This window comes from Netta rufina (assembly GCF_964035555.1).
Source record: "Netta rufina genome assembly, chromosome: 2".
Classification (NCBI taxonomy): Eukaryota; Metazoa; Chordata; class Aves; order Anseriformes; family Anatidae; genus Netta; species Netta rufina.
In genome coordinates, this window is record NC_140124.1 from 126,716,072 (window position 1) to 126,788,160 (window position 72,089).

General features: G+C 37.0%; 1 protein-coding gene across 1 annotated transcript; it reads left to right on the forward strand.

Annotated features, from left to right (window-relative positions):
• Nucleotides 1-12,254: 12,254 nt before the first annotated feature.
• CRISPLD1 (cysteine rich secretory protein LCCL domain containing 1) lies at nt 12,255-49,857 on the forward strand (the record flags this gene model as incomplete). The annotated part of the gene is made up of 14 exons (XM_084282965.1): nt 12,255-12,512; nt 32,182-32,300; nt 32,445-32,577; nt 34,295-34,410; nt 35,540-35,640; nt 36,783-36,962; nt 37,055-37,115; nt 37,265-37,331; nt 38,030-38,160; nt 40,001-40,044; nt 40,135-40,207; nt 42,353-42,428; nt 47,821-47,951; nt 49,806-49,857. The coding sequence occupies 14 exons, from the start codon at nt 12,255-12,257 to the stop codon at nt 49,855-49,857; spliced, it is 1,542 nt and encodes a 513-aa protein (XP_084139091.1).
• Between the last annotated feature and the right edge of the window lie 22,232 nt (nt 49,858-72,089).

Sequence of the window (72,089 nt, forward strand, 5' to 3'; positions counted from 1 at the left end):
TCAAGTGCCCAACCACCCTCTGGGTGAAGAACCTTTTCCCAACACCCAGCCTGACCCTCCCCTGTCCCAGATCCATGATATTCCCTCAGGTCCTGTCATTGCCCCTGGGAGGCAGAGCTCAGTGCCTGCCCCTCTGCTCCCCTCATGAGGAAGCCACAGGTTACCAGGAGGCCTCCCCTCAGTCTCCTCTGCTCTGAGATGAACAAACCAAGGGACCTCAGCTGCTCCTCATATGTCTTGCCCCTAGACCCCTCACCATTTTCACTGCCTTCCTTTGGACACTCTCTGATAGTTTTATGTTCTCCTTAAAGTGCATCACCCAAAACTGCACACAGTGCTCGAGCTGAGGCCTCACCAGCAGAGTGGGACAATCCCTTCCCTCAACTGTCTAGTAATACTGTGCTTGATTCATTGCAGGGTAGTGTGTGTGTGTGTGTGTGTTTGTGTGTTATGTTTGATTTAGAACAAAAACAAACACATAACAGGGACAAAACATACCCAAGCATTTCTGTCAGCAGGAAAGTCAAACTTCTATGCCTTTCACCACTTCTAGCTCTGGGGTCAGGACTACCTGCTATACTTCTCATCCTCTCAACCAGTCATGTGTCTCTCCCTGCTCACTTATAACACCTCTGAACTAGCAGGATTTGGATCACTGTGTTGGTATTAGTTCAAAGTACCTCCCAGCCCTGGTCATACCAGTACTATGTAACTCACAGCAGTTCTGAGCCGTTGCTTCCCACAGAAAGGAACCTTCAGTTCTAGCAGGATGGTAGTGCTGCCAATTCCATCTGACAATATCACTTGAAATTACATTCTGTCACCATCTTCTTTACTGTAGCTATGAAGGATAAAGCATGAAATCATTAAAAGAACATCAAGTCTGACAGAAATTGGTCTCCACTTTCCTTCTCTTAAGCAAAATACAAATTTCACGTACCATCATACAACCAAAGCCAGTCTGGAATTTGCTGGCAATATAATGTATGGCTCTAGACTTGGTGGCTTCTAGATACCTACAGTACCTTACTCTCTGCAAATGGGACTTCTAGTTTGTTCAGTGGCTAAGAGAGCTCAGCACAGATGTCTGCATCACCTTCTCCAGCCAGTAATGATCTATTCGTCTTGGCAGGGTGAACTACTTCACCAGTTGTTGCTCTTCTTATATTTTTAAATGTTTTTAGCGGGGAGTAGAATTGCAGGCCCTCCAGATGTCATCACTGTTAAAAGGTATTAGGCTGATTCCTGCAGATTGAATGTGCTACAGCTGTGAACACTTTAAGCTGAGCACCTACAAAGTTTACAAAATGATTACCACCAAATTAATAATAGATACATCTCTGTGGGTCTTGTGGCATAGATGGCTTGGGTAACCTTCAGCATGTAAGGGTGTAGGTCTGTAGGTAACAGGATAGCTAATCTTCATGAGGTGGAAGTGGGTTCTGACCACGTATCGCAGCTAAGCTTGGCCATTTATATGTCAGGAGCACGGGAACCTCAGTACCTATATGTTGCTGAAACACTACAGGTGTTGGAGGACAATAAGTAGGGATGCTGGGGCCCCATGCTGGCATCACACTCTGGTTCTGTGATGAGTTTGATGTTCTAGGCAAAGATGAAACAGTGCACACATTGAGGTACACTGGAAAGAGATCTCTTGCTTCTGTGTGTTTTACAGAGCCACAGTCACTGTCAAGAGACCAAGTCCCTCCCCACCTGAGAAGAGAGATTCCTGGTGGCCAGTGGATCAATGCTTCAGTGGTGAGCAGAGGTGTTGGTGACACAGTGGTGACAAAAATGCCAGTGAGGCATTTCCAGACAAGACATCCACAAACGAAAGAACAGCAGAAGAATTGTTTCCTGTGGCACGCTGTGCCTCTGTAGCCAGCTCTATCTCCTGGGCCTTCATTGAGCCATATCTACAGGCCCACAGTTACCTTCTCAGGTGATTCAAGATTTTTTTCCTCCACCTTATTGGGAATGTGCTAGGCCCAGGATTTAAAATCTTTTTTTTTTTTTTGTCCCTCTCCCTGAGATAACAGGTTAGAGGTTATGGACACAAAGCCACTGGCAACATGTAAAGAGAAAGGATCCCTCAGCAATGTCTATATGTCTGTGTCTCAGGTTAGTGCAAGACAACCTGATTGAGGAAGGCAAAAACTTGTCTAAAAAAGAAACAAGAAAACGCCTGCACCCTCAGGAGAAGCAAAGGAAAAAGGTGAAGAAAGAGAGGAATAGGATGGAAGCCAACTGAGGGGACTTTTCTCTGCCCTTTCTTTTTCAAGATGGGATTAACTGAGAGCTCTTGGTATAGCAGAAGAAATCATTCCTGGAAAAGAGAATGCCTTAATGCAAACGGTGAAAATGCAATTGTAAGGAGAGCCCTTGGATCCTGCTGTATGGGATGGTGCCAGGGTGCTTCTCAAGGCCAAGAATGTGAATCTGGGGGGGAGGGGTAAAGTTTGTGCTGTCAGCAGAGGCAGTGGTTGCAGCAGTTCAGATGGTCAATGTTTGATTCTTTTCCTCAGCACCAGATGGGGCAGTGGGGATCTCCAGTTCCTGAGCTGTTGTAGCCAGCATGCCCCACAATGAGCACAGGCAGGCAGTGGGACAGAGCTTGTCCTCCCCTAGCTGACCACTGATGGGCTGCAGCTCAGCCTCTAAGGGGAACAGAGAGCAGAAAGTGTGCCCCTTGCACATCCTCCATTGTTGGTGTTGGGAGAAAGAGCACTGGACTAGATGGACCATTGCTGAGCTAGTAGGGGACTCTTCATATTCTTCATCTATTCTCATCGTTCAAATGCTTCCTAAGCTTAGATTTAGATGTCCAGAAAAATAACTGCTTTAAACCACCTAAACTTCATAGCACATCTGTGATTTGGTGGCATTCAACTGAGACAAGCAAGATGGAATTTACACCCAGGCTGGGGGGGTATTTGGGAAGTGAAACAAAATGAAAAACAAAACTCAATGTCACAGGTCATTGTCGTTGAAAAGGTCTTTGTGCAGGGAAATACTTCTAGACAGATTCTCATTTTCAAAATTCTTTCTTTCTTTTTATATTGACTACTTGCTGTAATTCAAGTGTTGATAAAGGTGCTTCTTTTAACCATAATCCTCAAAAAAAATGAGATTCCCATCTAATTTTAGAAAAACTGATATGTTCTGGGGATGGTTATGTAAAGCCATTTCTTTTCCAGAGAGTAAAGAAGGAATCAATGACTTTCACAGCATCAGACTGTAAACAGGACTGTGCCATTGCAATTACATATGTATGTGTAGTTAGCACTAGGTTTTGTTCAAAATTTATCAAGACAGATCCACCCATCTTAGATTAAAAGGTGTTTTTTGAGAAAATGCTCCAATCCTGCCTCTGCAGCAACACTGTGAGTACAAGAGCTACATTTATTTCAGTTAAGTCATTTTATGGGGCAAAGAGCTGGAGACAATAAAAACCACCAACAAAGTTCCCAGTCCTATTCCAAATCAATCAGCAGCAAAGGATTGGGAACAGAATGCTTCTGAGACAGAACTGCAAACACTATCCTGAAGGCTTGAATCTGTTGGAGCTGTCTGGGTATATGTGTTAAGGCAGGAAAGAACAGCAAGCTTATAACCTGCTTTAGCAAAACAAACAAAGAGAGAAACACTGTCTGCTTGAGACTGAGCAGAAACAGGAGACTAAATCCACAAGATATCATATACCTGCCCCAATTACTACTTTATTTCAAATACATTAAATGCAAATATTGGTTTTCAATGTGATTTCTTTTACCAGAAGTGCCCTCATCACTGGGTTACAAAAGCATTACTACACATTTTCCTGGCTCTAAGCATACTTGATTATTTTGTGAAACAGAAGTGACAGAGCGAATGCCATCCTGACATACTGTAAAGTACACTTTGGGGGAATTATTCAAGTACAATCAGACACAAATAGTTTTAGAGAGGGGTAGAAATTGAAACCTGCTGTTTCAGATGCTGACTGATTTTCCTCTGCGTACTGTGAAAGAAAAGGGAGTATGTATTTATCTTTTTATCTTTTTTTTTTTTTTTAAAGAACAATATTATTGAAAACAGAAGTATATTGGTTAATATCTAAATAGTAAGACATTATTTCTGGAAGACTGCAATTGTTCTTCATTTCAGGAGTTTTTCTGTTTGGTAAACAAAATACTTTTTGATCTTTAACAGCCAAGCGGAGAGCAAATTAACTAGTTTTGTAATAGACAAAAGTTCTGACATCAGAACAATTTATTGATTCTTTCTTCTAATATATATTTTTAAAGAAATTTAAATTATGACCTTTTTAAAATATTATTAATATTTGTTTTCTTAATGATAGCTTGCCTTCCACTTACCCCAGCTCCTCAGTGACCTGTAGCTCTGGCATCAGGAAGCACTTTACGGTGTGAGTGATGGAACACAGGAATAAGCTGCCCAAAGAGGTTGTGGAATTTCCCTCCTTGGAGATCTTCAAAAGCTGCCTGGACATGGTCCTGGGTGACCAGCTCTAGGTGGCCCTGCTTGAGCAGGTGGTTGGACCAGATGGCCTGCAGAGGCCCTTCCAAACTCAACCAGTCCATGATTCTGTGACTTATCCATTGACTTAAAACTTTCTTAGATTTCTTATTAGTTACAGAATGTTAATTACTGATAACTTTTGTTTATTGTTGATCTTGGACAAAATAAAACAGAAAAAAATAAACTGTTCTTAATCTCAATTAGATACAAAGTAGAAGCTCCTGTAAGAAGAAATAATTGCTTCCAATCATTGTGAATAGGCAAGAATGGACCTGGACAAGCTTGAGAACTGGGCTCACATGTACCTAATGAGGTTCAACAAATCAAATTGCAAGGTGCTGCACCTGGGCCAGGGCAATCCTGGACACGAGTACAGACTGGGAGAAGAACTTATTGAGAATAGCCCTGCAGAGGACTTAAGGGTTCTGGTGGATGAAAGTTCGACATGAGCTAGGAGTGCATACTTACAGCCCAGAAGGCCAACTGCATCCTGGGCTGCATCAGCAGAGGAGTAGCCAGCAGGGCAAGGGAGGTGATTGTCCCTCTCTGCTCTGCCCTTGTGATGCCCCACTTGGAGGGCTGTGTCCAGGTCTGGGGACCCCACAAGAAGGATGTGGATGTGTTAGAATGGGTCTTGAGGAAGGCCACAAAGTTTATCAGGGGGTTGGAACACCTCTCCTACTGAGGCTGAGGGAGCTGGGCCTGTTCAGCCTACATAAGAGAAGGCTCCAGGGAGAACTCATTGTGACCTTTCAGTACTTAAAGTGGACTTATAAAAAAGATGGAGAGCAGCTCTTTGTTCAGTCAGACAAGGACAAGGGAGGATGATTTTAAAGTAAAAGAAGGGATTTAGATTAGAAGTTAGGAGGAAATTCTTTGCTCAGAGAGTGGTGAGGCAGTGGAACAGGTTGCCCAGAGGTTGTGGATGCCTCATCCCTGGAAGTGTTCAAGGACAGGTTAGAAGAGACCCTGAGCAATCTGATCTAGTGGGTGGTGTCCCTGCTCATGGCAGGGGGTTGGAACTAGGTGATCTTTGAGATCCCTTCTAACCCAAGCAATTCTGATTCTATGATAATGACTTTTTCATGCAAACATCGCATCCAAATTTTAAAATGAAACATTTAAAACTAGTAGCATAAAAGCAAAATTTTCATGCTACCTATTCATAACCTAACTATAACAACTTATGCTCAAATAGTTGTTCTTGAAATCATTCTGTGACTTTCATATAATTTAAAATCCAGTTTAAATTTGACTAGTCCATTTACTCTCACAGACAACTGTCATTTCTTTTCAGTCACTTATATTAAATAGCTGATGAAGACTGCAGGTTTTTTTGTTTTGTTTTGTTTTGTTTTGTTTTGTTTTTTTGTTTGTTTGTTTTTTCTCCAGTTTTTGCTCTCCATCATAGTGATGGATAATACGTGATAACAGATACGACTCTTTTGCCCAAAGGCCACTAACAGTGACGTGCTATGAGTATCTTTGTTTATTGCTGATCTTTTAAATATTTTTCAAGCTTCTCTGAGAGACAATGGGAGACCATAATCTTTGTGAACTCTGCTGTTGAACTACCAAACAGCATGTTGCACAAGCTGTACTAGAGAATGTATGTAATGTAGGTAATGCTTGTCAGTGAAAGGAAATGTTTTAGCTGGTACATGGAAAGTGCCCAGGCACTTGTGTGGTTTCTGGTAGATATGAGATTTCTATATGTCTTTTTTTTTATCTGGTAAATCCAGCCATAGGAAAGTTAAGTCCGTCCGTCCTTCCTTCCTTCCTTCCTTCCTTCCTTCCTTCCTTCCTTCCTTCCTTCCTTCCTTCCTTCCTTCCTTCCCTCCCTGTCTTTCTTTCTTTCTTTCTTTTTCTTTCTTTCTTTCTTTCTTTCTTTCTTTCTTTCTTTCTTTCTTTCTTTCTTTCTTTCTTTCTTTCTTTCTTTCTTTCTTTCTTTCTTTCTTTCTTTCTTTCTTTCTTTCTTTCTTTCTTTCTTTCTTTCTTTCTTTCTTTCAAGTTGTGTCTCTGAATCACCAATTACACTGTGGTCTTTGAGAATAAAACAGTTCATAAGGTCCTCAACAATGGATGTGACCAAGACATTTTATTTTCAGCAGAGGGAAAACAGCTATCAAAAGATATTGCAACATTAGAATAATTTTGTTCTGGATAAAGGTTTCCCAGCACACAGAGAATAGCACAAACACTGCCACCCATCCTCTCTTTACTTCTTTCATTGTCCTTGCCAGAAGCCTTTTGTGGCAGTTTTTAAAACCTGATGTCAGACAGCTAAGCACCACACAGCCATTTTCTTACTCCCACCCATTTGGATGGGGGAGAGAATGGGAAAAAAGGTAAAACCTTTGGGTTGAGATAAAGACTGTTTAATAGGATGAAAAAGGAAAGTAGGAAAAAAAAAAGTTTACAAAACAAGCGAAGCACAATGCAATTGCTCACCACCCACTGACTGATGCCCATCTCTCAGCAGTGGAAGTCCCTGCATCCAGCCAACCCTCCCAGTTCGATTGTTCCTTTGGCCAGTCCGGGTCAGCAGTCCTGTTTCAGCCCCCTCCCTCCTCCTGCTCCCTAGCCCCCTTGCTGGCAGGGCGGTGCAAGAAGCTGAAAAGTCCTTGGGTCTGTGTAAGCACTGCTCTGCAACATCTATAACATCGGCATGTTGTCAACATTATTCTCATCCTAAATCCAAAACACAGCACCATACCAGTTACTGGGAGGAAAATTAACTCTGTCCTACCCAAAACCAGGACACCTGACCACACAGAAAGTCCAAAAACTGTAGAGGCATTTTGGACAAAAGCTTACGGATCTGAGCACACTGTCTCCATTTTAACCAGCAACTTACAGATGATTATATGTATATTTCTATCTCTACCTACATTTAATTGCATAGGAAACAGAGCCACAAAAAAAGAAAATCGTGTCAGACCACTCAGGATTATGGTGGGCATATCCCAGCAAGGGAGTATTCAAGAACCTGCTCCATATCAGAGACTGAAATTTGAAAATGGGTCTCTGACCTTACAAACACGTCTCCTGAAGTCTCCTGCTTAGCCATTTTTGTGGAAGTCTGGAACAATTTACCACAGGATTAGCACTGGTTGTTGCCTGATTTGAGAGAGCAGCATTATTTATTTTTTTTTTTTAATTTTTTTTTGTTAATGCAATACTGCAATATCAAGTAGAAAATCAAAAGTATATTATTAAGTAAAGATGTTTAAAAGCAAAAGAAAGATGGTCTAGCTTTTGTTTCTTCTTTCTGTTTTTAATTAAAAGCCTGGCTCTTATAATTTAGCAGATTTGCTAAATATATGCTTATATGTAGTAGAATCTTTCTCACCGGCCTTCTTACTTGGTGTTGTAGTTCTTCCTTAACCTAATTAAACACACTTGGGGGTCCTGTCTGTTATTTCTATTAGGAAAACAAATTGATGATGAAGTAAAATATCTTTCATTCAGTCCTTTGTTTATTTACAGTGACTGTTGGAATTCTGTCTCCTCAAACCCAGAAAGGCTCAAACATCAGAAGATACTCTTCCCATCAAAACTGACAGCATTTTAGCCAAAGTTTATGTTACAATTCTTCCCTTCTAGGATTTTCTTGGTACCATATTCTCAGTGCTCACTCAGCATGTACCTGATGCCCCCTTATTGATTTATTTATTGTTTTATTGTTATTTTATTGTTATTTTTATTGCTATTTTTATTGTTATTTTTATTGTTATTTTTATTGTTATTTTTATTGTTATTTTTATTTTTTTTTTAATGTTTCTGGTGCAGCTATTCAGGAAACAGTTATTCAATCAGTCTGCATATACCCTGTCTGCATGTGCCTTTGGGCAGGGAGTATGGTTAGTTTTCATTTCAGGAGGTGTAAATGGTGCCTGACTATTACAACAATTTTAAATTACAGGTGGTAGATATACCCTCAATGTTAAGAGGTTTAAACCAATCCAGAATAATGCAAATGGAGCAAATGGTCTCCCCCAAGTGGATTAAGACATCAGATTCAGGCAATCATATTTATTATGTGCATATACACAAAATTAGTGGATAGGTTAAAATCTCATTTATCAAAGTCACAACACTTTAATGTGGTCACAAACCATAGTGCCATAAACTAAACATAAAGGTCATAATCACAGAATGTAAAACAGAATGTAAATGGTTTATTCAGTGACTAATAAATTATCTGATTCAAAAAAAATATATAAAATAATAATATATCAGTTTCAATGAGACCCTTTTTTTTTTAAAAAAAAAAATTAGTACTTATTTAATTCATTCTAAAACCTGCATTATGATATAATGATAAGATCCTCAATCTGACAAGGAACAAATATGATCACGTACTTTCTAAAAAGTGTTATGAATACTCAGAATGAAAGACAGAAGATGATGTTTGAGGTATATTCTATAACAGGTTCAGCAGATGGCCAGTGTTGATGTACAGGGGCAGCTACTGCACTTCCCAGCAATTGATGGGAACCCCATAAATATCCTCAATCCCTTATATATATATTTAATTCAGTTTCTTGGATGTGATAATATGTAACCACAATCAGATACAAACATAAACTTTTTCTGCTGCTTTCTAATTAAATAACACTTGTACTGGTACAAAGAATAAATAACACAATAGGGTACATATTCTTTAATAAATGTTGGTAGTGAAATCGTGCCCCAATGGTATAGAGGCCTCCAGAGGACTCTTGGCCTCCAGAGGTCTAAGTAACTACAACAAAGAAGACAAATAAGATGTTAAATAATAATAAAAAAAAAAAAATTCAGATTTGTTTTGTAGACTTTATCAAGTTCTTTTAATTTTTCGTTTCCATTATCTTTCAAACTTTTTTTGGATGAACAGACTGTAATAACTCTCATTCTTCTGTACCAAAAATGACAGATGTTCACAGAATCATAGAATATCTTGAATTGGATGGGACTCACAAAGATTATCAAGTCCAACTCCTAGGTCTACAAAGAACCATCCTAAAATCAATATTTCTGAGACTGTTGTCCAAACACTTCTTGAACTCCATCAGGCTCGCTGCTGTGACTATGGTCCTAGGGAGCCTGTCCCAGTGCCTGACCATCCTCTGGGTGAAGAACCTTTTCCCAACACTCAGCCTGACCCTCCCCTGTCCCATATCCATGATGTTCCCTCAGGTCCTGTCGTTGCCCCTGGGAGGCAGAGCTCAGTGCTTGCCCCTCTGCTCCCCTCATGAGGAAGCCGCAGGTTACCAGGAGGCCTCCCCTCAGTCTCCTCTGCTCTGAGATGAACAAACCAAGGGACCTCAGCTGCTCCTCATACGTCTTGCCCCTAGACCCCTCACCATTTTCATTGCCTTCCTTTGGACACTCTCTGATAGTTTTATGTTCTCCTTAAAGTGCATCAACCAAAACTGCACACAGTGCTTGAGCTGAGGCCTCACCAGCAGAGTGGGACAATCCCTTCCCTTGACCAGCCAGCAATATTAAGGACTCCTGGTGCATAAACCCTTAAAAACCTTTGTGTATTCAGCTGTGTGGTGGCATTTTACCTCGGGCAGCTTTGCTAGGAAAAAGTTCAGCTCCTGATACTCTGGTGGAGACGTGCACCTCAACATTAAAAAAAACAATCATAAAGAGCAAACAATACGAAATATAATGATATTGTGTATCATTTAAATTTATATTTATATCTATAGCATCTTGCAACACAGGTTACATTCAAACTTTTAAGGGAAATTAAAACTGAGAAAGAAAGAGTACAGTACGAAGCAGTGTGTTACTTGCACAGCATTGTTTCTCTTGGGCCCATGAATTTTGGAAGCATTTATAGAGAGTCTGAAGCCAGCTGGATTCTGATGAATTTTAACCTCAGCCTCTCAACTGCTGAAAATGAAAATACAGAAAACTTTTGCAAGCTGGTACAGCAGCCCTGTGAAGATTAGAAGGGGATCAATCCCACTGTTAGCAAAATGCAACAGGTTATACTACATAAATGAAACATTGTCCCTAGTAGCTTGAAAAAAAAATATATATATATATATAAAAAAATCAGGATATAAGACTTTGATAAATACAGTGCAAAAATGCACCTCTGATGCCTAGTCTTGCTGGGAACAGAAATGAGTGGTTACAAGCTTTGGAGTTCTACTTCATAAAGAGAAGCCTCATGCAGCTGGTCTGAGTCCACAGCAGAATTTGTGGCCCGAAACCTCTTGCCACAGTCACACGATCCGGAGCTCGTGCGAGCATCCAGCTTTTCCTCCATGCCTTGCTTCAGCAGGAGCGAGGAGGCTCAGCATCCTCTCGCCAGCCGCCGACGAATGGAGGCGGCAGGGGCCGGGGAGGGAGGGGGCCCTCCCGACCTTTTCTGGGCGACAGCTTTGGCGGGACGGAGGCCAGTTCCTGGCGAGAGGCAGAGCTCCCGGCCGCCCAGGTGAGGCCGGCTGCGGGTGCAGGAGCCGGGGCCGGGCGCGGAGCCCGGGGCGCAGAGCGCGGCCCGCCCCGCGGGGTGCCGGGGAGGGGTGACCGCCGCGCGTCACCGCCGCCCGCGATAAATGCCCGGCGGGCCGGGAGCCGGGAGGAAGCGGCGCGGAGCTCCTGGGGGAGGCCGGCGGAGGGGGAGCAGAGGCGTGAGAGCGCTCGGCGGTACCGAGCAGTCCCCAGCCGTGCCCAGAGCGGTCTCCCCAGCTGGCCCCCCGGCCCCTACGTGGGCCCGGCGAGGAGGTGGGCGGCGGAGCGAGGAGGCGGCCGCCGCCGGAGGGGTAAGGGCGGTGGTGGCGGGGGGCGTCCGGGGGCTCCCGCAGCGCCTACCATGGGGGCGCGGGGCCGGGGCGGCGGCGGGGAAGGAGAGCCCCGCGCTGCCCCCTCGTCTCTTTTTTGTTTTCTGCCCAGCGGAATTCTCGCTTTTAAAAATCCTTTTATTATTATTATTATTTTTTTTTTCACCCTGCGTGAGGAAGGCACCGTGGCTTTCCGACCCGAATCGCGCGGTCACGTAACAGGCGGCGCTGGCATATCGCGTTCTTGGTTGTAGTGCTGCTTTTTTTTTTTTTTTTTTTCTTTTCAAAATGTTGTCCGCGCTTTTTCTTTGTTCGGTGAATAGAATAACCCCAGCGCCCCCCACATTTCCTTGGCAGAGTTGAATGACTCCAGTTATATTGGGTACTGCAAAATCATAAAATGAAAGCCGTAATCACAGTCATATTTTGAAATGCACCAAGAGGGGATATTTTATATCAACTTAATTGTGTTTTCATTTCGCATTTTGGCATGGAATGCAAGCCTTTTAGCATTTTTGTTTATAAATTCCAATACTGCATGGCTGCTTATCTACTGTCTAATCTTCATTGAAGTCTGGCTTCTTTTAAGTAGATAGGAAAAGCATGCTTTTTTTGTATGCAGACATTGAAATGTGCATGCCAGTGTGGTATACAAAAGCTCTTGAACAAACTGAAGTCCATATACGTGAAGATAAGTTATCTAAGCAAACAGCAGTGTGTACTGATGACTGTAAATGACATGTGGAGTTCTGGTTTCTTCCTTTAAAACAACAGTGGCAAGCTCTGTACAAGCTACAGTTTGACTTTTGTTGCTTAATAAATTCATACAGGCCCGTGCTTCAACCTCCAAATTACATTACTCTCTCTTCTGCATTTGCAGCCAACAGACCTGGAAGAAAGACTTTGTCTTGGAGCTAACTCCTGAGCATTCTGAGATCATTCATCATGAAGTATGTAGTACAGGAATGGCTCAGAGTAACTACCTTACTATTCATAGCTCAAGCAATTTCTTCAATGGTTCTTCCCAATGCCACGCTCTTAGAGGAACTTTTGGAAAAGTACATGGATGAAGATGGTGAGTGGTGGATCGCCAAGCAGAGAGGGAAAAGGGCTATCACAGACAGTGATATGCAAAGTATCTTGGATCTTCATAATAAATTACGGGGTCAGGTGTATCCACCAGCTTCCAATATGGAATATATGGTAAGAAAAAAATGATAGTGACATGCAGAAAGAAATGTTCATAGAATAGTTACTGTCATTTTATAAAGCAACAAACTTTCAGTCTTAGCTTGCTTCATTGCTCCTATAAAGTGCTTGCTCCTTTTTTTGTCTTTTTGTTTATTGTACAGGGGTGCACTGTAAGAAAAATGGCTGTTTGTGGATCCTGTCATATTCTACTGATATCAGTGGGTTTAAACTATCCTAGCTCTCCTGAATTTAACTATCAATTCTTCAGCATAAGGGACTAATTTCTAAAATTGCTTTATTCAAAATAATTGATGATGAGGTTGCCATCTGAGAAAAGTACTGAACTATGAAGCTTCTAAATAACATGGATTCTCTCCCATGCTTCTAGGTTGGATGGAATTTCTGAGCAAAAAGAGGCTCCTGTAAACAATAAAATCCTCTATTTGAGTTGGCATGTGGTACTAGACTGGAGTCCCATATGTTCCTATATTTAGTAGATTAATAATGTAATACAGAATTTCTATTTTTTTTTCCATGTTTTGTTTTGTTACTTGTAGACTTAAATCTCCCACGTTTTTGAACTTTGATTTTATGCTATGGTTTAAGACTAACTATATCTCTCCTTGCTAATTAGATCAAAACAGGTCATTAGAGCTTTTAAGAAGTCCAAAGTTGTGACAAGAATAGGTGTCTTTTCTTGTTTCTGCAGGAAAAACTCAAATCTTCGTGTGTCCACAGCATGTATTTGTTTCTCTCTCCATGCATAAGAAAAATAGCATGACTATAGGCAAGGTTTTTAACACCAAGGTTTCCTAGAACTTGTAATTATAAGATCATGACAGGGGATCATATTAACACACTTCAAGATTTAAATGTCTTTCCCAGCTTGAAGCAATGTCTCTCTCAACTTGGAGATATGAGAATGTATATGTCCTGGAGAAAACATGCTTGCTTAAATCATCAATAAAGGTAGTTTAACTGGATTTTACCTATATGAATATTATTATATTAGGCTAGAAGTTAGTACATATTATCTCCAAACAAAGGAAGGATAATATCTTAAAATCTGTTAACACTTTCAGTTACAATTGACTACACATCCTTAAACTTTATTTTTTTGTTGCGACTTTCAGACCTTTCTATAATGTGGGTTATATTTTTGTTCCCAAAAACACAGGTTGATTTGTTTCTGATTAACTTACAAAAAAGCTCTTCAGCCTCTTTGTAAAATGAGAATAGAAGACTGTTCTGTTTTCCCATGTTAAAATATTTCCTGAGATTATAAAAAAGGGTAGTTCTAATTTATTTTTATTTTTTAGTTAATCATCTTTTCCCATTCCTAATGCCATTGTATATTTGACTGTGATATATATGTCTTAAAAAGAAGAATGTGGATGTGCTCATTTTATTTATTTATTAGTGGCTGTATTCTTGAAAGATTCCTTCTGCACTGCACAAAGTTTGTCCTAAATTTTGTGTTAGGGCTGTATCTGGAGCAAGCTTTTTCTTTCCATGCTCCCCAATGACTCCTGACCCAGAGTAAAAGGAAAGAGAAAATATTACCTGACTTTAATGTAGAGATATTCTTGTGGAGAAAGGGTGGAGGAATGGGGAAGCAGCAGAAGAACAGGGCAGCCACTTTCGAGAATTGGAGTCAATTGTAGCACAATTTCTGAGACAATCTTTGATTATGATAGGCAGGACTTTAGGATTTGTGAAGACAAAAGGTCTGTGACTGGCTGGCCAAAGGGATGGAGATGTGTTCAGGGGCTAAGAACACACTGCTCAAGCTATGAGAAGAACCTGGAAGCAGGCTGAGAGTCTCCTCAAAATGTTGAGTCAGTAGTATGGATAGTTTGATGAACTGTTGTAGCTGGGGAAGAACTGGGACTGTTGGGACAGTGAAAAATTGGGAGTAGGAGTTTGTGGAGGGATTTTTAGAGCACAGAAATTTGGTAAGAGGCCACTTGTAAAGATTAAGGCTGGGAGGGAGTGGGAATGGGGGTTATTCCTGGAGGAAGCCAGCATTGTGAGGCATGAGGATGGCTGAAGACACTCAAGCTCTGCTGCTTGAACAGAATGGTTGTTTGCACATCTACTTTATGATACAGTTTGTGATTGCATGGTCGTCTACCTTCTTTTGTAAATTAGATGTAATAAAGGAATCAGGGCTGTTTTATTGTTTAATAACTCAAAATTTCAAGTACAAAATTATAAACGGTGTGAAGTCAAAGACTAAATAACAAAGAAGCAGCAATAAGTGATAGTTCACTGAGGAAGCTTGATCTGTTTTTGTGCATTCAATTAAAAATTACCTGGAAGAGCTCATGTCTGGTCGTTATCATAGTACATGTATTCAAGAAATAAGCTACAAAGTCCATTTGGTCATTTCAGAACTTCTGATTCTAGCATTGAAGCTGTACAATTATTAGTGCTATTTTTGTCCATAACTGAATGTAGATAAATGCATGTCGTGACACTTAATAGAAACTTTATTTTTTATAGACATATGCTAATGGATGTACAAAGGCCACCCTTCTAGATAGAAATAAACACTCTTACATGTGATTTTACAAGGTTCTATGCCCTCTAAGTCAGTTTCATGGATGACAGAAAGACCAAACAAGCAAGTGTTAATGGAATTAAAACTGTATTTAGCTTCATTTTTTTTTTTTAATAAAGGATGGACATTATTTGGTATCTTTATTTTTTATTATATTAAAAAAAAAAAAAGGTTTAAGTATACCTGTATGACTTTATATTTTTTTTTTCAGTTTTATTAGGATACGTCAGATCTTATCAAATCAACTTCCAGTGTCCCAGAATAAGGAAAAAAAAATCCCTCTAAATCCCTATGTTTATTAAGCTAGATAAGTACAGTTGAAACACTTTCATCTACTTTTGGGGTGCTTTATAGTATAGAAATCCTGGCCAAAAAAAATAATCCTAGTATGGGCACAGCCCCATCATTATAAGCAGCCCTTTGTACTCATACAGCCTCTCCTTGTAAACAGAGCTAGCACTGCTTGTAGAAATTTTAGCAGTTTTATGAATCCAAGGAGGTGATCAAGGATCAAGGTTCACATGCTACGCCTGAATCTTCTCTCTCTACAAGTCTCCCATATAATTTAAAATCTTCCAGTGTGCTTGGAGCTGTGAGATGGTGGGAGCTGTGTGCTCTCCTTGTACTGTTTGTTTGTTGCAACTAAGCTAACCTAACAAGCAGTTCTGGCTGAAAATGCCTCAGTCCCACTCCTTCCACTGGTAAGGTATCTGAGTTGATTATGAGATTGATTCAACTATGTGAAGAATCAGAAGACTTTTTTTTTTTTTTTTTTCCCTCTTTTGTGGTGTTAATTTTCTGCCAATGTGAGTTATGGGACTTGCACCCTATATGGCTGAATCAGATGAGTACAAGTACTGATAAAAGAAGAGGGTGGGAGTATACAGTGCTAAGGATTGAGAATGTTGAAGAGCCACACTTTTGAGTAGAACCTACTGGTCATATGCTTTGCTTGCAAAATCTGGCCATACCTTTGAGAGAACTGCAGGGCTAACACCACATTTTGGTTTAAGTTGTGTAGAGGAGAAAAACTTTTTACACCCTATATTTTCCAACATACTTCTGCACAATATATTCAGTAAGTAGATGATACAGAGTAGAGACTGAAAAGTATAAACCATAACATGATACTCTACGTCATATAGCACACTACAGTTTTGATTTAGCTTCAGTGATAGATATATGAGATACAAAATAGTATCTCTCCGATGATACTGGCATGCCTGCCCAAGGACTTTTGTAGTCCTTGGGCATGCCAGTGGCTTCCATTATAGTTGAGGACAGTCTGCAGCGTATTAGATCTTGATTCTGTTAAAGAAAATGTTGAATTACTGATTTTTCTGTACAGCTGTAAACCGTACAGAAACTTGAAAAAGGAAAAGGGCATGAGATTATCGTAATTCAGAGACCTAAAGTTACTAACTGCAGTAGATTTCACAGTGGATGTGCGTAATGAACAGAACATTCTCATGGTTGTCTGGCTGAACTTACCGGATGAAAAGTTCATTTTCCCAAGTATCATGGCTCTGGTGGTGAGCAGTAACAGATTCCTAGGGTAAAAGGATAAGAATAGAGCATGCAAGCAGGAAAACTTATGCTTCAAAAGCTTTCGATTTCCGGCAAACAGCAGCTTAGGGACTTTTCTAAATCTGCACTTTTTGTTTCCAGTAGTCCCAAAAGGGATTTTCTTCTATGAATCTAAATGCTTTTGAGTCCATTTGTATTCTTTGTGTCTCTGATATCAAATTGCAGAGCTTCATAAATTATGCAATATAATACATGAATAAGTATTTTTTTCCTTTAAACCTGTCTTTTTATTTGATACTTTTTTTTTTTTTCCTTTGTTGTGAGAAATAATGCAAAATTAGTAGCCTTTTAGCATATTCACAGTGGTCATATCTCTTACATCTACTTTTCTTGAAAACCATCCCATCTGAAAAATCTATTTCATTTTGTTTTGCTTCTCTATCTGCTATGGTTCCACTATTTTATTTTGTACACAACATAAATTGTTAGTAACTAAGGCGTACTGTGGATTGAAATAGTTGTATGTTTTTCTTTTTGTTCTTTATTTGCTTATTAATTGTGAATATTCTTCTGCTTGGCTAAGCTAAAGGTATCACTTTCATAGTGCTATTCGTGATGGTTCCAAGATCTTTTCAATATGCTATTCCAAATACGTTATTTACTATGTTATATCACATACATGTTATCACATGTATGTACAGATGGCTCTCCTGTCCTCATGGTTTCACATGCATTGACATTGAGTGTTATCTACTATTTGTCTTCCTATCACTTAGTATTAATGATTCTAATCACTACTACTTTAAATCACTTAGTGATCATCTCCATCTTTTACTTTCCAATCTCCCTCTTTTTTAAACTACCATAAGTATTTAATACCATCTTGCACTTCCATGTCTTGGGCTGTAATGGAAAATGTATGTGGCAGAGGAATAACGATACATCTTTCAGGAATTTTACAAAGTGATCGCTTATTCTTCAATTTGTTTTCTGTCTTTTTATTACATTCTTCATCTCATTATAGCTTTTTTTTTTTTTTTAAAGAACTTAGTGAGGAACTTCATAAAAAGGCTTAACTATACTTAGCCTGTTTTTACTTCCTGTTGACACCTTCAAAGAAGTCCAATAGATTTGAAAGGAATTCACATTATCCATATATTTATTTTCTTTATAACTTGTCCTATCAAGTCATCCCAGTAGAAGCCAGTTTCTGGTCTGCAGTTTCTCAGGATCCATTGGAAGCCTTTTAAAATATGAACACCCATATAATGGCTTTTGTTAGTGTGGTACTGAGACCATTTTAAAAAAAGAGGTTGTATGCCACACAGTAATTGAGCGGTTTCATAATCAAGTTCTTCCAAATTCTTGAATGATATTGCCAGTCCTGGCGACTTGATAATGTTAATGTTATAAATTTCATTTTAACATTATCTTCTGTTAGATCATTCTTTCCTAGAACTCTTCCTTCAATGCTGTTTTTGAATTGTCAACGTTACAACTTAAATGGGAAAAAAAATTCTTGAGGTTATGATCATCAGCTTGTTATGAGAATGTATGGCAGGTCCATGCTGTACTGATGTTTATCCTGCTCTGTGCAGTTAACAAGTGCTCCTTTGTAAAGAAAGGAGTACGGAACATTGTTCTACATGGTGTGCACAAGGATTAACAGCACTTCAAAGGGAGCAGAGAGGGATGATATTTCCCTTGTGATGTTCCAGGGCACACGAGTAAAATTATACCATGCTTTTAATATTTCCCATCCCAGGCCATTGACCCAGCATGGCCTTCACTTCAGTCTCTTGGATAAGTCTGGAAAAAAAGTTTGTACTAGCACTGAGAACTGAAACAAACTGCTGATGACTCATTAGTCTGACCAGAGCAATGTGCTATTGATACTCTTCTGCTCTGAGGCTGATCTGGTGTCCCTGGCAATTTCTGTAGTGTGCTTGGTCTGTCTGCTACTTCCTGGCCTCCCCTGGCAAAGACCTGAACTTTAAGGCAAAAATGGGAAATGTCATGATTTGTTGTACGCTTGCCAATAATTTTGGAGTATATAAAGCAGTACATTTTTTCTGTGGTTAAAATCCTTCCTTGGTAAATTGATTTTAGACAGTGTTCTGCACTCTCCTGCCATCAGTCCCACCCTTACATAAATATCATAGAAGAGAGTGTTACCAAATTAGGAAATCAGTATCGTTTGTCCTTTCAAACTGTGTCGACATGGAAGGCCTTATTCTACCTTAATCAGTTAGACTAGGTTTTATTTCATTGTTAATAAATTATTACTGATTTGTGAAGTGTTAATACAACTTGAAATACTTACTTTAGACACTGTCATTATATAATTTCCTGACCACTTGGTCTTTCTAACTATACTTCTGTAAGTAGTATTTGTATATCATGGTCTAAATTTACAAAACCTTTTTATTTTATTTTATTTTATTTTATTTTATTTTATTTTATTTTATTTTATTTTATTTTATTTTATTTTATTTTATTTTATTTTATTTTATTTTATTTTATTTTATTTTATTTTATTTTATTTTATTTTATTTTATTTTATTTTATTTTATTTTATTTTATTTTATTTTATTCTGGAAATTTCAGTGGTGAGATTATGCCTTTAATAAATTTAAACATATTCATGAAAACTACATTTTTTTCCATGGTTATGGTCAACACTTTAAAAATAGTCATCATTGGTTGGATAAAGTAAGTTGTTTGTTCCTTTTATTTTCATCAGCTGTACTCTGCAAACTAGGACCCACCAAGAGGAAAATTTATAAAAGCACTTTTGGTTAATGAATTTATAACACATTCTATTTTAAACCATTCTTTTGGTGTTCAGTCCTTAATTTCATATAAATATACATATTTTCCCAAACAAATGAAAAAGTTGAATAGCTCATGCAAAATCCTCATTTCATGCATATGCCTTTGCTGTACTGAAAAATGTTTAGGTTTCCAGATTGGTAGGCAGTATATTTCAACCTGGCACTTCTTGGCACCTAGCCACACTTTTAATTTTGTAATTACTGTAATTGAAGAACATCAAGCAAGGAAATTTTTCCTTATTTCATTATTTTTTAGTCGTCTTTTAACAAGGTCCTGCCAATACATGCTAGAGATGTCATTGATCATAGGAACACGCTGGCCCATCGAATTCTTGTGTGGGTATTAGATAAATATCATTCATACCATAGTGGCTGATTTCAATCCCTGTTTCAATAGGGATTGAAATTTCAGCTATTTTATGCTGCATTTAAATCATAATCTGCATAAGTCTGGATTTAGCAGTTTCTCTGCATATATCTATCAGCTCTCAGCTGACATTTCCTGTCTATAACATACTTAGCTACAGGACTGAAATTTTCTCTGGAGTCAGTCTTGGTGCTTCAGTGCATGGAGAATTGAAATAGTATTAGGAAACCTAGAGGCCTTGTAATGAACATACAGATTTTGATGAATTTTTATGTGCTTAATGATAGTACCCTGTTAAAATTCCTGGGCATTTCTGATGAAGCCCTTACATGTCTTTGTCTAGTTTGTCTTGTCCATTTTGCCAAAAACCCTGCAGGGATGCTTGGTTAAAAACAATTCATATTCCTCTTGAGCAGAAAACCTTGGTTTGTGGAATCCTGTAAGTGGCCAGAGAACACTTCGGGTGCCAAAAACAGAGCAGCCCTTTTCAGTGTGAACCTGTCTTCTTTCCCTCTGGTTTTCCACTTTCCTCTTCCACTTCAAAGGCTGGTGGAAGTGCTTCAGCCTCTTTGCCTATGCTCAGAGTCTACTAACACTGCATCAAAGAGCACAGTGACGTTGACTTACCGTTTTATTCTCTCTGGCAATTTTAGCAAAAGATTGTGCAATGTGAAGAGGCCAAGAAAGCAAGTTGGTAAGTCCATGCTATAAATTTTATTGATGTAATGCCAACAACAACTAAGCAACTCCAAGTGAAGAAACTGAAAGTGGAAAGTACCAGAAAGGCTTACTGTCTCAAAGTTTATAGGAACCTTCCCATAATAAAAATAATTAGCAACACAGAATAGATACTGTTCATCCTTTATTTTACTGTTAGAGAACTTATTCACCTCCTTTATCAAAAAAGATTATTAAATATTAATCAGTAGTAACAGAATCAGAGCTTAAATATAAAATCTAGACTGAATACAGAAAGAATCAATGAGATTATGAAAGTAACTCCATGTAGCCCTGCCATCTTCATGACCGCTGTCTGGGCATCTGCTTTAACTTAAGATTGTTTAATTGGGAAAAAAAAAGAAGATAAGAAGATATTATTCCTTACATTATGTTATTGAAAAGCTAGACATGAATTTAGCACATTATCTATTAGAAATAGTTGTCAACCTTAGATTTGACATGAACTAGAGTGACTTTAATAGAAAAGCATGACTCATTAAGACTATCTTCTGTCTGGACAACTTTTACTTTATTATGATGGCTTTTTTATGACGGAAGATAGCATTAGATCCGGAATTTTGGCTGGGTTTCAAGAAAGAATGATGCCTAATACATATTGCAGTATAGGTGAATTCCATGTTGGCTTTCTGAATGGTTAGGTACTTTTCTATAAGACATTTTTTAACTCCCTTCTGTTAGATTTTATTTAAACATTTCTAACGGTAGGGCCAAGTCATATATGATCACTGTGTGATCTCTGACAGTAAGTTCCATTCACTTCTGCTCTACTAATGTCAAATCATGGTGGTCACCTTTTAAAAGCCAACATTAATTGTGACATATTTGACATACTGTGGCTAATTTTTGTTCAAAGTCCAGGAAATTCTGTAGCATCACTAAAACTGCTGCATGAAAGCAATCAGTTACAGCTAGTTTATGGTGGTAATGAGTACTAGGATTTGAGGTAAGGAGCTGTGCTGTGGTCAATTTATAATTAGCTATACATATTTATGAATACTACTTGTAATGAATATGTGTAATTCATATGTTGACAATGGACAAAATGCAGAAGTCAAGATCAGTTTGCACATTGCTATTGCTTCTTTTCCATTCATGTCAGAATATAGAAGTGAATAGATGATTTTTAGTCATCTTCTAATAGAAAGTCTTTATGTACTGCATTTAAAAAGTAGCCAAGTAAATGCAGTGTGTCAGAACACCCTGGAAACCTGAATATTCCAGCAAGTTTTTTTTTAACGCACTTAAGAGTACACACAGAATTAAATGTGATTAGTCATGTCTGCTCATTCCTATTCCTGGTTTTTACTTTTTGAACACAAAAAGCTCAAACACATGAAACTGTAGTAGAGATACTTCTAAATATTAGTGTAATTTATTCAGCATTCAGGAACAATATTTTGGGCCTCATACTGCTTTCCTGTTTCCAGGCAAAAGCCGCAGTTTTCCTGCTTTTTACTCTTTTCCAAAAGAGTAGCTGAAACCTCAAGGTCTATTCAGGGATCTCTGCCCAGTTTAAAGCTCTATAAACTCTAGTCAACCACATGGTAGAATGTCAGGTTCTTACCATTTTATTTGTAGATACTCTATCTTCCTATGACAGAAAATGGATGCCTTTCTTTCTAGTGGGAAGTTTAATTTACTTATCCCTTTCCTTGTGTTTAGGGGAACTTGCTAGAATGGTTGTTTTTGTATTTTCAAGGAGAATTGTCAATACTCTTGAGCTTTTGTGCTCACTCTGTGTACTGTAAGCTAACATGGAGTTTGGTATTTTCAAACTCAAATGACTGAAGGTGAGCATCTCAGTTGTGTGCTAGTAAGTGACTTTTCAGATGTGTTGAAAAGTCATTAGTTTCTACAGACTTCCCTCAGAAGCCTAAGTATGGATGAAAATGCCTCACCTAAGCTTAACTGAAAGTGAAGCTAAAGAACTGCCAATGCCTGCCAAGAAGAGATCATATCAAATCAAATATCAAGTGTTTTTTTTGACCCAGTAATTAATGAGCGTAGTGTACTGGGGGAAGTAGTAGGTGTCATATTTTTGACTCTAGAATGGTTTTAGCACCCTCCACCTGGTATTTTAATGAGTTGAAAGTGACAGAAGCTCACAGTTAAACTGGCAGAGGATCAAAAGCTTTAAGCCTATCCTCTTTCTGTTAAGCACGTAGGTTATGACTTGGACGAGCAATAATACATTAATCAGGGCATGCGTTGGAATTGGTGTAGAGAGCACAATCAAACTGTAAGAACTTGATAAGCAATGGTAATGGCCTAGAATTAACATGATAAAGTGCAGTAAATTTAACTGCAAGATATAGAGTAAGTAGGAAATTGAACAGGTGGAATACAAAGAGTAATATGTAGAGGTAACACTACAGTAAAAAGATGCATGAGTTGCTCTTAGTTATAAAATATTATGAAGCAAGAACTTGTGAAAGAAGGTGACTTCTTTGCGTGAAACTGGTGAGACCTTGTCTGAGGTGTGGTGCCCACTTTTGGTCATTTTTTTTAGGAATAGTCTAGTCACTCCAGAGTGAAAGAAAGAGATTAATGGGACTGATTATAAACTCATGTGTGATTCATGATAAGGACTGAGGGAGTGAAATAGCTGAATTTGTTTAATCTGGGAACTAAATAAAGGTTGATACAGGAAAGTGATTTTTTTTTTTTTTTTAAATCATCTAGCATTGCAAGGAAGGAGGTTTACATTGCATACCAAGAAAATTGTCTTTACTCTCACAGTCATAAAACTCCAGAAGAAGAATAAAATAAAAATTATTCTGAAACTACCATTATTACTTCTAATAATAATAATAAAAGTGGATAATATGCATATATTATACTCTGGCTCAGTGGAAGAGCAGTTAACATCAGTCTCTTGAAGTAATTTTCAGATGTAGCTTTTTGTTATTCTGTGCTGGTACCATGCAGCTGATTTCTAGTTCTTAACTGTATTTCTGGTTTGTTTGCTCATGGTATTTCTTAATCAATATTTCATCTTTCTTTTTTTTTTTTTTTTTTTTTAAATTTTTTTTCTTTCCCTTCTCACTAGTCTTAAAGAATACAGTGCATTCTATCTTCTATCAAAAAATAAATAAATACCCATACTGTACTGTGGTATTTACTTTAGTACTCTCTCCCTATATTTAGAGTGTATATAGCAATGAGGTATTTATACTATGCCATGGTAAATGTTTACTTTCAGTGGTGCCCACTGTACTTACTTTTCCATCTTTACTAAGCTTAAATTTTAGCTCTTTTTTTCTTTCCATACAGTCCCATTCTATATGATTTCCCCCTCCCGTTTTCCTATATCCATGAATATCTCTCCAATTAAAATGTTACTTTTTATTATTTTTATTAGTTTATATTATATGTATATATGTTATTATTATTAATATTAGTTTTTATTGTCTGGTGTAGATGTCTGCATCTGAGATGGTCTCCTTTGTCAAGGGTACTAGTCAAGGGAAATGAGAATTTCCAACACACAACTCATCTCAATTAAAGGTGTGTAGCTAAAGCTATCTGCCTCTGTAGATGCTTACTTGTTTATGTAACTGCAAAGGTAACTTAGGTAATTAGCTCCGATGTAGGTATCAGCTTTGAGGCCGTTTAAATTCAAGAGAGGTTAATCCCAGCCGATGTGATTAGTTTGGCTGTTGATAAATTGTACTTTAAGCTGTGATATCCTTCCTCACTGAAACAGCTTTTCCACAAGCAGAGCATTGGTTTCAGTTTACATGCTACGTGGACACCGTGTTGACACAGGTTGAATAACACAATTTGTAGTCCAATCTGTAAAGTTAATCCGTCAGTTGTGGTTTATTTTAAGGTGATATGTTGTAAACCAGGAGAATTCAGAAAATCTGTATTTGCATGCAACATGCCTGCTGCAAAGCCTTTAACTTTCTGGGGAAGGAGAGTCAGCAGCTGGAGTCACTAACTGCTGTCATCATTTAGTTTAATCTACCACCCTGGTTTTACCCTCAGTTAGCCTAGCATAAGTTTTGTGAAGCTCTGGTAGTGCTATTGATACTGTAGGTTTTAACAAGATGCTGACAAAAGCAAGGCTTGTGTTAGTGGGTGTTGTGGTACAATATGAGCAGGAATGCAGAGCAAGAGAATTGGTGCTGAGTACCATTCATGTTCTCTGCATTTCAGGGGTCATTTTGAGATAGGTCTTAACTGTTTGTGTGGACTGAACTCCCATTAACAACTGCAAAGCATTAGATGTGCTCTTGGAACATAACTCCTGGCATTTTGTCTAGAAGGAAACCAATTTGTACTTTAGAAGTGCTTTGTGATATACAGTAAGTGTAAATGTCATGTACAATAATAGTTTTGCATCAAATCTCTTTCCTGATCTAGATTAAAATGCTGCTGTAGAAAAACCCTAAGTCAGACTGAGCTCTGTCATGGTGTATGTGATGGTATGGCAGTCTAAAAAAACAGTGTAATTTCCTGACTTAATGGAAGGGAATATTTTAGGTAGCAAATCTATGTGAATGCTAAGAGATGCAGCAGAAATTGTATAAATAATCACGATGCTCAGATGATACATAAGTTGTCTTCCAAAGCTGAAACAGGAAGACAGTAAAATAAACAAGCCAACTGAGATCGTGGGACCGAAGTGTGTAGAGCTAAGTGTTTTTTCCTCTTACTTGAAAAGTTGACTCTTGCCAATGCCTCTGCTGTCCATACTAGCTCACATATGTTTGCAATAGCAGTTTTAATGTATGACTACACTGATTTGGATAGCAGAAGCATCTGAGCAATAGACCATGCCATCTTGTCAGTGGTAGACTATTCGGAATAGATAATGAAATCAAGTCTAGAGTACCACTGAACTTTCAGCTCAGGGTTTTTGTATGTGAATGAATTATACTGTGAGAGGACTATGCTTCACAGGAGTGATACCTGAAAAGTTAATATAGACCTTCTCTGTCACACAGGAGGATACAAGAGTAAAAGGGAGGTGGTTATGCTGGTAACTTTCTGCAGAGAAACATGTTCTTTTGGGTGACTAAAAGCTATTTTCCAGCATTTGAAATCTCCTGAGTGTGTGTATCTAATTAGAAGAAAAAAATTTATTGTAAGGAGATGAATTACTTGTGAACTTAATCATGTCGGTATGACTAGGGGGTTTTAGAAAGAGTAAATTTGGCAAGGTTAAAAGCTAAAAGATAGTATTTTGATTAAGTTTCAAACAAGCACTTGCTTGAATAGCAGCAAACTCTACTATGCCTGTTTTGTTGTTGTTATTTTTCTCATATACTTCTGAATTTTGCACTTTCTTCTATCAACAACTGAAGCACACTGAATACATCTAACATTATGATCAGCATCACTGTCCAACCACTCAGAACACTGCCAAATACTTCAGTTTATTCAGTGAAACGCAGACATGCTGTTATGAACAACCTAAACTTAATCAATCTACTATGCCACCAAAAAAAAAAAAAGATAAAAATAGCATGATTTGTTTCTGTAGAGGAAGTGCTAGATTCATGGATGTGTTCATCACTTGGAACTAGATCAATAGGCAGTAATTTTTTGTCCAAAATGGGAGGAAGAATGAGGAAGGAACATCATCCTTTGCCTTCATAAGAAATGGCATGTCCGATGTTAGTTGTAACTGCAGTCCTCAGGAATACGTGTACTGAGTATTCCAGCATAACAGTACACAAGACCCTTTGGCTGTTAACTCTATGTTCACAGAGCAAATGTAGATTTGTGGTAGTACCATCATCTCAAGATGAATTTAAATAGTATTTCTTTAATGATATAGTTCATACTAAAATAGATGTGGGCAAAAATGGAAGAAAAAATTCAAAGAGATGAAACATCAGATACAGCCTGTAATATAAGATTAATATTTATCTAGTTTAGGTTGTAAACTTGTGAGGTTGTGAACTTGCAAAACTGATACATGACTTGTAAAAGACATGTACGTGACTTGCTAAAATTGATGAAGTCTAAGTCTGCAGGACTGTAACATGTTAATTTGTTAGATTCAGATAGTTTTCTGTGAAAGTTCTAATTAAGAACGATTCAATGCTTACATATACTACAACAATGGGGTAAGATAATGGGATCTAGTTTTCACAGACTGAATTTTCATGTGTCAAAAAATGATCACTTATTATATCCTGGAGTTCTGGTGCACAATACTTATGTATGCAGAATGCTAGAAAGCACTGGAAAAAAAAACCACAAACGTGCCATCTTGAAAATTGTAATTTTCAAAATTTTTATCCTGAGAAAAATGTAGTTTATGGGCCAGAATACTGTATTTGTTGTGATAACCCTAGATTCAAAAACATCATAAAAGGAGCTATGTCACTGATGAGACTGTACCACAAAATGGCACAGCATAAGCTGTTGTCTTGGACTTTAATATGTATTGTTTTACATCTTGTCCTCGTAAGTATAAGGCAGATAAATGCAACATATATTTCTAAAGTTAGATGTTCCTCCTGAGAGTCATCACGCAGCACTTGCAGGGCAAGCAGGCGATCAGGCCCAGTCAGCATGGGTTTATGAAAGGCAGATCCTGCTTGACGAACCTGATCTCCTTCTATGACAAAGTGACGCGCTGGGTGGACGAGGGAAAGGCTGTGGATGTGGTCTACTTTGACTTCAGCAAGGCTTTTGACACCGTCTCCCACAGCATTCTCCTCAAGAAACTGGCTGCTCTTGGCTTGGACTGGCACACGCTTCGTTGGGTTAGAAACTGGCTGGATAGCCAGGCCCAAAGAGTCGTGGTGAATGGAGCCAAGTCCAGTTGGAGGCCAGTCACTAGTGGCATCCCGCAGGGCTTGGTGCTGGGGCCGGTTCTCTTTAATATCTTCATTGATGATCTGGACGAGGGCATTGAGTGCACCCTCAGTAAGTTCGCAGATGACACCAAGCTATGCGCGTGTGTCGATCTGCTTGAGGGTAGGAAAGCTCTGCAGGAGGATCTGGATAGGCTGCACCGATGGGCTGAGGTCAACTGTATGCAGTTCAATAAGGCCAAGTGCCGGGTCCTGCACCTGGGGTGCAATAACCCCAAGCAGAGCTACAGGCTGGGAGAGGAATGGTTGGAGAGCTGCCAGGCAGAGAAGGACCTGGGAGTGATGGTGGATAGTCGGCTGAATATGAGCCAGCAGTGTGCTCAGGTGGCCAAGAAGGCCAACGGCATCCTGGCTTGTATCAGAAACAGTGTGGCCAGCAGGGCTAGGGAGGTGATCGTCCCCCTGTACTCAGCTCTGGTGAGGCCGCACCTCGAGTACTGTGTTCAGTTTTGGGCCCCTCGCTACAAGAAGGACATCGAGGTGCTTGAGCGGGTGCAGAGAAGGGCGACGAAGCTGGTGAGGGGCCTGGAGAACAAGTCCTACAAGGAGCGGCTGAGGGAGCTGGGCTTATTCAGCCTGGAGAAGAGGAGGCTCAGGGGCGACCTTACCGCTTTCTATAGGTACCTCAAGGGAGGCTGTAGCGAGGTGGGGGTTGGTCTGTTCTCCCACGTGCCTGGTGACAGGATGAGGGGGAATGGGCTTAAGTTGCGCCAGGGGAGTTTTAGGTTAGATGTTAGGAAGAACTTCTTCACTGAAAGGGTTGTGAGGCATTGGAACAGGCTGCCCAGGGAAGTGGTGGAGTCACCATCCCTGGAAGTCTTCAAAAGACATTTAGATGTAGAGCTTAGGGATATGGTTTAGTGGGGACTGCTAGCGTTGGATCAGAGTTTGGACTCGATGATCTTGAGGTCTCTTCCAACCTAGAAATTCTGTGATTCTGTGATGTAAACGTGATTTATACAAGAGGAAAGGAAAAAGGTACATAACTTGGTAGTTAAAGCCTCTTTGACATACTGAGTACTGATGGACGAGCAAAAAAACCTCTTTAGTTTCTCCTCATCTCTGCAGTAGTACTGTATGTTCCCATTGCTAAGGTACTATCTTTTGGTCTTTATAATTAGCATTGCTGAGTGTTCTTGTGGAATTAAAAAATACAAGAAACATTTGGAAAGTAAAGGGACATTTTTCCATTTAAGACACGTTAGCAACACATTTGTTGCTACTCCCGCAGAGTTCTGTAAAACAAAAGAAAGAACTTCAGGTAGGTTTGTGTTGATGAAGTGTTCACTGTCCACCTATTAATGTGGAAAGCTGCCCCCTCTGATGATCCCTTATCCAAAGGGTAGACTACATGTAGTCTTTCCACAACATGAAAAATATTTTTTCTTCATAAACAGGTTGAATTACATTGCATGCATTATCAAAAGAATTGCCTGTCAATATGCTTGGCAGACCTGGGAATAAGCTGCCTACTAGTTACACTTCCATCTTCATGTGCTCCTGTCAATACCCAGTACTTACCAAAGAAATTTGATAGTGCAAACTCATTGAAACTTGGTCATGTTAGAGCATGAATGAGGGAACTAGTGGATTCACATCTGGTGGATTCACTCCTACATTTCAAAAAGACCCTTTTTAAAAAGACCCCATGATCACACTTTTAATGGAAAGAAACAACTTCCTGTTTTTTGTTGTTATTGTTTGTTTGTTTGTTTTTAAGAATTTTTGCTTGAAGGCTTTATCCATCCTTCACTAAGCAAAAGAATTCAACCTATAGCTATGCAGAGATTTCTTTTAAAATTTTTCTGTACTAATTGATTCAAAGTTGTTGTATAAGTATATTTTGACAAATCTGTAAAATATCAGCTGACAATGTGGAGTATTCTGGAAGAATTTTTTGATATAATTTTAAAGGATCAGATCTATGCCAGATAAGAAAATATTTCAGTATCCAGATTTTAATATCACTGACATTGTGGTTAAAACATTTTTCAATGCCTACTTCTGTTACGATGTAGTTTGCCTGTGCTGCCATTGCCATTCATATGTTTTTACTCTGTTCTTACTCCGGCTTTTTTAATGCCAAGCATCTTTTTATGTAAAGATTCACTGATCAGTTATATATCAGTTGTTTGAAGTACTTGCTTGGAATGGACCTTTTCAGGTGCTTTTAGAAACCTTTCTTCAAACACTTTATTTCCTGTTTTTTATTATTATTATTATTATTTTTCTAAACTGTTTTAAGGAGGAATGGAACACCAGGAGAATAAAAGCCATTTTAATTACATGAACCATAAAAACATGTATATACCTTTTTACATCTGAATACACTGTGGTTTTGAAACTTACTCCAGCCCAACCAATAATGATGCTTAATTAATTAAGATGAAAAAGAAATAAAGCTATACAGTTACCACATGGTAACCTACATGTATGTGGTATCCATACTGCAGACGGTGTTTTATCAGACTGTGATAAATCACAGTCTCCATACTGCAGACTGTGATTTAGCATTGAGTTAGCTGAACTAGCTTTGAAATAACCGGCTCTGTTAACAATATTAATTATTGCATATTTAAACATATTTGAACTCAAACATAGTCTTGATTAAGAAGAAGCAATGTTAATTGTACGGTGGGTGTCATTTATTCATGACCTCCTTCTACCCAAACAAACAAACAAACAGAAAAACAATTCCTGGACCTAATTAACATTGGCTGGCAGGACAATGGACAGTGTTTTCTGACAATAAACCATGCTAGCTATATGTGCACTATATCCATGCCAGGTAGTTTTTTTCTGTCTTTATAAATAAGGGATTTAGGTGCTAAAGGCTGAGAAACAAATGAATAAGTCCTTTCTTCTCTGGCACACAGAGAATTTCCTGAACAGCTGACTGTTCTGAAGTGACTTTGTTGTGTGGTACACACAGAGAGAAAAATAAGATGTATTGTTTGTTGTGAAACTATAATATAGATGTAGGCTTTTTGACATTTGATTCATTTCAGATCTCACAATATTTTGAAGTTGGGATTATCTGTTGATTGGTCAGCCTAGTATGTATTTGGGTATGCAGTATAATTGGGTGAATTCAATCCTAATGTAACACCAACTATTTACTGTCAGATTTCTGGTGATTTTGTCATAAGAATTCTTATCAACACTTATGAAAATTTTAGTAGTTGAAATTATTGTGTATGAAATGTATGTGGTCAAATGTTGTACTATATTCTGATAAAAAAGATACGTGTCTTTTTATGTTTGTATTTAAATTTTGATATATGAGACAGTTCCCATGAGATAGTATTACAGTCATTTTACAAAGGGTGCTGAAATATGAATTGTGCATGTTTTAAAACCTTTTCTTTTTCCAGTGTTGTAAAACAGTGCCAAAGCCCTGTTTCTTCATAAAAAGACCAACTAACATAAAAATGTGTATACAAATATGAAGTTACAACATTGTTGTAAACAATATTAACAATGTTAAAATAGTGCCTCTAATTAGGCCAAATAATGCCTTTCTTGGTACATTTTTATCACACACAGAATCACAGAATCACAGAATTTCTAGGTTGGAAGAGACCTCAAGACCATCGAGTCCAACCTCTGACCTAACGCTAGCAGTCCCCACTAAACCATATCCGTAAGCTCTACATCTAAACGTCTTTTGAAGACTTCCAGGGATGGTGACTCCACCACTTTCCTGGGCAGCCTGTTCCAATGCCTCACAACCCTTTCAGTGAAGAAGTTCTTCCTAGCATCTAACCTAAAACCTAGCTGCGCTTTTTTCAAGCAGTATGTTTCCTTACATTTATTTTAGTTTCTTAACCTGACTATTGGTATCAGTGAATCAGATACCTGGAAACTTTGCAACTACAAAGATTTTAAATGCCAATTTGCGGTATGGCTACTTTGCTTAACAAGAACCACTTGAGTAAACTCCAGGTTAATACATTAAACATACGAAGTATGGTTTAATTTTTGTTTTCAAGATGAGTGTATTTTAGTATGTTTTTGAAAGAGAAAAACTTGTATCTGTCTTTCAGCTACAAACCTATTCTTCCATATACCTCTAAAGAACAGAAAAGGTAAACATTTGTGATAAACAATAACATAGTATTTTTCTTTAACTAAACATGCCTCTTGCTAACATGAATGCCTTCTTTTTTCTTTATTTTTTAACCAACTGAGCCAGAAAAACAGTGACTGATAACGTTACTCTAGTTTTTATATTTTGTTTGAACTGTGTATTATTTCAATGAAAGCTGATTACAGAAAAGGGAGAGAAAATCATTTTCATTTCAAATAAACTTGGTTTAGAGGAAATAAAGCCTTAAAATTGTGTTGGATAATACGCTTTTGGCTAAGGAAAGTGCTTGTTACTAAAAAGAAATCTCACAAGACAGAAAACGCACTTGATTTAGCTTGGAAAGTTGAACACTAAGCCTTTCTGTTTCCTATTTGTCTTTTATTCATTGCAGCATGCCTGCACATGCTTTCTGAAGGGAAAACTGTGAAGGGATTAAAGTGTTTTTTGTTTTTTTTTTTTCTTTTTTTTTTTTCCTCTTGGTGGAAACATTTCTATTTCTTATGTAACAAAAATAGGGCATACAATCCTAAAGTATTGCTTTTTTTCTTTAGTTTTGTGCTCCAGAAACAGATACGTTGAAAATGAACAATCTTCTTTTTTTTTTTTATTATTTTTTTTTAGTTTTTATTTTTAATTTGTTTGTCTTGTTCTGTTTTTAAAGCATATTAAGTAGCCATTAAGTATTTTTAAGAAGGTGTCCCTTTCTTTTATTTCAAATTTCAGACATGGGATGTAGAATTGGAGAGATCTGCAGAGTCATGGGCTGAAACCTGCCTATGGGAGCACGGGCCTGCAAGCCTTCTTCCGTCAATTGGACAGAATCTGGGGGCACACTGGGGAAGGTAGTTTAAGACACTGTTTAATAGTATATTATCTTTTTTTTTTTTGGAAATCTAGCAAAATGTGCTTGTTACTCTAAGGAAGAATGATACTTTACAGCTGTTCACTGATCTAATAGCTGTTCACTGATCTGCTGGCTTTCATAGGTACAGGCCTCCAACGTTTCATGTCCAAGCGTGGTATGACGAAGTGAGAGATTTCACGTATCCACATCCTCATGAATGCAACCCATATTGTCCTTACAAATGCTCTGGTCCTGTTTGTACACATTACACACAGGTATGTAGGTGGGTTTTGGTTTTGTCAGCTATGGAAAAAAGTACAGTCAAGACCTCCAGTTAGGTGACTGTATGATACAGGAAAACAGGAAAGGGGCTTGTTTTTATGAGACTCCATAGTTAAAAGCATTGGGTACTGGTGACATAGAGTAGGGTTGTCATACAGATGTTACATTTCTTCTACATAGTTATCACTTCCTTAACAGGAATGAGGAAAAATCTCACAATACTCAGTACTGAGTGTGTCTGCTCAGTGCACTTTGCATAATCTCATCTCTGTGCCGGCTGGCATGTTAGTACTCCTTTCTGGAATTTGCTGAAGAAACAGCATGTTTTGTTTTGTTTTTTTTTTTTTAAAAAAAAGTTCTCTTCATTGAAATCATCTAGTCAAACAACAGGTTAGCAGTTATAACATGTTGCTTTTACTTCAGCAGGATTTTGAAATCGCATAGGTACTAATTTATTTGGTACTTCTGAAGTTTATGTATCTAACCTGTTTGTTTGTTTGTTTGTTTGTTTTTCTGAAGGGAGCCAGTCATGTTTTCAGTGAATGGGAAATACATAATCTTCAGATTATCATAGAATTATAGAATGGCTTGGATTGGAAGGGACCTTAAAGATCATTTAGTTCCAACCTCCCTGCCATAGGCAGGGATGCCACCCACTAGATCAGGTTTGCCAGGGCCCCATCCAGCCTGGTCTTGGTCTTATACTAAAACCCATATAAAATAATAAAGCATTTGATATGTTATTAGAAAACTTCAAAATGATAGTTTTAAAAGATTTGTTTTCTGTTTACTATCATAATTTACCACTGTGTCAAATTTTAAGACAGAACTACCTCCTTATTCTTATTTACCATTTCTGTAAAAATAACTATAATTACACTCCTCTATCATGTGCAATACCTACAATACATAGATATACTTCTTTATGTTAGTATTTCTTCACAGTACCTATCAACTTCTAAAGTTCTGAAGGAACTACACAGTTTACTTCTCTTGGATTAGTTTTGCACCTATTGTATTTGTCTACTTTGAAGATCCCCACCTTTATCTTTCAGATTATTTTGAGATCTGCGATTAAAATTGTCTCAATGGATGAATAAAGGAGCACGGCCACATTAGATTGCAATGACATAAAAGCATGTTTATTTAAAATCTGTGACTTGAATCTTTTTGATGTGTGAGTTGTTTTGTGAATAGCTTTATGTCACATTCTCTCACTGCTGACAAGTGCCTATTCTGTCAGTCTAAGCAATCGAGATCCTTTTGGATTCTTAAATTTTAGTGAGAACTTTGGACACAATGAGAACACAGGAACGTGACATCTTGTAATGCAATGTTTTCTATTCTTTTTAATTCCAAGAACCATTTCTTCAGATAATGTGTTGTATACATTTGCTGCCATTTCATTTCATTTCATTTCATTTGCCAACACATGTTTAGAGCATTCATACATATATATATATATATATATATGTATTTTAAAATGAGAGTCGTATCTCTTGTATCAATGTAAAGCTTTTCTTTCTAATAAGGATAGAACCAAGTGGACTTTTCTCTGTTTTAATTAGATTGCTAAGACTTTTATAATAGAGGACAATTAATATAGCATTGCTTCTGTTTTGAGTTCTGTATGTTGAAGTTTGGAGATAATTTTTGTTTCATGTCAATTAGTTTTGGTTTTTACATGCATTTCTCTTTCCTTTTCCATAGGTTGTTTGGGCAACAAGTAGCAGAATAGGTTGTGCAATTAATTTGTGTCATAACATGAACATCTGGGGACAGATTTGGCCAAAAGCAGTCTATCTTGTATGCAATTATTCTCCTAAGTAAGTTGGCTGACACCCATAAATATCTTGGGGGGCAGGGGGTGGTAAGGGTAATACTTTATGATGATCCAGGAAATAATATAAAAGGAAATTAGTTGAGTTTTCTATTTTTCTTTGTACTTTTTTACAAAGTAGAGCTTTGTTCCCAAGGCAGCCGTGGCTGCACAAATACTCGTGATTTTGTAGGACTTCAGTTTTGTGGCCTGTGTTTTAGCATACAACATCAGAGAGATCTTCATTGTATTGTGATGATGATCTGTAAAAGAAATGTATCTCCCCATTGTGACCTTAAAGAATGTAAGTAAATGGTTAACATCCTATAGGATATTCACAGAATCACAGAATTGTCTAGGTTGGAAGAGACCTCAAGATCATCGAGTCCAACCTCTGACCTAACACTAACAAGTCCTCCACTAAACCATATTGCTAAGTTCAACATCTAAACGTCTTTTAAAGACCTCCAGGGATGGTGACTCCACCACTATCCTGGGCAGCCCATTCCAATGCTTCACAACCCTCTCAGTAAAGAAGTTCCTCCTAATACCCAACCTAAAACACCCCTGGCACAACTTTAGCGCATTCCCCCTTGTCCTGTCACCAGGTACGTGGGAGAATAGACCAACCCCCACTTCTCTACCTCTTCCTTTAATGTATTTTTAAAGAGCGATAAGGTCGCCCCTGAGCCTCCTCTTCTCCAGGCTGAACAAGCCCAGCTCCCTCAGCTGCTCCTTGTAGGACTTGTTCTCCATACTCCTCACCAGCTCCATCGCCCTTCTCTGGACTCGCTCAAGCACCTCGATGTCCTTCTTGTAGCGAGGGGCCCAAAACTGAACACAGTACTTGAGGTACGGCCTCACCAGAGCCGAGTACAGGGGGATAATCACTTCCCTAGCCCTGCTGGCCACACTGTTTCTTATGCAAGCCAGGATGCTGTTGGCCTTCTTGGCCACCTGAGCACACTGCTGGCTCATATTCAGCCGACTATCCACCAATACTCCCAAGTCCTTCTCCACGTACATCCAAGTGCTGCAGCAGGTTGCCAACCATTTCCCAGTTTAATGATGTTTAATATTAATGCATTATTCATTATAGCATGTTTTTCTAATTATTTTTTTCTTTTTACTTAAAGGGGTAACTGGTGGGGTCATGCTCCATATAAACCTGGCCGACCCTGTTCTGCATGTCCCCCTAGTTTCGGAGGAGGCTGCAGAGAAAATCTTTGTTACAGAGGTATGTGCTATTTCAACAGTTATAATTGGAATGTAACCTTTTGCTTTCTTTCCTCATTATGCTTTAACATAGTGAAATAGATTATATTATGCGTGTACCCAAACATGGGATAGGGACCTACTTTACTGTGATAAATGAGATCATGTACTATGTGATGTATGCGGCTGAGTGTCACAAAAGGGATTGGATTATACTGAATTCCTGCTAATTTAAGTCCTGACTGAAGTCTTTTAGTACACAAAGATATAGACTTTAGCTGTATGTTATTTATTGGTCTTTCTGTAAATTATAGTGAAAGTTATGCAGTGATTTGTTTAAAGGGAAAGAGTAGCTCAGTGACATAGCCATATGCATTACTGTAAGAAAAATCAAGAACAAGAAAAGAAGACATTAATAATTAAATGAAATGACAGCTAAGTCGATTAACTCCTCACAATTTTCAAAATGTTATTAGTATTTTAGAGCATTGAACATAAAATATTATGAAATTGCTATTTCTTTTTGTTTACTCCGTATGCATGTAACCTAGCTGTTCCTGTTAATAACTTCTGAAAGTTACTCACCTATTCATATGTAAGAAAAAGAAACCACCAGTGTTTCCAAGTACATTCCTTATGTTTCTTGTTTAAGTAAGAAATGTAGGTTACTGATGAGTATTTCAAAATCAATAACATTATGTATCAGTAAAAGGGCCTCATTTTCAGCTTTTTTTTTTTTTTTTTTTTTTTTTTTTTTTTTTTTTTTTTTTTTTTTACCAAATTGGATTCTTAATTGCAAGCTATCTATGAACCTGGTAGAACTCTTTCAACATCTAATAAGAATATCACCTTTAACCTATTAGTTTCCTGATGGCATAAAGAAAGATACTAAAAAAGGAGCATTAGGAGCATTTTCCTACTAGAGAAATTTCTCCTGCTAGAGAAATTCTAGCATTTTTCAGAACCAGAAAGACAATTGAGTTGTATTATGAAGCTTGATCTCTTGTATGAAACAATGGGAAGTTTTCCTTGCTTTCCTACTTACATTCAACCTCCATTTTATGAAAACAAAGCCATGTTACCAAAACATGATAAGGGGGTTGTGTTCCACAAACACTGAGTTATTTCATCTGAGAAATCTTCTTTGATCATTTTCTGAAACAGAGGATTCAGAAAGGCCTTATTCTCCCCATGAACCAGAAGAGGAAACCAATGAGATTGAACGGCAACGATCCAAAGCCCAGGATGCAACGGCACAAAGCCGACCAAGAACTCATTCACCTTCAGGCTCTACAGGCAGCGATGACAGTGAGAAAAATGAAGTAATAAGCACACTGCAAATGTGTAAGGAATTTACCTAATTTTCAAGTAGTTAACAAATTTTAACTATGTAGCATGAAATTCATTCTAGTGAAATGGCTTTTTGCTTGTTTTAGCTCAGATTGTTTCATGTGAAGTACGTCTAAGAGACCAGTGCAAAGGAACAACTTGCAATAGGTAAGGTAAATTTTACAATTGTCATTACGCTATAGTTTTATTATAGATTATTATTATTATTAGGAAAGGCCCTATTTGTGTGTGACCTGGAACATTTCCCCTTTTTGTAATCCCAGGATCTAAGGCCAAATTGTGTTTTATTTTCTTAGGTATGAATGTCCTGCTGGCTGTTTGGATAGCAAAGCCAAGGTTATTGGAAGTGTACATTATGAAATGGTAAACATTTTAAAATCAGATTTTGTACAAATAGAATGTTTAATGAGATGTATTTTCCATTAGAATGTTAATTAAAATTGTATTAAGAATGGATTAAAATTGTATTAAGAATGGATGGCAGGGGGGTTGGAATTAGATGATCTTTAAGGACCCTTCCAACCCAAACTATTCTCTGATTGTTTGATTTTGAAGACCATAAACATTTGATGTAAGCTTTTATTTAAGATAACATCAAACTAAGTTTACATCTGCTATTCTGCGTGTATTGTCTATATGTACTTCATGTGCCTTATACATGCACAGAAATAAAATTTACATGTCCAGATGTTAAGGTGCAACTGAAGGACAAATACAACAATTTGTGAATGCACTCATATGAATTGTTTCAGTAAGACAGTTCTACTTGTTTAAGTTTAATGCCTAGCATAATTTACCATGTAGAACTGTATAACAGTATAGGAAAAAAGCAGCTACTGTGAACAAGCATACTGTAAATGAGTGTATTTTATCTCTGAATTAAGGCAAAGGGATTTCTCTTTATTTGAAATAACACCTAAATAGTCAACATCAAACCTAATAGACTATCTACCAAGTTTTTAATGATACATTGCAATTAAAAACTGAATTTTTCATATTAAGTTACAATGGAAAATAGTGGTTTTGTCTGACATGGAACTGCTTTTCACATTGTTTTTCAGCAATCCAGTATTTGTAAAGCTGCCATACATTATGGCATCCTAGACAATGAAGGTGGTTGGGTTGATGTCACTAGGCAAGGAAGGAAAAATTACTTTATCAAATCTTATAGAAATGGTGTTCAGTCAATTGGGTAAGTTTCCTTAAAATTAAAATATATGGAAAGGATTTGTTATTTCATGCAAAATATATTGCAGTAATAATATTTTGTTCATACTTTTATCATAAAAGGACATGTGGAAATACAGGTATTGTATCCACTATTAAATTTTAGCCAGTGTTTAATGGTGTACAGAAAAGTGGCACAATAATAATTTGTTTGTAAATGATTTATTGTAAAAAAGTAGTACACACTGACGCTAAACTAGATTATTTTAAATGTTTTTACATTTACTATATTTATTATTACAAAGCTGGTAATACAACCAGTGTTGGCCCATGTACACAATAATGTATGACAGCTAACAAGGCAAAATCGCTGAAGTTTGTGTTTGGAAGTGACCCTCTTGTACTGTGCAAAGAAACAATATGAACCAAGCAAAAATACCTCTCTACTTACATTTTTGATAGTTTCATTACAATTCCATAATAGACTTATGATATTTTGCACAAAACTTTGCTCAATTTCTGCATTGGCCAATAATAGAATAATACTGCATGCTGTGGAAAATTAATTTGGACTTTGTACTACAGTGTTCAGGTGCTTATCCAGAGACTGGTATGTGAAAATAGATCCAAATACACACTGACATGCTGAAAGCAAAACCAGAAAAGAAGTACATAAAAGCAGAGTCTCTCAGCTTGACTGCTACCATGTATAAATATCCATTAATAACTAAAGTATGCTGGAATCTAAGATACTAATAATATCTGCAAACTACACTTCACTATATCTTAATGTATTCTGGAGAGTTGTACATTGCTGTATGTTAGTGTATGTGTAATAGTAGCGTACATGCAAGAGGGTATGAGTAATACCGTATTGAAAGAAAACAGAATTATATTGAATGATGTATTTAGTTTCTGCTGTGTCTCTGTGTCTCTCTGTTCTGTGCAAACTGATTTCACATGCTGTAAAACCTGTCATAATTTCTCTTGTCAACAGATTTACGTAATTCAGAATAGAAGGAAACACTGGCTAGGTAGGCTAAATTCAGAGGCCTAGAATTTGGTTACCTAGAAAGCACTGTTTCAGGCATTGATATTAATTGATTAAATAATTAATTAATTGTCAATTAATTAATGTGTTTCTTTGGGTCATCAGATTATTTGATTGTGGTTTAAATTACCCCTTCTTAAAATGAAGATGCAATTATCTCTTTTTAAAATCTTTTCGAGACAAAGAGATAAGCAAATAGATACTGAAGGATTAGGAGTCAACTTTCTTACAAAAGTAGTGGTAATTAAACTACAGAATTTTTTCAAAGTAAAGGAATTGATTTCCCATCACTTGAAATCTGTGTATTTCTATGCCATCTGAGACAAAACCATACGAGTGTCTGTTCTACAGAGCGTGTTTCGCACTATCTTCTGAGTATCAGAACACAGGAGTGAGATATCCAAACTCATTTTTGTTTACTGTGGGCACAGATAATAATTGTATCATAGCTGAACAGTAATGTCTAATTTGGTTTTGGTTTTGTGATTGAGTTGCTAGAAAAAAATGTGTTAGAGGCCTTATGGATTAAATACATATTACATAAATACATAGTACATAATACATAAATAAAGGACCAAGCCTATACCTTCTCTTCAACGTTTCAGCAAACTTCTGCTTCTGTGTAGCACAATAGTACATAATTCTTCATTAAGAAGACATAAGTGAGGAATAAGTGAAGGAGACGTTGTCTCCTTAATGAAGGAGAATTTTCTTCTATATTTACTAATAAAAAATTGACTAGCTAAAACGACATAAAAGACATAAAGCATTAAAAGATGTTATTTATTGACTATTTCTATTATTTCTCGTTTAGAAAATACCAATCTGCCAATTCCTTCACAGTCTCTAAAGTAACAGGTTAGTATTTATTTCTTATAAACTCAGTTACTTCGAATTACAGTTTTCTAAATAGCACACATTAATTGGTTTCTGTTTTACTTTATTCAGTTCAAGCTATCACATGTGAAACAACAGTAGAACAATTGTGTCCTTTTCAAAAACCAGCCTCACACTGTCCAAGGTAAAATTCTTTGAATCTTTTATTATTACAAAGTGCTCCCATATTTTCTGTCAGATAATAATTATCTGTAATTGTCATTGACAAAGGTGACAGTAGAAGCTGTAAAAGTGAAGTCATAAATGTTTCACTAATATATTTGTCTTTGGTGTAAATAGAAGGCCAGGTAAGTGAAAGATAATCTGCAGGCTCTTTTCACAAGGAGAAGCTCCTGATATTTCTTTGCTCTCTTGTTATATCTTAGTGAAGATTTTGTTAGTCTAAACACTGTGAGGAAAGATCCATTTTTCCTTTTAATTTTCCACTATTAAATCTAGGCACCTAGAGCAAAATACATGTTATTTCAATTTATTCACCTGTAAAACAGATACAATAAAAGGAACTGATAAAAATATTTGTCATAGAAGTTATCAAATTGTTTGGGAATTTTGGAGTGAGCAAATATATTTGCAAAATGATTGAAGTATATATTGTTAAGGTCAGGTATGGTCTGCAAGTCAGTTAACTGCTTTCAGTCAAAGAAATGTGCCATTTCTTTGAAGCTTATGTTTTCACTTATTGAAAGAAGCCTATGCCTCAATATTTTGAGGAAGTAGATCTGTAACAGTTCTGAAAACCATAGATGAGTCAAAGGTAAATACTCTGTAGCATGATTTACCGCAAGCTAAGCTGGAGGTATCCACAGGAGTACTTTCATAGCAATCCTACCGCCAATACAGGAAGCAAGCACAAAGCCAGAACTGCTAGGAAAACATTGCTTCATGTAGCACTTGGGTCCGTGGACTTGTTTGGTGTTTGGCTGTGACTCCTAGCTTTCTAGCTGGAAGATGTGGAGAAGCAAGAAAAGGAGTGGAATGCAGGAATGGATGGATAAAATCTCATACTTCTCCCTTCTTTATTTTTTTCTTAATTGAAAAATAAATAAAATAAATAAATAAAATAAATAAATGAAATAAGCTTTATTAGGAGAAAAATACAGTCTGTCTTTAAGAAAAAAGAAAAATAAAAATAGCATTAAAATGACCGATTAATTCTGATAACATCAGTTTAAGAACCTTCTGAACAGCAATGATCCATTCAAGATTCTGTGCATGTCCTTAACATAATTCTGAAAATGTAGTCTCAGGAACTACAAGCGCTAATCATCAGCGCTAATCATGGCACTGATTGTAGAAGCTACCTTTTCCTTCTTATGCCTTAACCATAAATCATCAAGTCTTCTAAAGCTTCTTTCTTGCTTCCTTCAGAGAAAAACTCTCCCTTCCAGCTGCAACAGCTAGTTTCAATGACCCATCTGATAAGACCCAAGGGCTGTGACGAGCCAGATATTGACTAGAGTGTGGATAGTATCCCAGCGAAGGATGATTTCCTAGTGCTGCCCCAAGAATGAAGGCTTAAGAGCCATAAAGTCATGACCCAATTTTAATGAAACACCCTCTCAGAGTAGATCTGAGGTTTACTATATCCTTGTAGCATATTATAATTTTCAAACACAATGCTTGCTACCTTCTATACTACACTATACTATCTTTCCACATAGTTGTCCTGTATATATTGGCGCTATAGGATTCATGAAACACAGAAAGTTTTTTCTCAAAGATTAACAAAATGCAGATGAATAAGGCAGACTGTGTTTTAGTAGCATTCTGATCCCCTAAAATCTCATTACTTTCCAAGTTTCTCCATTTTATCCATAAGTGCTCACCCTCATGATAAGTTGCTAAATTTCTTTAATCGCCAGCTCATCAGCACCATACCAGGTCTTCATTCATGTATGCATCTCCTGAGAAAGTATTCAGCTATACTGTTTGGATAGAATGCTGTCGAAACAGACAATGATACGCTGGCTTTTCTACTGTCCTCACATATGTTAAATGAAGAAATGACCTGCTTATCTAAAAGGAGGAAGAAGACCAGACCTGTTGAAGAATGTTTTCAAGCACTTTATTGTGAACCACAAGTTACATTAGCAATGCTTTTCAGTCAATAGTAACCGAAGCTCAAAAACTGATAGCCTTTTAGCGTCAGTATGTATGTCTGTATGCATCATCAAATAGATTGATACTCAATAATGCTGATGTTGAATATGTTATATAGTAATACTCTAATATCATTGTTCCTGAGTGTGCTTTATTTTCCATATTTCAGGGTGTATTGTCCTCGCAACTGTATGCAGGCAAATCCACACTATGCTCGAGTAATTGGAACACGAATTTATTCTGATGTAAGTAATGTGATTTTCATTGCATTATATAATGAAATATAAAGTCCTATGACAAGCTATAGTGTAAAGATAATACTATCCTGTAAATATCAATTTTTCCTCCACATGCAGGTTTTTTTAGACCTACTATCAGAAAAAAGATGTGCTATAACAGTATTTTCTGAAGTGTTTTGTCGGAGACTTCCATTTAAGTACTCAGCTGCTGATGATATGGAATTTTTATTAAAAACTCATTCTAGACTTCAGCAATTTCTGGATATGTGTTTTCAATTTTTGATCGAAATTCCCATTGATTTGCTTAGAATTGGCAATGTATACTCATCAGCCATCTAATACAATGATCAGGGGGCTGGAACACCTCTCCCATGAAGAAAGGCTGAGAGAGCTGGAGATGTTAAGCCTGGAGAAGGCTTCAGGGAGACCTTGTTGCAGCCTTTCAATACTTAAAGGGGTCTTATGAAAAGGATGAAGAGGGACTCTTTACTGGGGTAGATAATGATAGGACAAGAGGGAGTAGTCTTAAAGTAAAAGGGGGTAGATTTAGATTAGAGATTAGGAGGAAATTCTTCACTGTAAGGGTAGTGAGGCACTGGAACCGGTTGCCAAGAGAATGTGGATGCCCCACCCCTGGAGGTGTTCAAGGCCAGGCTGGATGGGGCCTTGGCCAACCTGATTTGGTGAGTGGCATCCCTGCCTATGGCAGGGGGGTTGGAACTGGATGATCATTAAAGTCCCTTCCAACGCAAGCCATTCCATGATTTAAACCCTTGCCTTTTAGACCCTAATGTAAACAAAGCTTCTTTCCAATTAACCAAAAATTATTCTGAAAATACATGTCAACACTCTCATTGTTTTGGATATTTCTTATCATTGTAGATCATTTTAGATAGCTAAATATTTGAAGAAGGATTTTGATATATTTGAGTAAAATATCTCACAGTTATATTATTGTGAAAGACTAATACTGCATTTTTTTTGCCTTTTTTTTTTTTTTTTTCTCTGCTTTGTCGTCTCCCTTTGGAGAAGCCACTAAGAGAGAGCAGTTCAAATTTTTACCAATAAGCTGCATGTTGGAACTCTGTCTGTCGTACAGAGTAGTATGGTGCCCAGTTGGGTAGGATGTTTTTCAGTATTTTCCACCTCTTCGAAATATGTGAAAACAATATGCAAACAATTGTTCATCATTATTTTGCAACTAACTAGTGTTCAGTAGATTGCTTGTATAATTTGTGTTCCTGTCGTCTGTGCATGAGAAGCTCTTGCAGTTCAGCAAGCAACACTAATCTATGCCTGTGCAACTGGGTCCTTAATGTGCATAAGAGGGGAGTGAAAATAGTTTCAATGATAGTTAATTTTATCAAACACAGTTTTCTTCCAGTTCTGAGGTTGCAGTGAATGGTAACAGCCACATTTTCCCTGGGAGACAGAAGAGATTATGTTGTGGGAGAAAGAAGACCTATTTCTGTTTAATTTATACAGGAGAAAATCTCATATTTGCTTTGGCTAGAAAAGTCCCAGCTTACTTTAATTAGTATTGGAGAGTTGTGCTTTAAAATTATTGTAGATATACTGTCTCATTATTCATATCCATTGTATAGAGATGTGTGCAGCCATACTGCTTTTAGGAAAAAATGGACGTAGATACAGGTAAGAAAACAGGGATGGGAGTCTTCCTATTAACCTATTATTATTCCTATTATTATTCCTATGTTGAGAGAGTTTCCACAATGAAACTGGACATCTGTGTTATGTTTATAGCAGTTTGTAGTAGTAGTGGTAAAAGAGATGAATAGGCAAAGCAGAATTCATTTGACCTTTTATGAGTGTCTCCTTCAGTATGGGATGAATAGCCTACTAGATCTGTCAATTTCTTTCCGTTTCCTACAGAAGGGTCCTAGGGCACCTAGCTAAGATTTAGACAGACACATCCTATTTATATGTTCCCATTGCTACTATTGCCTTTACGTGATTTTCTACAGTTTCTTTGTTTCTATCATTTAAATTATTTTAAAGATAAGATACTTTTTATTGGAAATTTCACTAAGCAATATGACTATATTTTGTTCATTCTAACTTATAACTGAACTAGTTTCAGGATTATAGAGAATATTTAACAAATAAATCCTCTTTTTCAGCTTTTCATGTATTAATAGATTTGTCTGCAGATACAGGGAATTCATTTACCCACTTGTCATAGCAAGCATATTGCAAATTGCAATTTTGTGGAATCTACTTTTCTTTTAGCTTTGGGATTGCAGTGATTGTTTGTATAAGATTTATATTGTATGTATTTATCATGCTGTTTTCATAGGAGGCAGCATTTTCCTGAAGACAACCACTTTCTAGTAGCAGTAGCTCTACAAAAATTATAGAGTTTTATCAGCTCATACCATCTGAGGATTTTGAAGTTTTGTTTCAATAACCATATACGGAAATATTTCCCTAACTCTTGTGCGAAAACTTTCATAGCTCTCTGCTGTAGTGAAATACGATATAAAACTACTATTAAGTAGTTGTGTAGTTCTGCAAGGCTGAGGGAGAAAGGCTTGTGGTTTGCAGAGTACTGCTATGGTGTGGTAGATATTTGGTATTTTGCTGAGTAGCTGAAGAAGGAAAATAATTAAGCAGCTTGGTATTCAGATTCTATGACCTGTTAAATACTAATGAATGTCAGAGGGTTCACAGCACAGCAATAAAGCAGGGTCGTATAATGTTGCATGAAATGTTTATGTTACCTTAAAATACTGCCTTATATATCCTTCAGGGTGAGTTCACAAAAATTAAACAAACAGACCCAAATCTCTGAGAACACTTGCAGAAAGTGTTATGAGGCTGCTAATGTAAAATTATCAATAATATACTGAATTCTGTGATAGACAGAGATTTGAAATCCTATTCAGTTTAAATTAAGAGGAATTTTACCTTAACAGTTCTGGGAAGTGTGATCAGGGTGATGAAACATTATTGAGTAGTAAATGTTATGGCATCAATATTGGGATCTGATTTGATTTAGATGAAGCCAATGAAAAGTTCCTGAAAGCTCAAAGCAGATAAAACTTCCTCAAAAAAAATGTGATAAAACTATATGGATTTATTCATCGGTATACATATAACTCATATTTATGAATTTGTACTCATTTAATTGTTCATATATTCATAAGGTATGCACATTTGTGGATACCTTATGAGCAGATGAGCCAGGCTCCAGGCTCATCTGTAAAGCAGCATTAGAATATCAATTTATTTTTCATCTGATAATCATCTCTTGATTTGACCTCTTCAACCCCATTTTTCTGACCTCATCTTTTTCACATATCCCATGTAAGCATCTTGCCTTTAGGTTTAAAATGTTTTACATTAGCCTAACCATCCAGTAATCAATTGTGGTACCAACTCTAGCAATGACTCCATCCTATACTGGAAATAGTTTCTAATAAGAAGTCGGCCTCTTTTGTCATTCTACCTCCATTGTTTTATTTTTACTTTCTTATGCATTTGATCAGAAACTTCCAAATAGCATTAAAGAAATCATTATTTTAGCCACCCTCAAAAGTAATTATGCAGGTATTGTCCTTTCTAGTGATATACAACAAGTGCAGTGTTACATGTAGTATTACAGAGGTGACAAACTGTGATTTTTATTTTACTCTATTGTACGTCTAGCTTGCTTTATATCTCCAACGTGAATTGAAAACTAAATTGCTACAATATTATAGTACTAGCAATTAGAGTTCTTCTAGTTCTTCAGTGTAGTTAATTGCTTGTAAATCTTGTCTTTTGTTTCCTTAGACTGTAATCCTGTATTTGTAGGGACTATTTATATCCCTGTATATTAGACATTGTACACAAGCAATATTATCTTTAGGTACTCCCATAATATGAGTACATAAAGGATGCTGTAATCCTAAAAATAAGGTGACTACTACTGTTCAGGATACAATGAAGGTCTGGCAGATTAGGGAGGAAGAGTTAAAGTACAAAGGAGCATAAATGGTATCCCTTCTGGCATGTTCAAAAGCAGCTGCCAGCAGGGTGAAGAGAAAAACTCTAAAGTGTCTTTGCTAAACATTCTTTGCATAAACAGGTTCAAATCATTATTCTCAGAAATATTGTATCATTAAAAGACAAACTATATAACATCAAAACTAGCAGCTTCTGTGGTTGAAATAGGAGTAGGAAAACCATTGCTATTTTAAGTTCCTGATTTTATATAGCATTGAGATTACAAAATAGCTACAGGAACAGATATGAATTATTCCAATTATAACTGGAAGAAATGCAACTCTTGTTTAAATAGTCGTCTGTGTAACCAGCTATTGATATTTGTATTGGCTTAGTTTTTAAGGTTGATTGAGGAGAGGAGAGACCTATTCCAGTGAAGGCTTTTCTTTTTTTCCACAGAACAACTTGGTTTTAAGTGGACATTCACTGTAGCTGGAGCTATGTTTTGTAGTGCTGGGTATTGAAGTAGATTGGGACATACATTCTACGCTAAGAAGTTTCATACTTCTGGCAATTGTTTTTTTGCATGCTTAAAGAGTAGTGGAGCTCTACAAGTTTAAATCAATTATTTTAATCAACATTCTCAAGATTATCATTGAACTATCCTTCTATAAATATTATTTATGCTACACACTTTCATGACAAGACATTAGATTTTAGGTTTCACATAGATGAAACTGCTGTTAATTTCACAGAGAGTTTTGCCTGAGTAAAACTAAGGAATAATAGCTTAGGATTGTTTTAGATCTCTTTGTTTTGTTTGATGCTTATATTACAATTTCAATATAATAATTTAAATATAATTAGCTTTTAATATTGGCCCACGTCAATGTAAGAAATTCTAATGTTCCCTTGAACATTTCACTGCTGTTTGAGATTCTTGAGCTGGAGATAGAATTATTACAGTCAATTTTTAGGGAGGACATCTCTTCCTAGAAACATACAACTGCAGTGTGCTTTTGCTGTTCTTCTGTTCCAGTACTTGACTCTGGCTGGAGATTAAACTGAATCTCCTGATCTATAATAATTTTGGTTTGGTTTTTACTACCTCTCTGCTGTTGAAGTGATGGTGGATAAAGCCTTTCATTTTGAAAAGCTCAAGAATGTGAACAGGTCCTTGTTCACATTCATTTCAGCCTTGAAATAGGCTGAAATAAATGATTTTTGAATCACACTGTGGAAGATCATTGAATAGGCAGTGGTATATTCCTATAAACTGGCATATGAATCTGATTTAAGTACTGTAAAGATTAATAAAATCAGTCATGTGATGAGTGTAATTATTCTACATTTCCTATAATTTAGTTTAGGCATCTTTATTTGTTTTCTTCTAAACAATTTTGAAATAAGAGAATGAATGAAAACTAAACTTACCCTCTTTCTTTCTTAGATATCCAGTATCTGCCGAGCAGCTGTACATGCTGGTGTAGTCCGCAACCAAGGTGGTTATGTTGATGTTATGCCTGTAGACAAAAGAAAGGTGTACATTGCTTCCTTTCAAAATGGGATATTTTCAGAAAGGTACAGAGCCCATTTTCAAAGATTACTGTTTACCCTTCACCTCAATAAGGTTTACAAAGTATTGTATTATGTATCTTTGTACCTGGGGCAGTGCTAGAAACCCAACAAATAGGCCAACTTGGGTTATTTACAGAGCTTGTGTAACAGCTTCAGTGACTTTGGAGAAGCTGTGGTACAAGAACTGCTTGCCTCTTCTAAGCTTGTAAATCTTTACTCTAAAAAGCTTCTTATAAAAAACAAACAAACAAACAAAAAATCCTCTTGTTTATTCTTTTGCTTAAGTTGCAACTAACACAATATTTGATAAGAAAATCACTTCTGGTTTCTTTGGCAAAACACCAAAGAATGTTTACATTAATGTCAGTGATCTATTCTGTCTGAGAGGATCTGCAATAAACAGATCATTACAAATTTACATAGAATCAAATCAGTGAACCTGGTTCATAAATGATATTCACAAAACATTAAACACTTTTTTTTATTATTTTCTATTTTTAATGGTTTTACTGTATTCAGTATAATCAATATCAGTATTCAATATCAGTATTTTTCTGAAAGACATGGAAGTGGTGTGAAAGTTCATTTACTTATACTCAGTGTATTAGCATCCTCTATGATGATAACACATGGCTACATGTTGCAGTTCAAATGTAATTATTTAAAGAATGCTACAGTTTCTATAGGAAGAAAAATAAATGGCCTTAAAAAAAGCCCTTGTGCCACTCTTTCTGTCTTGCAAAGCTAAGAATGTTACCTCTAAAACCAATAAGTTTGTGTGGGAAAAATCTAAAAGAGTATCTTTAGAGAACTTGGATGTAGGAGAAAAAGGATTTTTTCTTATTTTTATTTTATTATTTTTTGGAGGGGGGACATGCCCCTTTACTTCATAAACCTTTATGTAAATTTAGAAACTTTTAAAATACATCTTTCATTTGCTTCATGAATAACCCCATTTTCCCTATTAATGTCCATTTCCTTCAGAAAGAGTGGTTCCTTACTGACACTTATGTTCTCCACCTAAATCTCCTCACTGAGAAGAAAAGGAATCGAAAAAAAAAAAATGTTGCAAATTTAATCATTATTTGTACTTTACCATCCCAGTGAAGCCAAAGTCAGGAGAGTTTAGGAGAGCAGTTCCATGCAAGTTTTCTGTGAAGCTGAAAAATTGTAATGAAGATTGCAATGCCAGTGCAGACACCATATTCTTCTTTATTTTTGTTCTGTTTTCCTTTCTTAAATAGGTCTCATATATTTTGCAAAATAGAAAATCATGATACCATTAAATATGAAATGTTATATTTTTGTTGTATAAAATAAACCATACTCTACCAAATTTCTCCTCTTTTTTTTTTATTTCTTTTAAAGCCATTTAGCCATTCAGAAGGCTATCAATATTTTAAATATATTTCCTTTGATTTGCAAAATATAAATTCTCTTTAGAAATACGTGCAACCAGTGAACAAGTAATCTCCAGGGTCTAAAAATTATATCAGAATATAGTTATTATATAGAATTATATGGAATTATATAGAATAGCCAACATAAGATGCATGCTTTCTCTTTTCCCCCAAACTTTTTTTTAAGAGTTTTGCTTTATTATTTAAAGCTTAATTCTTTTAATTAGAATCAACTTAGGATTTATTGAAATTTTTGTGTTACAATTTGCTCTCAATAATTTTCTTTGAAGAAAAATTAATATGAAAGTTTGGTAATTTAAAAAAAGGTAGTAAAAGTTATGAGTAGTAGACACAGGAAATGTTGCAGGACCCTAGAACTGTATTTAACAATTCAAAAAGAAAAGTCATTGGAGTGTCAGTCTTAAAAATAACTCCAGGAATGTTTTTTGTGTTTCAGTTTACAGAATCCTCCAGGAAGCAAGGCATTCAGAGTATTTGCTGTTGTTTGAGTCTAGCGAGAAAAATGTAAAACAGGCAAGTGAAAACAAAGCACTTGGAAGAGAATAATAGAGGCCATTTCTTGTAATTTCTATAATTTGTATAAAGCTGTAACATTCTTGTACAGAATATATATACTGCTTTCCACCAAAAAAAAGTTTAAATTACATATATATCTTGATGAAAATATCTGTAAAAGTAAACATGGGAGAAAAATTCAGTTGAAAATGTATATTGATATATAACAATATTTTGAATCCTGTGTTAATTATTGCTATATTTTCTTAGCAGTTACTCTTATACAGTTAATTCAAAGCTCATAAATGTTCTGTTTTCTTTATGATATTATTATGGTATTTCAATATGATATTGTATGGTGCTTTATATATGCCACTAACAGTAACCTTAAAACTATACCATAGGGAGGCCTGAGTTTTTATTTCCAATGTACATAAAAGAAGCCATCCTAATAATTCAGTATAATAAATCGTGCCTTAAAGTGAAATAAATATCTATATAACTTTTTGATGATTTACAGTAGCATTAGCCATGCAAGCCTAAATGAAGAGCTAGACTGTTTTCAATTTCACACTAATCGTAACAAGTACAAATACCTATTTTAAAATAAAATAGAAAACATGGAGAAGTCCTGGGTCGTATTAGTATGTTTTCATCTCAAGAAGTATTTCAATGAGAGTGGTCCATTCATGTTTGTTATTTCTTAAATATTTTAAATAAAACATTTATTGGATGCTGGTGAGCTCTTTAGTTCAAGTACCCAATTCATTTATGACCCAGTCCTTCACATGTATTCACCTACCTTGACATGGGAGATTGAGTGAGACGTGTATAACCTTGGAGGATCTGAGTCTAAAAGAAAATTTTCATATTGAGAAATCAAGTAACCTGAAATTAAGGAATTTCATCAGATATACAGTGCAGTTCTGCACACATATGTGCTTTACTTCTACCATGTGACTCATTCAATTTACCAAAATTGGGTTTCAGTAAAACCATAAATTTGTACACATATATAACGATTTGTAAGCTTGAGGGCTTAAGATGTACATGGTATCCGTATACTATACAAAATTGTGAGGGTAAATGTTTAAGAAAATGAAAATGGTAACAAAGGCTAACCTTGCTCCTTATGACCTGGCAAATACTCCTGCAGGCCAGGAAGTATAGTGGTATGGAGCCCATTGACAATACTGTCATTTGTTGCTTCACCATTTAAAAAAATTCATTTATGGTGAACAGCCTTGTGCATTAATTTTACCATATTATGGTATATGAAGAACATGTAATGGTGATACTATGTTTCTTTCTATGAAAAGTGTGTTGTGCTTTAAGACTGAAAAGCTGTTAAACTTTATTTTTGTTATTTTTTTAATTTCTGTTGTTGAATTTATTTCCTTTCAACTTGTAAACTGATTCATATTCTTCATATTTCAAAATATTATATTCTGCCTTCTGTTTTGCTACATGTACTACCTCATGTAGTTAGGCAAGCTCTGTTAGTTTTTTAATCTGTTTTGAATAAAATTAATTTACATAATAAGAGTATATTTGACAGACATTATTATTTAATTGTTTACCCTGCCTCAAGAATTAGAAATAGCAAACACAAAGTTTTATTTTTTTTCTGAATTAAATGTTGCAAGTGGTAGGACCAAGCAGCAGACATAATCTGAAGTTTTGAAAGCTGTAGAGACAGCATAGGTACACAACTTCTATTAATTACATTAGGAGTTTTATGAAGTCTTCCAGTCATTTTTCAAGTTCTGGCCAGGGTATCTGGGAGCAGATTGCTTTCTCATTTTAATGGGCAATTCTGTCAGAAAGTGACTGTAAAAAAGCAAACAAACAAACAAAAAATGCCACCTTTTTCCAGTTCTATACAGCTCTTTCCTCTTCTGGTAAATGTTGATAGTGTGAAATGTTTCTAGTTACATTTATTGGAAGCAAGCACTTTAAAGCTCATTCCTACTTTGCCTCATAAGACTAATGGTCAATTTGGAAGTTCTGGTTGGGATATATGTCTAATTGGTGAGCGAGACAAAAAGTCTTTGTGTAAACCCTTTTTTTTTTTTTTAAAGGTGGTGACAGGGAAGAGAGCCACTGTAAGAAGTTTTATATACATTGAGCAGTACTATCATTAACCGCTGTTCAGAAATGAAAACGTAGCACAAGTAGACTATGACTGTGTTAGAATTCCAAGTCACTCAAAATCTTGAGATAGACTTGCAATACCATGAGTTAAAAACAGAAAAATAATAACACTGTTGCTGTTATCAGAACATAAAGTGGAATAAGGCCACTTCTGAAATCAAGGGGCAGCATCTGAGAAAGACATCTGAAACAAAATAATCTGAAAACACTCATCCTTTGTTTTCCTCAAAAAACCTTTCTTCACAGGCAGGACACTTTCTTGGCTTGGCTTTGCAGGCCAGCAGCTCCTGCTGGTGGGGTCCATGGTGCCCACCATTTGCCTTAGGATGCTTTGGGAAGTCTGTTGGGTGCTTCAGAGTCTTTGTGGTAAGCAAGCTCCCCGCTCTCTGATCAGGCAAATAAGATGCTTCTCTTTCTTTGAACAGAGCAGAGCCTGGTGCTGGGGAAAGACAACAGTCACATATTCACTCATTACCAAACCTTTGTCCCTTTCGGTATATGGATGAAGGGGGTCCTAGGTGGAAACATGGCTACCAGACCAAATTTCTGCCTTTTTTTCTGCCCATTTGTTTTCCTGGACTTTTTTGTTCTTCATGTCTTTTTTATTCTTCTGCATGTCTTTGCTATTTGTCCTCTCTCTCATCTTCAAAGTCTAACCTACATTTGCTGGGAATTTCTTTGCAAGGGGGACAGGAGTGGACCCTTGACACCAAAACAACAAAGTCAGCACATGGTGAATTGGGGGCTACCTCTAGTGTATGTAAGTGGTTGCTGTGAGCAGCTCTGCTAACAAACACAGTCACAAGAAGAAAGGGAGGTGAGTAACTCTTTCTCCTCACATCTGTTGCACAAACTTGGGAGCCCTGTTGCTTTTCCACATGCAATGATTCTAACATATCCAAATATAAATCCGCAGATAACTCTAGCTTCTTAAGAAATTCTCTACTAAATGAACTATCAATGGGTCAAGAAGTAGATATTCTGAAGCAGTTGTATCGTGAGTGAGAGCTACACAATATTTTTGTCTGTACCAAAGCAACTACATGCCAGATGGTCACAACTAATTCACAGAAAGCTCAGATGAGTAACTAGCAGTGTTAAAGAACACATTATAGCATAATGAAAAAAATATAGAAGAAAGTAAACTTTTAAATGCTGAAGAATTGATTGGTTAATCAGAAACTTAGAAAATGATGCTATCAAAATTTAAAAAGGGCATAATCTATAAGAAAGTAGTGCTTAATTCATGCTATTAATAGTTTTTAGCTTGCCTCCCAGAAAAGACCAGTAAGTAGCCAACAAGAATAATTACAATGGATTCAAAACAATCCTCCACCACTAAGTGAGTACATAAATAAGAAACTGTTTTAGTACATTGATATCTGCCGTTTATGATTTTGAAAGAGCTAAAATATTAAGAAATATAAACTCGCTAAGTGTCTGATGACCTTCTCTGTAAGCATCAATTGAGACATTTCTTTGCTATGCTACATCGCTTCTGGATGTAGTAGCTCATTTCATAACTAAACAACAGTTAGTATGAAAGCACGGCGGTATGAAAAACACAAACAGGTAATTCTTTAAAATTATTTAAGAGTGTTATCTTTCTGATAGATGTATGAGGATAGTTCAGTTTAAGGGAAGTTGGAACCCATACTCATACCAACAGACAGCTCATGTACTAGCTGGACATAAACTAAGGAAACTAAGAAACATTTCTTAAATGTTATGGAGAGTGAAGAATTTTAGAGAGTTTACAGACTTCCCTGTGTCCTATTTCTGTGCAGGGGACAGTCAGAAGGTTTTTTTGGGAATTAAGCCTGAAACACAGGTTAGGATAATTTGTTATCTAAGTTTGTGCTTTCTTAACTGAAGAAGTTTCAAATTTTATGTCAATGCTAGACTGAGAGCTGCTTATGGATTATCAGCTGATTTAAAAGAAGAAAAAATAACATCTGCTTTTTTTGCCTGTATTGGCGCATATGCTCAGCAAAATGCATGACACACTATTTCCTGTAGCAGATATGTAACATAGTTACTCACATAAACAAGGTCTTCTGTGTGGTAATTGCATTTGAAGTATGTTTTGAATTTGACTTAAAACTCAGATAAGCCACCTTCCTGTTCATACACAAGGGAAAGCTTATTTCCTGCAATTTCTGTAGGCATATAAAGGGTCAGATTTAGAAATGTAAATATTTGGAAGTTATAAGGATTATTCATACAGTGCAATATTCTGCTTGTAAATTTATATAAATACTGTATGAAATACTGTACTGTCATGCTTTCTGTCTTAAGGCTTTTCATAGCATCTGTGGAACTCCAGGGAATTAAACAAAGAATGAAAAGCCTGGAGAGTTTCATTTCATTCACTGTATAATATGCATCTTACAAGGCTTTAGATATACAGATGAATCTTTAGTGTTTAGAAAATTGCATTTTTTTTATATGCATCACCATTCTATGATGATTTTATAAAGACATACATTGTGCATATAGGAAAAGTAATCATTATACTGTCAGCCTTAGGTTTAGCCTGTCTTTGCACTCAGGAATAAATTATAAGTATTTTAAATATGGTCACTATATTTCTATATTATATATATTATTTATATTTATTTATTATTTATTTATTTATACTACTTTTATTAAATGACAAGTCCTTGCTATGGGACTGTGAAAATAGAATCAATTGTGATTCCTGCTCTATCTTAACACATGATGATAATGTGACACCTGAAAGTTAAGATCAATTGTTCAATGATACATCTTAAATGTTTTGTTCATCTTACCCTTGTTGCTGGGAGACAGATGTCCACATAATAAAACCATTATAGCATTTTTCAAAAAGTAGTAGTAATGAGTTTTAAATTTTCAGAAGCTAGCAGTACCCAAAAGCACCCAGTCAGACCAGCCTGTTACAATAAGTCAGAGGAAAATACGAGAGATCTAAGGAGTAAAGTAAAGAGCATGTGAACAAAGTGGCCCATCATGACGCTCCTTGTCTTACTATTCACATTGATTTCTGCAATAATAACTCTAGTTACTCAATTCAGTATTTGCCCCCAGTGCTCTATCAAACATTGTTTTTGTCTTCACTAACAATGGTGTGAATGTCTGAAGGCTTGCAATGAAATAGTTGGTAAAGAACTGAGATATGTTTGCCAAACAACATGAATAAATTTGCAATGTCGTATTATTTTACACAAAAAATACTTTAGTTGCCAATGCTAATAACTCTTGGGCTTTTAAATTCACTAATTTCGTTTAAAGTGTAAGCACTGTAATGAAATAAAAATGTCAGCACATGCTGACTGAAATTCATCTGTTCAAAAAAAATTAAAAATCAGTTATTTCATCTGAACAGAAATTGCTGTAACTAAACCTAGTATTATTAGCAATAATATTCTTGAAATTTCATTGAATATAAGACTGCTTATGCAGTCTGGATTGGCTTTTAGAAGACATTTAACAAACTTTATTTGGTGTATTTCATTCATTTCTGAATGAATGTTGTTTATGAAGACAATATCCTTATTAGGAATATAATCTTAGAATAAATGCAAGAACTTGCATTAGGTTTGCTTGTGTATCTTTTTGGAATTACTTCCAAAACTCCACAGTATGTGTAGTGATGCTAATCATTCTTAGTATTCTCAAGAAAAAAGAAGTGCTAAGAGGTATCATGTCTTCTAAACTTAGCCTACAGTTTGAAAAACAAGTACTTCAGTTGCCTAATTATTCACTTAGGCTTGTTTATATGCAATGTAAATAGCAAGTTGGCTTTGACTTGTCATAAATTGCTGCTACTGTAGATCCCAAACACAAATTGGAAACAGTTGCTAAATAAATCTCCCTATAGTCAATTCAATCTTCATTCCTTATTTATCTGTTAAAATCCATCTGTTTCTTGTTGGTGGTGGGTGGTTTTTTACATACTGAAAGATCATGTCTTCTGAATAAGCATTTCTTTTATTGTGTCAGAGTGACTCCCAAGATTGTTGGGATGCAGGCAGCACTAAACACAGAAACAGAGCAATCGTTTTATGCAAAAGAACTTAGTCTCAGATTTTGGATTTAGTCCAGTTCTGTACACAAAGAAGTACATTGTATGAGTTGATTTAGTGCTTGCTGCAGTGGAGATGATAGTCCTACTCTGGCATGGCTATAACTGAGCTAAGGAATAGTTTTGTGAAATGCTCTGAGCCTTTCTTTCTTATCCAGGAGGAATTATGTGGTAAATTAGATCAGTTTGCATTTTTAAAATAAAGGAATAGCTAAACAGAAGGCTTTGGTGGTTTACTGGTAAAGACTTGCCCTTCTGCTGCTGGTTGAGTGTTTAAGCATGTTGTATCAAACATATCCAGTGATGTGTAGATTGTGCTAATGCAATGATTTTTTGATTGGCAGTAATGTTAAATCAATTCATACTGGGAAGCTTCTCTTCCAGCAGCTTCAAAGCCCACATCATTTCAAATCAGGTTTCCATGAGTTACAAGTCAATTATTTTGTATGTAATTTGTAATTATTTTGCAGTATGTACAAGTTTGTCCTAGGAATTAAGAAGTCACATGTGGAAGGAAATTTGTTGTTGCATCTACTACAACATAAACATATGCTAATGCTTCAGTTCAACTTGTAATTTTTATTACAATCCCTACAATCCCTGGAAAAGTGCTGTCCAATCAAAACAACTAAAATAGTTGGAAGTAAGGAAATAAGGAAAACCAACATTTCTACCATGGTCTCTCAGAAGACATTCGGCTATTAACTTTCTTACATCAAAACAGAATAACTCAGAACCACTCCTATAAAAATTGCAATCTACGACTCCCTAGAAGGCTGTTTCTAACCTAGCATCTTGCTGAGCACTGGTCAACAGGATGGACAAAGTACTTAATATCTCTTGTAATATACTAAATAACTTAATATCCATAATCTGACACAAAATTAGACTTTACCAAGAAAGACAAGACTGGTTTACAGCTAAAGGCTAGAAGACCTGAGGCCTCAGAGTACACGTGAAATGCCTCTTAAAGAAAAGGAGGACAATGTGGTATATTAGAAGACAAACTTCCATATCTGTATCTAACACATGATCCATGAGTAGAGCTGGTAGATATGCTACAAAAGTACAAAGAATTAGTCTAAATAAAGATTGATTTCAGTACTTCAAAACTTTTGTGTAGTTACCATCTCCAACCAAATAACATTCAAATAAAATTTCAGAGCTAATTGTTTTTTCTTAGATGTGTGAAAATAGGCAAATACCAAGGATAGTGAGGCCAGGAGGAGAACTTGTCTGTAGTTTGACTGGTAGGTGGTAGGATCTTGCTTAGGTATACTATTATATAAATGCTAATCTGATGCTAATCTATTTGATGAAGGTTCACTCATGTGCCCCAAACTCCCTGCAGACAGTTTTCCAGTAAGCTTTGTTCTTTGTGCAAACAAATCAGTTAAATGAGCGTCTGTGTGAGTTACAATTAATTACCTGTTTCGTAGGATTGGCAGATGAAACTGATTTGCACTGACTTTTTGCAAATATGGCTCTAAAGTTATTTAGTGACAATTGCAAGGTGAAATAAGAAATATTCATCGATGGTTCAGGATGTTCTTGCCTCTTTGTGTTTCAGAAGTACATCTTAAAACTGCTCATAAAACAGCTATACCTTTCAGAATACTCTAATGAAATTAAAACTACTGGGGAATAGAACTACTTTAAGCAGGTTAAATTCTTCAGAAAACAGAACAAAGTGTCCAGTAAGGAGAGGACAGGATGGAGGGTGGTTTGTTTTATAATATTGCCATAGAAGGATTCCCAAATTGCTTAGGTTAGTTAGCAAGTACTTATGAGGTCTTCTGAATGGAACAGTCATCAAGTTTCTCTTAATTTCTAGAACTAAATAGTTTATTATTTAAGTTTGAAGATATAAAGATGCCAACCCATCATTTTATTTTGAATTAATTAGGAAGGACTTAAAAATTAACTTAAATTCCTGTAGTCTAATCAACTGAAAACTCTTACCTTTGCTTTATCTCTTCCAGTTACTTCATTGATCCATGAAACCGTGTGGTACTCTCCAGACACACAAACTCTCAGACACCGATGTGTTGGGAATGAAAATCCAGAGAATATTAATTGGTAAAGAGTTATAAAGGATGTAATAATGTGGAGGTTAGCCTCACAGTGCAAGGAATGCAGTTTGTGTCCCCAGCAAAGCAAGTTTAAAGGACATAGCTTATTTCTTTCAACCTACCAACAAAATGGTATTGTGTTAGGTGTTATAATGCTGGAAGACTCATTATGCAGTACAACTTCTGGTTTTGACCCTGAAGTTACTAAAAGTATTTGCACAGTTAAAGTTGCTACCCAACTCTCACTCTCGTAACTCATGCCTAGTGACAGAAGTGACTGTAAAATAGAAGTAGTGTCTCTCCTCCCACCTAACCCAGATGCTTTGAGTCTCAGCAAGAGCATAAATCCCTCTTTTTCCTTCCTAGTCAAAGGTGGGAGTTACAAAGAAAGAGAAAATCTTGAGAGGATGTTTCTAGTGATGCTGCATTGCACAGCGGGACAAGAGGAATAGCAGACTCCTTGCAGGGCTCTGTCACTAGAAATGTTCATGTGAGACATGAACAGAGAGGAGAGGAGAGGGAGGGAGGGAAAAAAGGAGGGAGATAGAGTACCATGAGCATGTTCAAGCTTGCTAACAAAGGAAGGCTTCTTCAGCACAGTAACAATACTGACAACTGAGAGTTTTTGTTCACATGCAGTTTAGCAAACCATATTATGTAGCAGTCAAGCTGTTTATTATTAGAAAAAAGGCTGAAAATTTGATAAATGAAAGATTGGGTTACCTTCTCAGTTAAATCAGTAAATCAGTTAACAAAATAATCCCAATACCTGTGATACTCCTCAAAAACTGGGATAAGAAGAGCTCTGCTTTTCCAAATTATAAGAATATTTCTGAAAGAAGCAATATGTTCACTAGATTACTGCATCATCATAAATTTTTAGTTATGTCAGTATTTCAAGTGTTTCTAAGCCTGCTCTAAGGAACTTTTGTTTCTAAGCCAGGATTTCAACCTGCTCTAAGGAACCTGCTTTGGCAGGGGGGTTGGACCCGATGGTCTTTCAAGGTCCCTTCCAACCCCTTCAGTTCTGTGATTCTGTAATGAAAGAAGGATCAGCATTGCCTATTCTGAATAATTTCTTACATCAGTACTAGATGTTTTAATAAGGAAACACCTTTATAACAATGTAGCAATGTCATTGGGACAGTCAAGTCTAGGATGATCACAGAATCATGCGATGGTTGAGTTTGGAAGGGACCTCTGGAAGGCCATCTGCTCTAAACCCCCTGCTCAAGGAGGGACACACAGAACAGGCTGTCCAGGACCAAGGCAAGGTGGCTTTAAAAGAGCTCCAAAGAAGGAGATCCCACAACCTCTCTGGGCAACCTGTGCTGGTACTCAGTCACCCACACTATAAAGAAGTGTTTCCTGATGTTCAGAAGGAACATGCTGTGTTTTAATTTGTGCCTCTTGTCACCAATGAACAGAGGCTGAATTTACTGAAGGTTCAATCAGCTCACTTTTGCAGACTGTTCAGGTACCTCTGGATGGTTGCACAACTATCTTGTGTATCAACCATCCCTCACAGTTTTCTGAGGCTGTGCAGGGACAGCCAAAAAGAAAGGCCAAAGCTCATCTGGAGCTCAAACTGGCTGCTGCTGTTAAAGATAACAAAAAATGTTTTTATAAATAAATCAACACAAAAAGGAGGACTAAGGAGAATCTCCATCCTTTACTGGATGCGGGGGGAAACTTAGATACAAAAGATGACAAAAAGGCTGAGGTGCTTAATGCCTTCTTTGCCTCAGCCTTTAGCGGCAAGAGCAGTTGTTCTCTGTCACCCAGCACCCTGAGCTGGTGGAAGGGGATGGGGAGGAGAATGTGGCCCTTATAATCAACCAGGAAATGTTTGGTGACCTGCTACAGCACTTGGATGCATGCAAGTCAACAGGGCTGTATGGGATCCACCCAAGGGTACTGAGAGAACTGGCAGAGGAGCTGGGCAAGCTGCTTTCCATCATTTATCGGCAGTCCTGGCTATCAGGGGAGGTCCCAGTCGACTGGCAGCTAGCAAACATGACACCCATCTACAGGAAGGGCTGTAGGGTAGACCCGGGGAACTATAGGCCTGTTAGCTTGACCTCAGTACCAGGGAAGCTCATGGAGCAGATTATCTTGAGTGTTATCACGTGGCATTTGCAGGGCAACCAGGCAATCAGGCCCAGTCAGCATGGGTTTATGAAAGGCAGGTCCTGCTTGATGCACCTGACCTCCTTCTATGATAAAGTGACACACTGGGTGGATGAGGGAAAGGCTGTGCATGTGGTCTCTTCCAACCTAGAAATTCTATGATTCTGTGATTCTGTGTTTACAGAGAATAGGTCACCTGCCTCTCCACTCCCCCTCGCGAGGAAGTTGTAGACTGCAATGAGGTCCCCCCTCAGCCTCCTATTCTCCAGGCTAAATAGGCCCAGTGCCCTCAGCTGCTCCTTATACATCTTCCCCATATGGGTCTGCACCACGGGGTCCATCTCTCAGGAGCAAACTGCTCCAACCTGGGTCCCCCACGGGCAGCAGCTCCTGCCAGGTCACCTGCTCCTGCATGGTCTCCTCTCCACAGTCTACAAGTCCAGCCTGGAATCTGCTCCTGCAGGGGTCTTCTATAGGCCGCAGCCTCTGTTGGTGCGGGTCCACCTGCTCCACCGTGGTCTTCTCCACCAGCTGCAGCGTGGAACCCTGCTCCACTGTGGTACTCTGTGGACTGCAACGGGACAGCCTGCTTTTCCGTGGTCCTCACCACAGGCCATAGGGGACTTCTGTTCCAGCACCTGGAGTACCTCTCCCTGTCCTTCTTCACTGACCTTGGCACCTGCAAGGCTGTTCCTCACTCCTCTCACTCTCCCAGCTGCTTTGTGGTGCAGCAGTTTTTTCCCCCCTGACTTAAATATGCTCTCACAGCAGCACAAAACAACATCATTTATTGGCTCAGCTCTGGTCAGCAGTGGGGCTCTTACCAAACATGGGGCAGCTTCTAGATCCTTCTCACGGAAGCCACCCCTATGGCCCCCTGCTACCAAAACCTTGCCATGTAAACCCACTACAATTGACAAACAACATTCTTTATATTATTCTACAATCATTTTTCTATATTATTCTGCATAAATAAAACTTTAAGTCTCATCATATGACTCTTCTAACTGGGTATATGCCTGTGACCTTCATGTAGCTCTAAAGAGTGTCTTCAATTTCCACTGACCAAAAACCCCACTTGAGAACATGTCCTTTACAAAACGGTACAGTCTGTTGACCTTTTTTTTAATTATTTATTTTATTGTTTTTATTTTTTTTTCAAATGGGTGTCATTCAGCCTTGTAATTACTGGCAGATCTCTTCAGACCCGAAGTGTTCTACCAGTCTATTCATACCAATTTACATCAGCCGAAGGCTCAACTCCTATTTAATGTAAAATTGTGAAGCCACTTGCAATAAAATGAGATAATATGCTGCAAAAAGTAAATATTTTCTACATTAGCTCCACAAACAAGTCAGACAGATTTGAATGTGATGAACGAACTGATTGTCGTGGTTTAACCCGGCTGGCAGCTAAACACCACGCAGCCGTTCGCTCACCCTCCCCCCTCCCTCTCTGGGACGGGGGAGAGAAATGGAAAGTGAAGCCCGTGAGTTGAGATAAAGACAGTTTAATAAGACAGGAAAATAATAATAATAATAATAATAACAATAATAATAATACAATGATGATAATAGTACTACTAATAATAATATGTACAAACAAGTGATGCACAATGCAATTGCTCACCACCCGCTGACCGATGCCCAGCTTAACCCCGAGCAGTCCGGCCCCCTCCCCCCGGCTAGCCACCCCTATATATTGTTTAGCATGACGTCAGATGGTATGGAATAGCCCTTTGGCTAGTTCGGGTCACCTGTCCTAGGTCTGTCCCCTCCCAGCTCTTACTGCACCCCCAGCCTGCCTGTTGGCAAAAGGCTGAGATGTCCTTGGCTTGGTATAAGCACTGCTCTGCAACAATTAAAACATCGGGGTGTTATCAGCACTCTTCTCATCCTAAGCCAAAACACAGCATTCCACCAGCTACTAGGAAGAAAATTAATTCTGTTCTAACTGAAACCAGGACACTGATGTAAGAAAATATTCTTTCTCTGATTTCCCTGGAAATGTTCTGTGTGGAACAGAGGAAGTGAAGCATTCAGGGTTAGAAATGTTGTAGGAAGTGGCATGAATTATAGAACATTCAAAACAATGGGAGATTATTTCAGAGAAAAAAATATAATTAACAAAGGATATACAGATTATTCAAAATACTTCTGTTGGAGGCAGATTATTTACTTCTGTATAACATAAGAATGACTGGCTCTCATTTTGCTTTGAACAGACCAAGCAGGACTGTTCACAATCCTTTGAATCCTATGACTTAGTCTTCTCAGATCTTGCTCGATTTCCTGCACTATACACTTTTTCTTGATAGTCTTATCCCCACACTGTTTTCTGAGGGTTTCTGTGCTATAATCCAGTAGTGTATTGCCCTCTGGATGCCATTTTTTTTACATAGCAAGCTGACTAATCTTGGTACCTCCTACTTCTTTGAATAGCATTAATACATGAAGACAACAGAACATCTTCCAAACAATGGTGAATTTACTTTGCCCAAAGGAACAGAGAAGACAGGGGAATGAATTCACTGTCTCTCTGCCCAAGATATTTCCTGGACCTGGTATTTCCTGCCTTCCCTTCTGTGGGCTGTTCTCAATCTTGGTATGGCCAAATCTTTTGCATGTGGAGTTACCATCTATGGCTTTAAGTCAGTCTCTATGCTTGATAGAGTTGATAATGCTCTTGACCTCCTTCCTCAAGGGCAGAAATGTCCTGGTAAAATGATCAGGGTTTCTTGGTTTCAGCCTTTATTAAAAACAAAATCTGCTAATTTTACTATCAAGTAGGGAAGCAACTCCATGGCCCGTTGTCCCATCTGTTTTCAAGATGCATAGCTGAGACATTTCTGTCTCGATCTTGCTTCATTTTCCACTTTGGTAAATGTATTACTCAAGAAAAATAACATCAACATTTAAACATAATGATTTTAAAAAGCTCAAGCCAGATTTTCAGCTGGTGTTAATCAGGACAACTCTTGACTTCAAGGGATGTTTGCTAATTTATACAAGCTGATGGTGTAGTCTACAGTCTTCAAAAATAAACAGAAAATAAACATTGGCAAAGCTTCTTAAAAGGACATTTAATTTGGATTCATAGTCTGTCACCTCCATAAACTTATACACCAGAACATGCTTGGCTTCCTGTTCCCAGGCTCATTTCCTGGCCAACAACACAAAATGGTAACACAGGAAGCAAACAAGACCCTTTTTAAATTCATGGTATTTTAAAAGATTTACTACTAATGAAATAACCATTTGATATCACCTGATTATACAATAGAGCATATCACTTCAAGGATGGGGATTTCAGGAAACAAAGCAAGACAGAATTCGATTTGCTGCATGGATGGGATAGAAATTCTAGCCTGCACCATGAAGCAATTTTACTGTCATTACTTTTCTTTGCTTGTGAGAGAGGAGCTCTTTTGGAAACCCCTGCAGAGCCCCAAGCACACAGGCTATTTATGTGGGCTGAATGCAGAACCAGAATTTAACCAAAGCACAGTAAAAATAATGGATAACACCAGCTGCTTAGAGCAGTCTCACACAAAGTAATAGGTACTTGTTTTTAAAGGCGTAAGGGACTCATGTTGAGTCAGTTCTCAGTAATATTTTGCCTGGCCCCAAAAGCATCTCAGATCCCATAGGAGTTCTCTTATTTTTCATGTGCATCTAGTAAATATTTATGGAGACTGAACAAGGACTTCTTTAAATTAGTTGTGTGGATTTAGTCTCTGCTATTATTAGGTGAAATGCAGATTACATCCTATGATTATGTATGAAACTGCAAAATCTAAACCTCTCATCTATAGCACAGCTTCAGAAATACTCAGAGGGCAAGATATACACACATTGTTTCCCATTAGTCAGGACAAAGTCCAGTGATGCAAATGATCCAAAAGTAACATTCAGCCAACAGTGGTGGGGTTTTTGTTTGTTTGGTTTGGTTTTAAATATATACTTATATGTATGTCTTAGTTTATCATGTTCTCTACATTTAGGGACAGATTTTTTAAAAAGTCTAATTTTTGGATTACATGTTTTTAAAGTGCAGGTGATGACAATAATATCAGAATGAAAGAACACCTAATATACCTAGTCCTTTGGACAATCCATCTGTCATTCATGAAATAGATGTGATCACAGTTATTTTGAAAACCTAGTCATTATAAATGCATCCCCTTGGGTAGAAAATAGCTACACCCAATCATGCACACATTTAAATTGCAGTAGTGAAACTAACAATGTGATAGTCATATTCTTTTCTGTTCATTTTAATCAGCCTTTATCGACAACATAATTTTTATTGGTAATAGCAAACCACTATATATATCTACATATATAAATATATATATATGCATATTGCATAATAATAATAATAGTAATAATAATAATAATAATAATAATAATAATATACACAATAATATATGCATAATAATAATATAATACATAATATTACATAAATATATATATTTAAGCAGAGAACGCTTAGGGGCACATAAGAGAAAAAGAAAAAATGAAAATCTATCTTTTATATACTGGCAGGATTATTTCTGTATTAAAATGTGCAACAAATGTTGCACTTTCTATTTTAGTGAATTAACCACAAACTCATGATTTTCTGTTACTGTGGTTGTTCCTGTCAGGAATTCTCCCAGTATTTTGTAAACAAATTTTGGTCTTCCTATTATTTACAAAACTTCACTGTATTTTTATTCTATAACTAACTTTCATATGAGACAACAGAAAAGGAAAATAATGATAATGAGTCCTGAATACTGATGTACCTATGTGAATGACCTTCACAGCAGATTGACCTGATACTTGAGATGAACTTTCATTCCTTAAAGTTACAAGGCTCAGGAAAATGCAGCATTGCAATGAAACTCAGACTAACACTTGTCATCAGGAGTTGTCTCACACTGCATTGTAACACTTGGCATGTGTGTCTTAGAAGATGACAGCACTCCACAACTCTCTAAGTAATGGTATATGGACCAGGGCTGGGGAGCCAGTAGGCCAGTTTTATAGGTCCCTCCTCAGCCAGGAGCAGCATCTCTGAGGTTACGCCAGTCAACCCTAACACCAGGCACAATTGAAGGTACAAGAAAATATGCATGCTACAATACAAAGATGAACAAAGTAGTTGACAGATTTAGAGACAGATATGCAAAAATGGAGCTGGGGATAGGGAGAGTGGTGGTAGTGATGGTGGAATTATGGCTCTTTATACTTTTGATCTGTTCCAGAAGGCAGTCCATTAATTTCATGAAGCTGAAAGGCTGTTAGCCTTTTCCTGTGGCTCTCACAGATGGGTTTTACACAAAATTTTACCTCTGAGCATTGCTTTTCCTGAGTGCCACCTGCAGCTGGGAATCTGTATCCCCTTTGCCTTTGGCTTTTTATTTTCATTTTATTCTTATTCCTTGCTTCAGTCCCAAAGATTCCTTGTGATTCGTGCAACATAATACTTGAGGTAGCTTAACACTTCTCTTGAGAATTAATGGTTTTCCTTACCTGACTCAGAAATGCTGCTGTTCCTTGGGAAGCAGAACCATTTTCTAAGCAGACAGTAAATAAAAGATAACAATCAGCCTAACATTAATTTAGTTGAAATAAACCATTTGCCCACTGTTGAAAACTATACTATCATATACTGAAGTGTTTTTCGAATCTCAGTAGTAAGTTAGTACACGCAATATTATAATTTATATAAGCACTATTAACCATTGCATTTCACAGAATCACAGAACAGTGAAGGTTGGAGGGAACCTCAGGAGGTCATCTGTTCTTGGTTGCCCAGGACCATGTCCATATGGCTTCTGAAAATATTCATAGCCTCTCTGGGCAACCTGTGCTGGTGCACAGTCACTTAATGCAAACATATGGAAAAAAATGTATGCAAGACAATACTGTCTTTGTTCCAGTGACAAAAACATTACAGTAACTAAAACACTCTGAGGTGCTAGTGGGTTTCTAATGGACCACCCCAAAACCTAGGTTTGAAGGATACTGTGACACTTACATAAATGTAGAAATAGATTAAATACAATGACAAATATTTTTAAGATAATTAAGTTGCTACATAGCTTAGGTCTGAATAAGTATTTTAAAGTACAGCTTTACTGCAATTTTTAAAAATTCCAATTCACTTATCTCTATATTTTTTTATCTTCCAAGCAATGAAAAAAAAGAAATTACAAGATCTTTCCTTTTTTTTCCTTACCATTACAAAATAAAATGCATCATCAAACCAAGGCTGTCACACAGCTGGCACAAATCAAATTAAAAACAAAACAAGAGTTTCAAATCTGAGGGCAAAACAAATAAGATATTTATGACACTTTTACCCAATTTATGACTCACTTTCTTTATATTTGAGGTGTGGTTAAAATTTGGACTTTTTTTTTTTTTAACTTGAAAAATAATCCCGTATTTTTTCATAATGTCCTTTGTTATTAACATAATTTTACTCTCCCCCATTCTTTAATATTTTTGTTTCTTATTTAATTTATTGTTTGAACTTTCCCAGTGTTCCCATAATGAGATGAAAGACCTTCTTTAATACCAAAAATATAAATACACATTAACCATTGAACTTTCCTGACTCTACTGGTGGTAACATTTCCAAAAAATTCTGTTATGTTAATTAGCTATGGCCTACCACCCTTAACAAATTTTTCATTAAACTGGTTTGGATTTCTTTTCTTTTTACTTTTGGGCTTTTTTGTTTGTTTGGTTTGTTTATTTTGTCTTGTTTTTCCCTCAGATGCTTTCCATCGCATCATTTTAAGTAATTCCCGGAATTCTTCCTTCCAAAGTTTAGTAAACTATATAGTTTCAATTTCCTGTGAATTGATTTGCTGTGGCTAAAGTCTCTCAGTGGACATATGATGCAGGATATCATGTTTTCTTTTTCTGACTGTCTTTACTGGATTTGAAAAATTGAACTTGGTGGAGTGAATCAAAGCAGTTTTCTTGAAAGGACTACAGTGTTTTGAGTCAGATGATGGAGTTAGTGAGACTGAATTTTATTTCAACTTGCTAGGAATGTAAGGGAGAATATCTGATGTTACAGATACACTATATATCATGTGGCTGTGCTGTACAAGGCTTGCGATCAAATGTGCTGGTTGTCTGTACTGTTTTCCTCTATAGGAACCCTTTTAAAACAGCTTTCAAAAGTATTTCCTTGGACAAAACTCAGCTGGAATCTGGAGATTTGAATTCACTTCAGGGTATCTCTGAATGCTCTGGCTGGTCTGTCCTCCCCCTGTATCTCATCTCATTTTTGTTCTATTATCATAGGAATAATATCAGCCAGACAAAATAGCCTGAGTAAAGGAAAGGAGTTATTCTTGTATTTCTGCCTTCTGTGACATTGCCTGCCCCTACAGTATGACCTGGAAAGATGGATGGGATTTTTTGGGAGCCTGAGCTTAGACTGTGGACTGCCAGAAGGACAATTTGGTTGTAAATACAGTGCAGACATAGCCTACTGATGCCTGTTAGGGTGTATCCACATATCCACATATCCACACTAAGGGTCTCATTTCCTTGTGGGAAGGCTGAAGCTTGTTGACTTATAATACGGTATATAGTCACAATATTATTTCAGATTAGAAGTTTTGTTAAGTTCACAATGGTGATCCTATCAAGAAATACTTGAAATTAGTAGTTTTCATTTGCCAGTTCTTGCAAATTTTATATATTGACTTTTGAAACATGGCATGATGCTTAGCATTTGGTTTCCTACAGTCATGTGAGTTTGAAAAATCCAGAATTGTTTTAAAGAAAAAAAAAAAAAAAAGCTGCAACAGAAAGAAACTGCAATATCCTTTCTGGATAAGTATAAATAATAAAAATCTGGCACATATCAAAAATCAACCTGCCTATTGAGTGCCTAATTTTGCTTCCTTTTACACTTTTCCATGGAGTTGTGATTTTTACAGGAGTGAACAGAGTAAATTAGGTCCTAAAAATTCAATTAGAGATTCCTCCTTTATTACAAATGCTTACCTCATTACTCAGTATATGAATATTGGTTTTATTTATCGGGCTACCCTCACTTTTTGTATTGTTGATGAAAGTAAGTACAGAGGTGGAAAAAGAAAACAAACAAACAAACAACAACAACAAAACACGTTTCGCTTTAGTGAGAGAACCCCTAGAGGACCTTAGAGGGAGTAGGGCTACTGCATTTTGAGAAAAAAAGACAAGTCATAGAAAGCTCACTATCTAGGATTTAGAAACAGTTTCCTTATAAAGACAGAAATAGATATGGATCTTCTTATTACATCCTTTTCAAGAATCCATTTCAATTTGCATTTAATGGAGAACCATACAAGGATTTCCAATGTTTTCATAAAGGTATATATTAGTATAATTTTTCATCGCTTAAAGACAAAAGTTGTCCTGCTTGAGAAAAAACTAGTTCATGATCAATTTTGGAAAACAATCTACTTTTTATAATAATAATAACAATAATAATAATAACAATAATAATAATGACAACAACAACAACAACAACAAAACAATAACAATAATAATATCAATTTATTTCAATAAATTTTATTTATTATTATTATTTATTATTATTGTTTATTATAAAACTTCAATAAATTTTAGTATTATTTCAACTTATTTCAGTTATTTCAATTACTACCTATATTCCCATGACATTTGTTTTTTTCTAAAAAAAATCATCACCCCCAAAGTTTTTGTACACATCATTTATCACCCTCACTATTTAAAAATAGCTTGCAGAAATGCAGATTAATTAGTAAAAACACAAGGAGAATATTAGGTGGAAAGCTAAATATGAAATTAAAGTGTATATGCTTTAACCTGATGCTTACATGTTTATATCTATTATCCCACCTTAATCCCCTCTTCTTTGGAAGCTGCATTTTTTCTTTCTTTCCACTGAGAATACAATACTTACGTCCACTGATAGCTCGTCTAAGCAAAGTTTAATTGGTTACAACAATACTTTTCTATTAAACTGCTACTATCTCAATATAATTCTTACCCTTATACCAGAAAGGGATGTGTGCTTTTGGTATAATCCAAATTACATTCAATAAATTTAAGAGTAATACCTCAAAAGTTGTTTGGACTGGAAAAATTGTGCCCATTAGGAATCTGAGCTAGTAACATTTGAAGACACACATTCTCTTACATGATCATATTAAGCTTCCAGTTAAAAAAGACATCCTGCAGTGCTAGTGATGGCAGCCTATCCTGTTCCACCATTCCAGCCAGGAGCCAGGCAGATGAAGGGCACCAGTGGTCCCAGCCCTTGGCATTGGGCACCTCTTGGGGAATGGGGCTGGGCCAAGGCCACGACAGGGCCCTTGTGTAGGTCTGACTCAGTGGTGCCCATGGCTGGCAGGCTTGGGCTGTTGGGTACTCAGATCGGCAGATTGTTGTTTCACTGGGGAAGTAGTTCTGGAGGCTGAAATGGGGTCTTGGACCCAGAGCAGGTCGGGGGACTGTAGTGAGTTTTGTGGCAAGGTTTTGATAGGGGTGAAGGCGGGGAGCGGGGCAGGTAGAGGGGATTCTTCTCTGAAAATAATCCATAAACTGCCCCATGTTAGATAAAGGCCAATTCAGCTGGCTCCAAAGGGACCCGCTGCTGGCCAGAGCCAAGCCTGTTTGTGTCTCTATGAGAGCAGATCTAAGAAAAGGGGAAAAAAAATGCTGCTTGACAGCAGCTGGGAGAATGAGAATTGAGAGACAGCCTTGCAGATCCCCAGGCAGGAGGTGCTCCAGGAACACAGCAGTTGTTCTCCTGCAGCCTGTGAGCCCCTGTTGGAGCAGACTAGGGACTGACCGCAGCCCCAATCCCTGTGCTCCCCTGGGGGAGGAGGTGGAAGAGGGTGGGTAGGGGAAGGTGTTTTTAATTTTGTTTAGTTTTGTTTGTCACTGCTCTAGCTTAATAGGCAATGAATTTTGCCTATTCCCTGTGCTGAGTCTGTTTTACCTGTGATAATAATTGTTCAGTGATCTCCCTGTCCTTATCTCAACCCTTGAGCCCTTTTCTCCTCTTTTTCTTTGAGAAGGGCAAGTAAGAGAGTGGTTGTGGTGGAGCTCAGCTGCCCAGCTGAGTAAAACCACTACAGGCACCCCAGGGGATGGGCAGGGGGAAATCTCACTATAAGCTGCAATACAGAAGTCTTTTCATTGTTGCTACACTAGATCTATTATGCCTCGCTCCTCATCAAACATTTTCAGGTTGGGCATGGTGACAGTGTAGCTGCAGAGCTTCTTGTCCCATGACAGCTTTTATCCCATCAGATCAGAACACAGGCATGGTGCTCTCAAGCCTGTTTCTGAAAAATCACATAGCTATGTGATGGTTCACTAAAGGCTATGGGATGATGAAGGACCAAGAAAAGGCAACGAGCTGATGGGCAGCTGCAGCAGTTTCAATGTGCATCAACATTAAAGAGGAAGTAACTTTTTTTTTTTTTTTTTTCCCTGCCACAAGAAGGATACTCAGTAAAAATGAAAAAAAAAAAAAAAAAAAAAGCATACTTTTCAACAAAATCACATACAAATCGGAGGTGCAGTGTCTTTGGAGGCTGACTTCTTTTCTAGTCTATGACATGGTTTCTGCAGAACAGCATTTTACAATGAGGATGTCCATTGAGAAGTCTTGTTTCTGAAGCTCAAATTAGTATTTTGTTAAGAGGCATATATACTTCATGTAGGACTAAGAAAATAATTATATATATAAATCTATACTTCTTTCCTTCCTATTCCTCTTGTTGTAGAGTCATAGAATGGTTTGGGTTGGAAGGGACCTCAAAGATCACCTAGTTCCAACTTTTCTGCCATGGGCAGGGACATCTCCCACCTTCCACCAGACCAAGTTGCTCAAAACCCATCCAACCTGGCCTTGAGTACTTCCAGGGAAAGGGCATCCACAGCTTCTCTGGGCTGTTCACTGTTCCAGTGCCTCACCACCCTCAGAGTAAAGAAATCTTCATTCCATCTTCACTCCAGCCTCATTTAAGTTATGATAAGGAGGATGCCTATCAGGACAAAAATCTGTAGTCCTGTTTTGCTGTATGTATTATGCCATGAGAGATGCAATTATTTATTTGAATGCAAAAATATTAGGTAGTACAGCAGGTTGTTCTTCAGGAGGGCCAATTAGTATCAATGTCATGTTCAGCTGTCAGAAGAGATTTCTTAAATGCTCTTTGACTCTTCCCTCAATGTAAAGTTTTTCTTCTGAGTAAAGTTACCCCAAAATTATTTTATCTTTTATATTTTGGTCTATAAAACATAACAGCCCTCTCTAATTCTAATGAAACTTCCATAATAAGAGACGTATATTACCAGTATTTACATTACAATGTAAATACTTTACAATGTGCTGAGTCTGTTTTGTAAAGTATTTACATTACCAGTAATGTAAACAGAAGACAAATTAAACACTTAACTAATAGTTGTTCTTTTTCCCCTTGTTGGTACTTTATTTTTAATGTTTATAAATATTTATACCATATAAATATCTAAGGATGGAGAATAATGTCCATTAAGCAGACATCTACCTGTGTTCAGCTCCATTGCTCTGCCCTTCCTAACAAGCCAACTACTGAAAAATCATTGATATTCCTTTTCAGATCCATAGACCTCTACAGACATGGTCCTGTACACCAAACATTTAACATGATCTTCAGGAAAGAAGGGTAAATAATATTGTCACGTACATTTATTTTGTTGTAGTAGGCTTGGCTCTCATCCATTAAACACATAATTAAGAACCATTTTTCATTAGTGTATCTCC